Below are 72,089 nucleotides of genomic sequence, written 5' to 3'. Positions count from 1 at the left end.
AATTTGAAAATGTAGCATTTTTCTAACTTTGAAGCTCTCTGCTTGTAAGGAAAATAGATATTCCAAATAAATTATATATTGATTCACATATACAATATGTCTACTTTATGTTTGCATCATAAAGTTGACATGTTTTTACTTTTGGAAGACATCAGAGGGAATTTTTCAGGGACCAGTTCAGTTTTGAAGTGGATTTGAAGGTCCTTAACCCCTTCCCGCAGAATGTCATATATAAATGCCGGGTTGTGCAGTGCGTTCGCGCATCCCGACGTTTATAAATGACATTCAGTTAACCCGGCGATGCGCAGCATCGCACGGGTTAACTGGCAGAAGTCCCGCTGTTTCCAGCAGGGGACAACTTCTGCTTCACCCCCAGGACCATCAATTGATGGTCCTGGTCAGCGATCACTGTGATTGGTCCCTGTGGACCAATCACAGTGATCTGGGGTGAAAGTTCAGATCCCCCGCACTGCCCGCCCCTGGAAGTCGGGCAGAACGGGGGACGAAGCGCTGCAGGGGCTCGCGGGGACCTGCGGCATTCGGGGGGAACACGTGGGGACCGGCGGACTTACCTGATCCAGCGGCGGGACCGAGGAGCAGCGCGGGACCGGCCACGTGGACGAGCAGCGACGGGTAAGTATGTGGTCCTCAGAGGCAGCAGTGAAGATCTTCACTGCTGCTTCTAGGAGTCTGAAAACTACAACTCCCAGCATGCCTAGACAGCCTTTGGCTGTCCGGGCATGCTGGGAGTTGTAGTTTTGCAACATCTGGAGGGCCCCAGTTTGGAGACCATAGTATAATGGTCTCCAATCTGTGCTCTTCCAGCTGTTGCAAAACTACAACTCCCAGCATGCACTGACTGTCCAGGCATGCTGGGAGTTTTAGTTAAGCAACATCTGGCCCTTCAGATGTTGCCGAACTACAACTCCCAGCATGCCCTTCAGCTGTCCGGGCATGCTGGGAGTTGTAGTTTTGCAACAGCTGGAGACACACTGGTTGGGAAACATTGTTTCTAACTCAGTGTTTCCTAACCTGTGTGCCTCCAGCTGTTGCAAAACTATAACTCCCAGCATGCACTAAAAGACCATGCATGCTGGGAGTTGTAGTTTTGCAACATCTGGAGGGCCCCAGTTTGGAGACCATTGTATAATGGTCTCCAATCTGTGCTCTTCCAGCTGTTGCAAAACTACAACTCCCAGTATGCACTGACTGTCCAGGCATGCTGGGAGTTTTAGTTCAACAACATCTGGCCCTTCAGATGTTGCCGAACTACAACTCCCAGCATGCCCTTCAGCTGTCTGGGCATGCTGGGAGTTGTAGTTTTGCAACAACTGGAGACACACTGGTTGGGAAACATTGTCTGTTTCTAACTCAGTGTTTCCTAACCTGTGTGCCTCCAGCTGTTGCAAAACTATGACTCCCAGCATGCACTAACAGACCATGCATGCTGGGAGTTGTGGTTTTGCAACAGCTGATGCAAGCCCCCCCCCGCCCCGCCACCCCCGTGAATGTACAGGGTACATTCACATGGGCGAGGCTTTTACAGTGGGTTTCTCGCATCTTGAGATGCAGCAAATTTTGCGCTGGGAAACTTGCTGTAACCCCCCGCCCATGTGACTGTACCCTAAAAACACTACACTACACTAACACTAACACAAAATAAAATAAAAAGTTAAAAACACTACATATACACATACCCCTACACAGCCCCCCTCCCCCAATAAGAACGTCCGGTACACCACTGTTTCCAAAGCAGAGCCTCCAGCTGTTGAAAAACAACAACTCCCAGTATTGTCGGACAGCCGTTGACTGTCCAGGCATGCTGGGAGTTTTGCAACAGCTGGAGGCACCCTGTTTGGGAATCACTGGCGTAGAATACCCCTATGTCCACCCCTATGCAAATCCCTAATTTAGGCCTCAAATGCACATGGCGCTCTCACTTTGGAGCCCTGTCGTATTTCAGGGCAACAGTTTAGGGTCACATATGGGGTATCGCTGTACTCGGGAGAAATTGCGTTACAAGGTTTGGGGGGCTTTTTCTTCTTTAACCCTTCATGAAAAGGAAATGTTGGGGTCTACACCAGAATGTTAGTGTAAACATTTTTTATTTTTTACACTAACATGCTGATGCTGATACTTTACATTTTCACAAGAGGTAAAAGGGAAAAAAGCCCCCCAAAATTTGTAACGCAATTTCTCCCGACTACAGAGATACCCCATATGTGAGCGCAAAGTGCTCTGGGGGCGCACAACAAGGCCCAGAAGGGAGAGCGCACCATGTACATTTGAGGTGATTTGCACAGGGGTGGCTGATTGTTACAGCGGTTTTGACAAACGCAAAAAAAAAAAAACCCCACATGTGACCCCATTTCGGAAACGACACCCCTCACGGAATGTAATGAGGGGTGCAGTGAGAATTTACCCCCCACAGGTGTCTGACGGATCTTTGGAACAGTGGTCCATGAAAATGAAAACTTGTACAGCCCACTGTTCCAAAGACCTGTCAGACACCAGTGGGGGGCAAATGCTCACTGTACCCCTTGTTACGTTCCTCAAGGGGTCTAGTTTCCAAAATGGTATGCCATGTGGGGGTTATTTTGCTGTTCTGACACCTTAGGGGCTTCCTAAATGCGACATGCTCCCCGAGCAAAATTTGCTCTCAAAAAGCCAAATATGACTCCTTCTCTTCTGAGCATTGTAGTTCGCCCATAGTGCACTTCAGGTCAACTTATGGGGTACCTCCATACTCAGAAGAGATGGGGTTACAAATTTTGGGGGGTATTTTCTGCTATTAACCCTTGCAAAAAGGTGAAATTAGGGGGGAAACACACATTTTAGTGGAATTTTTTTTTTTTTTTTTTTTACATATGCAAAAGTCGTGAAACACCTGTGGGGTAATAAGGCTCACTTTATTCCTTATTACATTCCTCAAGGGGTCTAGTTTCCAAAATGGTATGCCATGTGGGTATTTTTTGCTGTTCTGGCACCATAGGGGCTTCCTAAATGCGACATGCCCCCCGAGCAAAATTTGCTCTCAAAAAGCCAAATATGACTCCTTCTCTTCTGAGCATTGTAGTTCGCCCATAGTGCACTTCAGGTCAACTTATGGGGTACCTCCATACTCAGAAGAGAAGGGGTTACAAATATTGGGGGGTATTTCCTGCTATTAACCCTTGGAAAAATGTGAAATTTGGGGGGAAACACACATTTTAGTGAAAAAAAATAATTTTTTTTTACATATGCAAAAGTCGTGAAACACCTGTGGGGTATTAAGGCTCACTTTATTCCTTGTTATGTTCCTCAAGGGGTCTAGTTTCCAAAATGGTATGCCATGTGAGGGTTTTTTGCTGTTCTGGCACCATAGGGGCTTCCTAAATGCAACATGCCCCCCAAAAACCATTTCAGAAAAACGTACTCTCCAAAATCCCCTTGTCGCTCCTTCGCTTCTGAGCCCTCTACTGCGCCCGCCGAACACTTAACATAGACATATGAGGTATGTGCTTACTCGAGAGAAATCAGGCTACAAATAGAAGTATACATTTTCTCCTTTTACCCCTTGTAAAAATTTAAAAATTGGGTCTACAAGAACATGCGAGTGTAAAAAATGAAGATTGTGAATTTTCTCCTTCACTTTGCTTCTATTCCTGTGAAACACCTAAAGGGTTAAAATGATGACTGAATGTCATTTTGAATACTTTCGGGGGTGCAGTTTTTATAATGGGGTCTTTTGTGGGGTATTTCTAATAAGAAGACCCTTCAAATCCACTTCAAACCTGAACTGGTCCCTGAAAAATAGTGAGTTTGAAAATTTTGTGAAAAATTGGAAAATTGCTGCTGAACTTTGAAGCCCTCTGGTGTCTTCCAAAAGTAAAAACTCGTCACTTTTATGATGCAAACATAAAGTAGACATATTGTATATGTGAATAAAAAATTTTATTATTTGTAATATACATTTTCCTTACAAGCAGAGAGCTTCAAAGTTAGAAAAATGCAAAATTTTCAAATTTTTCATCAAATTTTAGGATTTTTCACACGGAAAGGATGCAAGTTACCAAAAAATGTTACCACTACGTTAAAGTAGAATATGTCACGAAAAAACAATCTCGGAATCAGAATGATAACTAAAAGCATTCCAGAGTTATTAATGTTTAAAGTGACAGTGGTCAGATGTGCAAAAAACGCTCTGGTCCTTAAGGCCAAAATGGGCTTGGTCCTGAAGGGGTTAAATTTAGAAATACCCCACAAATTACCCCATTATAGAAACTGCACCCCTCATAGTATCCAAAATGACATTCAGTAAGTTTGTTAACCCTTTAGGTGTTTCACAGGAATAGCAGCAAATTGAAGGAGAAAATTCAAAATCTTCATTTTTTACACTCGTGTGTTCTTGTAGACCCAGTTTTTGAACTTTTACAAGTGGTAATAGGAGAAAAAGGCCCCCAAAATGTTTAACCCAATTTCTCTAGAGTAAGCAAATACCTCATATGTGTGCGTCAAGTGTTCGGTGGGCGCAATAGAGGACTCAGAAGGGAAGGAGCAACAATGGGATTTTGGAGAGTGAATTTTGCAGAAATGGTTTTTGGGGGGCATGTCAGATTTAGAAAGCCCCTCTGATGCCAGAACAGCAGAAAAACCCCACATGGCATACCATTTTGGAAACTACACCCCTCAAGGCACGTAACAAGGGGCCCAGTGAGACTTAACAACTCACAGGTGTTTGACGACTTTTTGTTAAAATCGGATGTGTAAATGAAAAAAAAAATTTTTCACTAAAGTGCAGTTTTTTCCCCATATTTACCATTTTTACAAAAGGTAATGGGAGAAAATGCCCCCCCCCCCAATTTGTAACCCCATCTCTTCTGAGTATGGAAATACCCCATGTTAGGACGTAAAATGCTCTGCTGGTGCACTACAATGCTCAGAAGAGAAGGAGCGCCATTGAGCTTTTGGAAAGCGAATTCGTTTGGAATGGTAGTCAGGGGCCATGTGCATTTACAAACCCCCCGTGGTGCTAGAACAGTGGACCCCCCCACATGTGACCCCATTTTGGAAACTACACCCCTCACTGAATTTAACAAGGGGTGCAGTGAGCATTTACATCCCACTGGCGTTTGACAGATCTTTGGAACAGTGGGCTGTGCAAATGAAAAATAAAATTTTTCATTTTCATGGACCACTGTTCCAAAAATCTGTCAGACACCTGTGGGGCTTAATGCTCACTGCACCCCTTAATACATTACATGAGGGGTGTAGTTTACCAAATGTTGTCACATGTGGGGGGGTTCATTGTTCTGGCGCTATGGGGGCATTGTAAACACACGTGGCCTTCAATTCCAGACAAATTTTCTCTTCAAAATTCCAATGGTGCTCCTTCTCTTCAGAGCATTGTAGTTCACCAGCAGAGAACTTTACATCCACATATGGGGCATTTTCTTACTCAGAAGAAATGGAGTTACAAATTTTGGGGAGCTTTTTTCCTATTTTCCCTTGTGAAAATGAAAAATTTAGGGTAACACCAGCATTTTAGTGAAACCTTTTTTTTTTTTATTTTCCCATCCAAATTTAATGAAAATTCGTCAAACACCTGTGGGGTGTTAAGGCTCACTATACCCCTTGTCACGTTCCGTGAGGGGTGTAGTTTCCAAAATGGGGTAACATGTGAGTATTTATGTTTTTGCGTTTATGTCAGAACCGCTGTAAAATCAGCCACCCCTGTGCAAATAACCAACTTAGGCCTCAAATGTACATGGTGCGCTCTCACTCCTGAGCCTTGTGCGTCCGCAGAGCTTTTTTTCGCCCACATATGGGGTATTTCCGTACTCAGGAGAAATTGCGTTACAAATTTTGGGGGTCTTTTTTTCCTTTTACCTCTTGTGAAAATAAAAAGTATGGGGCAACACCAGCATGTTAGTGTAAAAATTTTTATTTGAGGACTAAATTAGGGATTGCATGGGGGTGGACATAGGGGTATTCTACGCCAGTGATTCTCAAACATGGTGCCTCCAGCTGTTGCTAAATTCCCAGCATGCCTGGACAGTCAGTGGTTGTCCAGAAATGCTAGGAGTTGTTGTTTTGCAACAGCTGGAGACTCCGTTTTGGAAACACTGCCGTACAATACGTTTTTAATTTTTATTGGGGAGGGGGGGAGGTGTAAGGGGGTGTATATGTAGTGTTTTACCCTTTATTATGTGTTAGTGTAGTGTTTTTAGGGTACATTCGCACTGGCGGGTTACGGTGAGTTTCCCGCTAGGAGTTTGCGCTGTGGCGAAAAATTTGCCGCAGCCCAAACTTCAAGCAGGAAACTTACTGTAAACCTTCTAGTGTGAATGTACCCTGTACGTTCACATGGGGGGGGGGGGGGGGGGGGCAAACCTCCAGCTGTTTCAAAACTACAACTCCCAGCATGTACTGACAGACCGTGCATGCTGGGAGTTTTACTTTTGCAACAGCTGGAAGCACACTGGTTTTAAAACCTTCAGTTAGGTTCTGTTACTTAACTCAGTATTTTCCAACCAGTGTGCCTCCAGCTTTTGCAAAACTACAACTCCCAGCACGTACTGATCACCGAAGGGAGGTACGCAATTACATCTCCCAGCATGCCGAGACAGCTGTTTGCTGTTTGTGCATGCTGGGATTTGCAGTTTTGAAACATCTGGAGGGCTACAGTTTATAGACCACTGCAACGTGATCTCCAAACTGTGACTCTCCAGATGTTGCAAAACTACAAATCCCAACATGCCCAGACAGCAAAGAGCTCTTTGGGCACGCTAGGAATTGTAGTTTTGCAAGATCTGGAGGGATACAGTTTAAAGACCACTGTTTAGTGGTCTCAAACTGCAGTCCTCCAGCTGTTGCAAAACTACATATTCCAGCATGCCCAAACAGCAAACAGTTGTCTGGGCATGCTGGGAGTTGTAGATTTGCAACATCAGAAGGGCTGCAGGTTAGAGACCACTGTAGCCCTCCAGATGTTGCCGACTTCCGGCGGCCATCTTGCATCTCTTCGTTTAATCTATGCACTCAGATGGAGAGGACGGGACTGCGTGTGTGTGAATAGCTCATACCACAGCGTTACACTGCAACTGCTAGTCACATCAGCATTAGGGAAAGGCAGGAGTGCAGAGTGCTTTGCTGTTACACTGAGAAGGATCATTGATAGCTAAACCTCCTATTCACGTTATTGAGCATTGCAGTAGAGAGGGGCAGATAGCTGTCAGCTGCCTCATACAGATCTCCAAGCTGCCTGAACTTTCTGAAGCATCTTATCTCTTCATTTTTCAGCCCAATTGAGTTTATTTTTTTTTTTTTTTGCTCCACAAATCTTCTGCTACTCAGAATTGTGTGACAGAGTGCAATTTAGGGTTTAATCCCTGGATTTTTATTTTTTTGTGGTGCTGCACTGTTGGGTCCTGCTGCTGTTCAGAAATACGTGATTGTTCAGTGGACTGTAGTGCTTTGTACCATTTTGTACCTGTTAATCTGTCAAGGGGCTACATACTGTGCAAGTCCAAACAATAGTATTCACCGGCTGTTTTTTTTTTTTTTTAAATAGTTTTTTCTTCGTATAGTTACGCATATATATTACTGCCCTCATCAGTGCATACCGCATAGGTACATCCAAGTATTGTACAATTTAGTACCTGTTAATCTGTCAAGGTGCTTCAAACCGTTAAAGTCCAAACAGTAGTATCCACCGGCTGGTGTTTTACAAAAATACGGATTTTTTTTCTGCTAATAGTTAGGCATCTTACTGCCCTCATCAGTGCATACCGCATAGTTACATCCAAGTATTGTACCATTTAGTACCTGTTAAGCTGTCAAGGTGCTCCATACCGTCAAAGTCCAAACAATAGCATTCACCGGCTGGTGTTTTACAAAAATACAGATTTTTTTCTGCTAATAGTTAGGCACATTACTGCCCTCATCAGTGCATACCGCATAGGTACATCCAAGTATTGTACCATTTAGTACCTGTTAAGCTGTCAAGGTGCTCCATACTGTCAAAGTCCAAACAATAGTATCCACCGGCTGGTGTTTTACAAAAATACAGATTTTTTTTCTGCGTATAGTTAGGCATATTACTGCCCTCATCTTTTTCAAAAATGTATAAAATTGTTGTGTTTTTTTGGGGGGGGAATGTGAAGCCCTGGTGTGTACTCGTGCATCAGCCAACTCCAGGCTGTGTCATTCAGGCAATATATGGGTTACTGATGCCGCTGTGGGGCCTGCGTCTGGGAATTTCAAATTTTCTCATAGGTAGAACCTGCTATCCAAAATCTTCGATTTAAATTTCTTAATTCATCTTTTAATCTTAGGGATTGTGAAGGCCTAGTGCCTACTCATGCTGCTGGCAACTCCGGACTGTGTCATTCATCCACTATATGGTCTCCTCATGCTTCCAACACCTCCATGTTGTGTCATTCAGCCACTATATGGTCTCCTCATGCTGCCAACATGTCCACACTGTGTCATTCAGCCACTATATGGTCTCCTCATGCTGCCAACACCTACACACTGTTCCATTCAGCCACTATATGGTCTCCTCATGCTGCCAACACCTCCACGCTGTGTCATTCAGCCACTATATGGTGTCCTCATGCTGCCAACACCTCCACACTGTGCCATTCAGCCACTAAATGGTCTCCTCATGCTGCCAACACCTCCACGCTATGTCATTCAGTCACTATATGGTCTCCTGACACTGATGCCACCACCAGGCTCTGTCATTGTGCTGCTGTGCGGCAGTGATTCTAAAAGCGATGCTTGTAATCTGCATGTTATTCTAGCCTTTTTTAATATAGATTCGCCGCAAAAAATTTTGTATCGAAACAAACTTTCTAGCCTACATACAGCCTCTATAGGGGTATAGAACACTTTGCTGTGTTCTAAAACGCATATGGAGTGTGCTGGGGTAGTGAAATAATACTGTTATTCAGAATAGCACGCAGATTACCGGCATCGCTCTTAGAATCACTGCCGCACAGCAGTACAATGACAGAGCTTGGTGGTGGCATCAGTGTCAGGAGACCATATAGTTACTGAATGACATAGCGTGGACATGTTGGCAGCAAGAGGAGACCATTTAGTGGCTGAATGGCACAGCGAGGAGTTGGCTGATGCACTAGTACACTACACACCAGGGCTTCACAATCCCCCCCCAAAAAACAACACAATATATGAAATTTTTGACAAAGACTTCTCATTGGTAGCACCCGCTATCCAAACATTTGAAATTAACAGACCCAGGCCCCACCTCTGCGGCATCAGTAACCCATATATTGCCTGAAGGACACAGCCTGGAGTTGGCTGATGCACCAGTACACACCAGGGCTTCACAATCCCCCCTCCAAAAACAATACAATGAGAAATTTTTGTCAAAGATTTCTCATTGGTAGCATGATAAATACAAAATATCTTTTTTTTTTTTTTTTTTTAAACAAGCGCATTTACAGCAGTTCAGAAGACTCTATAATGCAGGATGGTGGACCACCAAAAGACATTCTTCTCAAAAATAATAAACCACACAATGTTTGAAATTTGGTTAAAAAAATTATTACATGTGTGTAAGTGCATCTGTCTCCAAAAAATCAGATGACAAAAGGATTTTAATCGCCAAAAATGATTAAGCAGAGTTAATCCCTCTCCATCTATATTTTTTTTCAATAAAAAATCACACGCAACAAGCGTTCCGATGTGTAACCGTTAGCATTCTAAATTCAATTTTATTACTTTTAAAATTACCAGTAAATTTAACAATAACACTACCCAAGAGTGTTTAATTACCCCATACATTGCACCAGGAGCAGTCAGGAGTAGGCCTCACCAGTACCGAAGAGGCTTTAATAACCCCTTACCTTGCCTGATCAATTGCGAGATCGAGCAATAGCAGGTGTGTTATGCCCTTAGATGTCCGGGGTCGCAGGCGTGCTCCACTGAACGGATTAGCATTTCTCTATCTTTCAAGGACAGGTGCGTGTTGCACGCTGAAACCAGTTCGTGATAGGGATCTGGGATTGCAATTATTTAATCTTAAAACAAGGAATTACCAGTAAGTGAGGGTCATAAACTGGCATTGATTAAGTCCCTGCCCTTTGTACACACTGCCCGTCGCTATAAGCGATTGGATTAGTTAGTGAGTTGGTTAGTGAGGTCCTCGGATTGGCCCAGGCGGGGTAGGAGAAGGCCCTAGCAGAGCGCCGAGAATTTAACGATCATTGTTGAAATTTGCATTAAGCATGTATTTAGCTACTGCTAAATATCCAAAAATTTAAGGCCCAAGGCCAGAGGCACCAGGGAGGCAAGTAGTTCCTGAAAAACACAGAATGAGTCTGGAGCATGCATTTGCAGTACCCAAGAGGTTTTCATAACCCCTTACATTTAAAGATCAATGCTTACATTTGCATTAAATATGTTTTTAGCTACTGCTAAACTTCAAAAAATTATAGGCCCAAGGCCTGAGGCACCAGGGAGGCAAGTAGTTTGTGAAAGACACAGAATGAGTCTGGAGCAGTCATTCGCAGTACCCAAGAGGGTTTCATAACCCCTTACATTTAAAGATCAATGTTGACATTTGCATTAAGCATGTATTTAGCTACTGCTAAACTTCAAAAAATTATAGGACCAAGGCAAGAAGCATCAGTTTTCCCCAGATTAGGAGCATAGTTGTCCCCCCATTAGGCAGCATAGATGTCCCCCAGATTAGGAGCATACTTGTCCCCCAAAGTAGGCAGAATAGATGTCCCCCAGATTAGGAGCATATTTGTCCCCCAGATTAGACAGCATAGATGTCCCCCAGATTAGGAGCATTGTTGTCCCCCAGATTAGGCAGCATAGATGTCACCCAGATTAGGCAGCATAGATGTCCCCCAGATTAGGAGCATACTTGTCCCCCAGAGTAGGCAGCATAGATGTCACCCAGATTAGGCAGCATAGATGTCCACCAGATTAGGCCGCATAGATGTTCACCAGATTAGGAGCATACTTGTCCCCCAGAGTAGGCAGCATAGATGTCCCCCAGATTAGGAGCATAGTTGTCCCCCAGATTAGGCAGCATAGATGTCACCCAGATTAGGCAGCATAGATGTCCCCCAGATTAGGAGCATAGTGTCCCCCAGATTAGGCAGTATAGCTATCACCCAGATTAGGCAGCATAGATGTCCCCCAGATTAGGAGCATAGTTGTCCCCCAGATTAGGCAGAATAGATGTCACCCAGATTAGGCAGCATAGATGTCCCCCAGATTAGGAGCATACTTGTCCCCCAGAGTAGGCAGCATAGATGTCCCCCAGATTAGGAGCATACTTGTCCCCCAGATTAGGCATCGTAGATGTCCACCAGATTAGCATCATAGTTGTCCCCCAGATTAGGAGCATAGTTGTCCCCCAGATAAGGAGCATAGTTGTCCCCCAGATTAGGCAGCATAGATGTCACCCAGATTAGGCAGCATAGATGTCAACCAGATTTGGCAGCATAGATGTCCCCCAGATTAGGCAGCATAGTTGTCCCCCAATCAGCGCGGGCCAGGCAGAGCCAATCAAAGGGCCATATGTGGCAAGCGGGCCGTACAATGCCCAGGTCTGCCCCAGAGGGTTTCATAACCAACCACAATAGAGAAAATTTTGTTGTAGGAGCATGGTCAATCTACTCAGACCCATCTGTCATTGGTGGCTGGAAATCCTGGCTGATCCATCCCTGTTTTATCTTGACAAACGTCAATCTCTCCACATTTTTAGTGGACAGACGAGTTCGCCTTGGGGTGACAATGGCCCCGGCCGCACTAAACACCCGCTCTGATGGCACACTACTGGCCGGGCAGGACAGCTTTTCCAGGGCAAACTCCGCTAGTTGCTGCCATAAATCGAGTTTGGCTGCCCAGAAGTCCAGCGGATCTTCAATGGTTGTTGGCAGGGTCATGTCGAGGTAAGCCACCACCTGCTGGTTCAGGTCCTGCTCCATGTCCACCTGCTGCTGATGAGTAGCTTCACTATGCGGCTGAAGGAAGCTACTCATCAGTGACTGTAGACTCAGGCTGCTGCTGATTGAGCCGGTACTGCTCCTGCCACCCCTCCCCTCCCCAGCAGCCGTGGCAGTGGAAGGTGAGCGCAGAGGGCCCCCCGAGTCAGACCTGCGAGTGGATGGACCATGTGGCCGATAGGTATCGGCCAACCGACTACGTGAAGCTCCCTGAAGTAGGTCAGTTTGTCCTCCCTCTCAGTGGGTGTAAAAAAGGCCCCCATTCTGGGCCGGTAGCGAGGGTCTAATAAGGTGGAGATCCAGAAGTCATCGCGCTGACGAATTTTGACAATTCGGGGGTCACTACGCAAGCAACTCAGCATGCATCGTGCCATTTGTGACAGTGACTCGCTGCGACTACCTGCCTCCATCTCAACTGCATACTGCCACGGTGTGTCTGGGTCCTCTGTCTTGCCTCCCTCGTAATAACCCTCCAGCTCCTCTGGCTGCTCCTGCTCCTCTTCTCCTGTCCAATGACCAGAAACACCGGCCATCTCATCCACCGTATACTGTGCTCCGCTCTGCCCCTCATCATCCTCCTCCAGTTCATCCCCCACAGGACTCATGTAGCCTTCTGATGTAGGCGCAACGTCTCCATTGCCGTGACCAGTCATGTTTTCAATCATTTTTTGGAGTAAATGTAGGAGTGGAATTACGTCGTTCATGGCGTAATTCGAGCGACTAACAAAAAATGTGGCTTCCTCAAAGGGCCTCAGCATACGGCAGGTGTCATGTATGAGCTGCCACTCGTTCACATTGAAGTTACACAGGGGAGTACTCCTATCTGCTTGTATCGTCAAAAAATCCATGATGGCTTTTCTTTGTTCGTATAGTCTGTCCAACATATGGAGGGTGGAATTCCAATGTGTTGCAACGTCACAAATGAGACTATGTTGTGGGATACCATTCTGACGCTGCAGCTCAAGCAAAATGTGCTTGGCGGTGTACGAGTGGCTGAAGTGCATGCACAGTTTCCTTGCCATTCTCAGGACGTCTTGCAAATGGGATGAAGACTTGATGAACTTCTTGACAACCAGATTCAACACGTGTACCATGCAGGGCGAATGGTTCACACTTCCTTGTCGCAGCGCGGCCACAATGTTCTTCCCATTGTCGGTCACCATGGTTCCCATTTCCAGATTTCGTGGAGTAAGCCATACTCGGATTTCTTCCCTAATGAACTTTAGCAGTTCCTCCCCTGTGCAGTTCCGTCCCCACGAGATTTGGACGTGCAGTGGAGGCCGAGGACACGGGGGAGGAGGAGGAGGAGGCGCACACTGTAAAAGGACCAACTGCCTGGGAGCCAGAGCGTGGAGGAGGAAGCGGTGTGACCTGTCCAAGTTGCAGTTGTGGCTGTGCAGGAACAACATTTACCCAGTGGGCCGTAAAATACATGTATTGTCCCTGCCCATAGTTACAGCTCCACACGTCGGCGCTGCCATGCACTTTTGAACACACCGACAGGCTCAAGGACTGGCCCACCTTCTCTTGTACAAACTTATGCAGGGCTAGTACTGCCTTCTTCGCAAAGAAATGACGGCTTGGGACTCTCCACCTCGGCTCGGCACAAGCCATCAATTCCCTGAAAGCTGCAGAGTCCACCAGTTGGAAAGGGAGGGACTGCAACACCAGCAACTTGGACAGGAGCACATTCAACTTCTGCGCCGTTGGATGAGTGGGCGCATACTGTTGTCTCTTGGACATGGCTTCGCCGATCGATTGTTGGCGGAATGGCTGACTACGAGTGGAAGAAGCAGGAGCGCAAGAAGGAGGTTTTGACACAATGCTCCCTTCGGCTGAGGTGGTGGAGCCTTGGCTGGATGACGGAGGGACCGGATGGCCACTGGGTGATGCGGCAGGCTTGACCACTACCTCGGAGCCACGGTTATCCCAGGCCGCTTTATGGTGGCGAATCATGTGTTGATGCAGGGCGTGGTGCCGAGATTGGGATCCTGGCCACGCTTCACTTTCTGCCCACAGATTTTGCATGTGACTACGCTAAGGTCCTCCGGATTCTTTATGAAGAACAACCACACCGCAGAGTAGCTGATTTTCCCCCCCACAGTTCGCACTATTTCACTGCTATTGGCGCCGTCTCCAGGAACCCCTGTTCCACTACCTCCCTGAATGGTAGCTTGCCGCGAAGCAGGTGGTCTCCCCCTGGCACGTTTGGCTCCTGAATTTCCACTACTGCCACCACCACGCTGATTGCCAACCGTGCTACCGCCTTGCTGCCTCATAGACAAAGAGCAAATCTCTTCTCCTGATTATGATGAAGCCCCGGCTTCTGCACCCGGCTCCCAATTGCGATCGGCTTCATCATCATCAAAAGATGTGTGCACGTCACTGATGTCCTCCTCGTGTTCCACAACAGTGTCTGCCTCAGGACCCTGAACAATTGAAGCACCGCCTCCCACGTCACTCTCCGCATCAATACTTGTCCACTGTTACGCCGAGCGCTCCGGGTCCCTGCTCCTCCCCGGAGCGCTCTCGGCGTTCACCTCCGTGCAGCGCCCCGGTCAAACCCGCTGACCTGGAGCGCTGCTGTAATGTCACAGGCGGGGATGCGATCCGCATAGCGGGACGCGCCCGCAGCTCGCATCCCAATTTCCTCACCTGCCCCGTCCTCCGTCTGCTCTGTCCCGGCGCGTGCGGCCCACTCCTTAGGGCACGCGCGTGCCGGCTCTCTGAGATTTAATGGGCCAGTGCACCATAGATTGGCGCCTGGCCTAATCAGTACCTGCACCTGTGCCCTCCTTATATAAACCCACTTCCCCTTCCTGTGATCGCCGGATCTTGTTGCCTAGTGCCAGTGAAAGGGTTTTGTGTGTGTTCCAAGCCAGTGTTCCAGACCCTCTGCTGTTGCCCCTGACTACGATCCTTGCTGCCTACCCTGACCTTCTGCTACGTCCAACCTTGCTCTTGCCTTGTCCCTTGTACCGCGCCTGTCTCAGCTGTCAGCTGGGGTTGAGTCGCTATCAGGTGGAACGACCAGGGGGTTACCTGCCACAGCAAGTCCATCCCGCTTTGCTGCGGGCTCTGGTGAATACCAGTAACCCCTTAGACTCCGTTCCCCTCGTACGGCCCACGTCATCACCCCACTGACACAGAGGATCCACCACCAGTGTCCTCGCTTCATACCTATCCGGATCCTGACAATAGATCCGGCCATGGATCCCGCTGAGGTCCCGCTGCCTAGTGTCGCTGACCTAACCACGGTGGTCGCCCAGCAATCCCAACAGATCGCGCAACAAGGACAGCAGCTGACTCAACTGACCGTCATGCTGCAACAACTTTTGCCACAGCATCAGCAATCAACTCCTCCGCCAGCTCCTGCATCTCCTCCGCAGTGAGTGGCCACTCCTAGCCTCCGCCTGTCTCTACCGGACAAGTTTGATGGGGACTCTAAACAGTGCCGTGGTTTCCTGTCCCAATGTTCCCTACACTTAGAGATGATGTCGGACCAATTCCCCACTGAACGGTCTAAGGTGGCTTTCGTGGTCAGTCTCCTGTCTGGAAAGGCCTTGTCATGGGCCACACCGCTCTGGGACCGCAACGATCCTGCCACTGCTACTATCCAGTCCTTCAAGAAAGGCTTATCCAGCAACATCAAAGATGTACTGGCCGCACAAGAAATTCCTGCTAACCTGTCTGAACTTATCAACTTTGGCCACCCACATCGACATGCGTTTCTCTGAAAGACGCCAGGAGCTCTGACAGGAAAAGGATCTTGTTCGCACCAGGCAATTTCTCTCCCCAGCTCCTCTCTTCCAAAGTCCACTGCAATCTGTTCCTGTGCCTTCTGCCGAGGAGGCTATGCAAGTGGATCGGTCCCGCCTGACCCTACAAGAGAGGACTCGCCGCCGTAACGAGAATCTATGCCTGTACTGTGCTAGTACCGAACACTTAGTAAAAGACTGTCCTATCCGCCATCCGTGTCAGGAGAGACGCACTCCGTTACCTCACAAAGGTGAGACGACTCTAGGTGTGAATTCTGCTTCTCCACGTCTCACTGTGCCTGTGCGGATTTCTCCTTCCGCCAACCCCTCCTTCTCTGCTGTGGCCTGCAGGAAATTTTATTTTGGCCTCTTTTGTTAATAGGTTCAGCATCCCAGTGACCAGTCTCGTCAAGCCGCTCTACATTTCTTCTGTCAACGGAGAAAAATTGGACTGCACTGTGCGTTACCGCACAGAACCCCTGCTTATGAGCATTGGACTGCATCACGAAAAAATTGAATTTCTTTTCCTACCCATCTGCACCTCTGAAATCCTCTTCAGTCTGCCATGGCTCCAACGTCATTCTCCTACCCTTGACTGGACCACCCGGGAGATCAAAAGTTGGGGTCCATCTTGTCTGAAACGATGCCTCACGTCTGCTTCCACTTGTCAAACCCCTGTGGCTCCACCTTATACCGGGTCTTCCCAAGGCCTACCAGGACTTTGCTGATGTTTTCTGCAAAAGACAAGCAGAGATCTTACCACATCATAGGCCTTATGACTGCCCCATCGACCTCCTTCCTGGTACCACTTCACCCCGGAGCAGGATCTACCCTCTGTCTGCCCCAGAGACTCAAGCCATGTCCGACTATATCCAGGAGAACTTAAAGAGAGGTTTTATTCGGAAGTCCTCATCCCCTGCTGGAGCGGGGTTCTTCTTTGTCTCTAAAAAAGATGGATCTTTACGACCATGCATTGACTACCGTGGTTTAAATAAAACCACCATCAAAAACCGCTATCCCTTGCCTTTGATCTCTCAACTTTTTGACCGCCTTCGTGGCGCCAATATTTTCACTAATTTGGACTTAAGAGGCGCATATAATCTGATTCGCATCAGGAAAGGTGATGAGTGGAAGACCGCATTCAATACCAGAGACGGACATTTCGAATATCTAGTTATGCCCTTTGGGCTCTGCAACGCCCCTGCAGTCTTCCAGGACTTTGTTAATGAGATATTTCTGGACTTATTATATACCTGTGTTGTGGTTTTCCTGGACGACATCTTGATTTTCTCCTCTAACCTGGAGGAACACAGTCGTCATGTCCGTCTAGTGCTTCAGAGACTTCGTGAAAACCTGTATGCCAAAATGGAAAAATGTCTCTTTGAATGCAATTCTCTTCCTTTCCTAGGTTACCTAGTCTCTGGCCAAGGGCTTCAAATGGACCCAGATAAACTCTCAGTGGTTTTAGATTGGCCACGCCCTTCTGGACTCCGTGCTATCCAACGCTTTCTGGGTTTTGCCAACTACTACCGACAGTTTATCCCCCATTTCTCCACCATTGTGGCCCCTATTGTGGCCCTGACCAGGAAGAATGCCAACCCCAAGTCATGGCCTCCTCAAGCTGATGAGGCCTTCAATCGTCTCAAAACTGCCTTCGCTTCTGCTCCAGTGCTGTCCAGACCTGATCCATCAAAACCTTTCTTTCTGGAAGTGGACGCCTCCTCAGTCGGAGCCGGAGCCGTACTTCTCCAAAAAAAACTCTACCGGACGTAACATTACTTGTGGTTTCTTCTCTAAAACTTTCTCTCTGGCAGAAAAAAATTATTCCATTGGAGATCGTGAACTTCTAGCCATCAAGTTAGCACTCGAAGAATGTAGGCATCTATTGGAGGGTTCCAAACACCCCATTGTTATTTACACTGACCACAAGAATCTCTCGTACCTCCAGTCTGCTCAGCGTCTGAATCCTTGCCAGCCTAGATGGTCGTTGTTTTTTGCACGCTTTAACTTCGAGATACAGTTTCGTCCTGCAGACAAAAACGTCAGGGCTGACGCCCTTTCACGTTCCTCTGATGCCACCGAACCTGAAGTCCCTCTGCAGCATATCGTACCTCCTGAGTGCCTGGTCTCCTCTGCTCCAGCTTCACTGGGACAAACCCCTCCTGGAAAGACTTTTGTCCCTCCACGCCAGCGCCTCAAGATCCTCAAATGGGGACATTCCTCCCACCTTGCTGGCCATGCTGGCATTAAAAAGTCCATCCAGTAGGAGCGACTTTTGAGTATCCTTCCAGATAACAGAGAAGTCCCGGGTAACTTCATCTACAGCAGGCAGTCCAGAAGAAGTGGGAATGGGGAGGGGGGCAGAGGGTGACGGCCGTACACCACAAAGAACGGGGATTTGGCAGAGGATTCCGAATTTTTGAAATTGTACGAGAATTCAGCCCAGGGTAGAAGGTCGACCCAATCATCTTGGCGGGAGGAGACAAAATGTCGCAAATAGTCACCAAGAATCTGGTTTACTCTCTCTACTTGTCCATTGGATTGGGGGTGATAGGAGGACGAGAAATTTAATTTCATTTTTAATTGATTACAGAGAGGTCTCCAAAATTTCGACACAAATTGAACGCCTCTATCCGAGACGATATGCGTGGGATGCCCGTGAAGGCGAAAAATATGCAGAAAAAATTGTTTCGCCAATTGTGGCGCAGAAGGAAGACCTGGGAGTGGAATGAAGTGTGCCATTTTGGAGAAACGATCAACGACCACCCAGATGACGGTGTTGCCATGGGATACCGGCAGATCCGTAATAAAATCCATGGCAATTTGGGACCATGGCTGCTTGGGGACGGGTAAAGGAGGGAGGAGTCCAGCAGGCTTCTGGAGAGGGGTTTTATCCCGGGCGCAAACAGTACAGGCCCGAATGAAATCAGTGACGTCGCCCTCTAGCGTAGGCCACCAATACAAACGAGAAATAAACTGGCTTCGTCTCGTATGAAGAGACATGCTGATAAGAAGAGAAGAACTCCTCCTGTCTTCGCTCCTGGGGACAAAGTGTGGCTCTCTGCCAAGTATATCCGCTTTTGTGTTCCCAGCTACAAGCTGGGCCCACGTTACCTTGGACCATTTAAAATCAAGAGTCAAATCAATCCTGTCTCCTACAAACTTCTTCTCCCTCCTTTTCTTCATATTCCTAACTCCTTTCATGTTTCCCTTCTCAAACCTCTCGTTCTTAACCGCTTTTCCCCCAAGGTCACCGCTCCTGCTCCTGTCTCTGGCTCCTCTGATGTCTCCGCTGTAAAGGAAATCCTCGCCTCCAAGGTAGTCAGAGGTAAAAAAAAAATTCTCGTAGACTGGGACAATTGTGGCCCCGAAGAGAGGTCTTGAGAACCCGAGGATAATATCCTCGACAAGGAGCTCATCCATAGGTTCCTAGGCTCCAAAAAGAGGGGGAGACCAAAGGGGGGTGTACTGTTACGCCGAGCGCTTCGGGTCCCTGCTCCTCCCCGGAGCGCTCGCGACGTGCACCTCCGTGCAGCGCCCCGTTCAGACCCGCTGACCGGGAATGCTGCACTAATGTAACCGGCGGGGATGCGATCCGTGTAGCGGGATGCGCCCGCCCGCGGCTCGCATCCCAATCTCCTCACCTGCCCCGTCCTCCGTCTGCTCTGTCCCGGTGCGCGCGCCGGCCCAATCAGTACCTGCACCTGTGCCCTCCTTATATAAACCCACTTACCCATCCTGTGATCGCGGATCTTGTTGCCTAGTGTCAGTGAAAGCATTTTGTGTGTGTTCCAAGCCAGTGTTCCAGACCCTCTGCTGTTTCCCCTGACTACGATCCTTGCTGCCTGCCCTGACCTTCTGCTACGTCCGACCTTGCTCTTACGTTGTCCTTTGTACCGCGCCTGTCTCAGCTGTCAGCTGGGGTTGAGTCGCTATCGGGTGGAACGACCTGGGGGTTACCTGCCGCTGCAAGTCCATCCCGCTTTGCGGCGGGCTCTGGTGAATACCAGTAACCCCTTAGACTCCGTTCCCCTGGTACGGCCCACGTCATCACCCCACTGACACAGAGGATCCACCACCAGTGTCCTCGCTTCATACCTATCCGGATCCTGACCCCCACCTTGCGGAGCAAGGGACGCATGTCTCCTCACATTCTTGGCTGCCCATTAGATGCTCACTGTCCTCTATTACATCATCCTCACTAAATAGTGGAGCTGAACCCAAAGCATGAGATACTTCTTTGGGAGAGGGAACAGTATAGGACAAAGGCAATGGGATTACGGGGACTGCTCCCGGGCCATGCAAACTGAGGGTTGTGTCTGAGGAACCCACCGACTCTTGACTGTTGTTGTCAGATGTCACTTGTGATGATGGGGATGAGTGTGCAAACCAATTGACGAGGAGAGATGGGTCGACGACCCGAATGCTGGGTGTTAACGGGAGCTCAGGCCTATTGCTGCGACTCCTGCTGCCACTCGCCCCAAGTCTGCTGCCAACTCTGCCTGACGTATGTAGGCCTCTGCCCCTTCTCTGTGCACGTCCTGGCACTTCCCTGCCTGACATATACTACTTGGTTGTATGTATGCCCTTTGCAATGATGAGCGCACTGTTAAGCGTATTTGTACGCAGGAAAAACTTTTTTTTCTTTAATACACCGGCAGGTGTATAACGTGTGGTATAACACTTAATTTAGCACAGAGACAGAAAAAAAGGTGGTATATGGTACGCTATTTGCTTGTATGTAGGCCCTTTGCAATGATAAGGCCACTGTTAAGCGTATTTGTACTCAGGAAAAACTTTTTTTTCTTTAATACACCGGCAGGTGTATAACGTGTGGTATAACACTTAATTTAGCACAGAGACAGAAAAAAAGGTGGTATATGGTATGCTATTTGCTTGTATGTAGGCCCTTTGCAATGATAAGGCCACTGTTAAGCGTATTTGTACTCAGGAAAAAAAATGTTTCTCTAATACATCGGCATGTGTATAACGTGTGGTATAACACTGAATTTAGCACAGATACAGAAAAAAAGGTAGTATATGGTACGCTATTTGCTTGTATGTAGGCCCTTTGCAATGATAAGGCCACTGTTAAGCGTATTTGTACTCAGGAAAAAAAATGTTTCTTTAATACATCGGCATGTGTATAACGTGTGGTATAACACTGAATTTAGCACAGAGACAGAGTAACAGGTGAAAAAATGGTAAAAAAGGCCCTAAAGTCCACACTAATATGACTTATTTCTGAACAGCAGCAGGACCCAACAGTGCAGCACCACAAAAAAAAAAAATCCAGGGATTAAACCCTAAATTGCACTCTGTCACACAATTCTGAGCAGCAGAAGATTTGTGGAGCAAAAAAAAAAATCAATTGGGCTGAAAAATGAGAAGATAAGATGCTTCAGGGAGTTCAGGCAGCTTGGAGATTTGTATGAGGCAGCTGACAGCTATCTGCCCCTCTCTGCTGCAATGCTCAATAACGTGAATAGGAGGTTTAGCTATCAATGATCCTTGTCAGTGTAACAGCACAGCTCTCTGCACTACTGCCTTTCCCTAATGCTGATGTGACTAGCAGTTGCAGTGTAACGCTGTGGTATGAGCTATTCACACACACGCAGTCCCATCCTCTCTATCTGAGTGCATAGATGAAATGAAGAGAGGCAAGATGGCTGCCGATTATATAGGGGTCAGTGAACACTGATAGGCTGCATCTCACATGTGATTCAGGGTCAGCCCGCCTACCTTCATTCCCGACGCTGTTTCCCGCCCTCCCATAATCCCCTGCCCCATGTACTCACATGTGGACCCGCCATCTTAGGTCTCGAATAGCCTGGAACGCTGTAAAATGGAGTTTAATGAAGCGATTCGCGCGATAGAATCACGGCGATATTCGTATTCGTTACAAATCAAATTTTTCATGAAATTCGTAACGAATTCGAGTTCGTCAACTTCGATTCGCTCATCTCTAATTAAAATACATTAATAATAAAAATTTGCTGAAAATTTATTCGGATTGAATCAATTTTTTTTTTAATTCCGCAAATCGTCCAAATAGAATTTTTCAAAATTCGCTCATGTCTAATGTACATATAGATAAGAATAGACTCCAGAAAAAAAGGCAAAAAGCAGCTCTCCAACAATTGAACATTATTTATTCACCCATCCAAACAGGTACAATGGTGCATTGTTTCAACCAAATCAATAAGGTCTTTTTCAAACATACTTTAGAAAAAACAAACCCATTCAGTGGGTGGAAACATTGCAACATTGTACCTGTATGGATAGGTGTTGTTGTTCTGGAGTTAGAGAAACTCTTGGTTGAGGTTTTGGCGGGCTGAGAACCCACATTTATTCTCAGGCTAAATATGCTACACTGTGCCGCTCTCTCTCTACTTTTTGACTATTTTTTGACTATAAGTAAATAAATATATTACTACCAATGTACACAAATCCATTTAAGGTGAAAACAAGTGAAGATTTATTCCATGACCAGGTGAATGTTACAGCGACGTTTCAACCAGCTCTCCTGGTCTTTCTCAAGCCTAACACAAGGGCCACAAGCCCTTATAGTTTTATAGGCATAACAATTACAGATACAATTTGTAAATTATGTGAAAGTACATAACAAAAATCACATAACAAAAATCATGGTGTGCATCAAAATCAAAACCATACAGTGATTTATGACATGTGTATATTACATTAAACATATTACATAACAGTGTCTCGTGATTACAGTAAACATCTAATAAGGCTCTGAATACTGCATCAGAACAGACGTGATAGTGTATTAAAATCATTTAAAAATACAGTTGCAGTTAGTATGGGAGGTATCACCCACCGCCATAATGGAGATTGTAAGCGTGGGTCATTTACAAATGCGCATGCGCGCCAAGTGTGTGTATCAATACAGAAGCATGGAGTTATGTTTAAATGTGTCATTATGGTGACCGTGCATCGCGTATCACAGAGATTACGCCAGAACTTCCGCTACTGCGCACGCGTGCAGCATTCCAAGCCTTGGTTCCATCACCCACACGGGTGTGGTGTCCCCATCACCATGGGAACCTGCTCCAAAGGTCGGCACAGTCTATTTTGTGTATTATGGTGAGTAAATGTATAAAAATTAAACAGAAATAAACAAAAAGTTTACGTGCTGTGGTGCCTATGTGGTCTCCTCTATGTGGGGGAGACCACATGGGACCTAAAAACAAGACTCAAACAAGACACGTTGTGATCAAAAAGTGCGCTATTTTGGGCCTCCATTTTGTTGACCCTTTTTCTTTTACTTTTTTTTTTACATGTTTTGTACTTGCCTCAGCAGTGTGCACCCGTGTATTGGGTTAGGAGCTGGCTACATTTTTGTCTTTTTTTGTTTTTGCTGTTTGGGGGGAGTGGCTTCTTCTGTAGCCGTGCATCCCCTCCCCTATTTTCACAGGAGTTGGATTTGGGTTGTTAGTGGATCCAGCATGTCACCCAGCCTGAGGAGAGTGAATGTTTAGGGTCCCATCAGATATGAAGCCACCTCCGCGTGGTGGATGGGGGGGGACACGTTTTGATCAAAAAGGGCGCTGAGAGCCTCCATTTTGTTGACCAAGTGTGCTGCTGCCATTTTCTTTTTCTTTTTTTTTAACATGGTCTCATATAGACGCTGTTCCATAGAATGTATGCTGTGAGCCCCTTAACCCCTTAAGGATGCAGGACGTACTCAAACGGCCCTTTTTCCGAGTCCTTAAGGACTCAGGACGTTTGAGTACGTCCTGTCAAATCCCGCCCCCCCGCCGCTAGCCGGAGGGGAGCCGGTGCCTGATGCCTGCTGAAATCGTTCAGCAGGCATCACAGCATATCGCCCAGGGGGGTCATGATGACCCCCCATGTCGGCGATGGCCGCAGATCGCTGGACAATTCAGTCCAGCGATCTGCAGCAGATTCCGGGTCAATCGGGTCTCCAGTGACCCGGTGACCCGGAATTACAGGCTGTTCGGGGCCGTCTCTGACGGCCCCGAACAGCCATAGCCAGCAGGGGTGAGGTGGCACTGGTGCTACCTCACGATCGCCCTGATTCGTCGGACGATTTCCCGGCCAACCAATCAGGGTGCCTGCTGCGGGTGTCACTCCCGCAACCCGCTCCGCCCCTCTTCCGGAGGACGTGAGCGTGTGCGGGAAGAAGACCCCGGGAGCTGGGGACCCCGATCCCCGGCATCAATTGTGGGATCGGGGCCCCAGGAGCGGTGGCGGCGGCGACGACGAGGGACTGACCTGCAGCGTGGATCGTTGGTGGTGAGTGAAAGCCTCCTGCTGTTGCTTAGCAACATCTCCCAGCATGCAAAAAGGGCATGCTGGGAGCTGTAGTTATGCAACAGCAGGAGCCAGACCACCACCAGACTACTGTGAACCCCCGCCCGTGCGACTGTACCCTAAAAAACACTACACTACACTAACACACAATAAAATAAAAAGTAAAAAGTACTACATATACACATACCCCTACACAGGGCCCAATAAAAATGAAAAACGTCTGGTATGCCACGGTTTCCAAAATGGAGCCTCCAGCTGTTGCAAAACAACTACTCCCAGTATTGTCAGATAGCCACTGACTGTCCAGGCATGCTGGGAGTTTTACAACAGCTGGAGGCACCCTGTTTGTCAATCACTGGCATAGAATTCCCCTATGTCCACCCCTATGCAAGTCCCTAATTTAGGCCTCAAATGCGCATGGCGCTCTCACTTTGGAGCCCTTTCGTATTTCAAGGCAACAGTTTAGGGTCACATATGGGGTATCGCCGTACTCAGGAGAAATTGTGTTACAAATTTTGGGGGGTATTTTCTGCTTTTACCCTTTTTAAAAATGCTATATTTTTGGGAAAAGAAGCATTTTAGGTTAAAAAAAAAAAATTTTTTTTACATATGCAAAAGTCGTGAAACATCTGTGGGGTATTAAGGTTCACTTAACCCCTTGTTACGTTCCCCGAGGGGTCTAGTTTCCAAAATAGTATGCCATGTGGGTTTTTTTTTGCTGTCGAGGCACCATAGGGGCTTCCTAAATGCGGCATGCCCCCAGAGCAAAATTTGCTTTAAAAAAGACAAATGTGACTCCTTCTCTTCTGAGACCTGTAGTGCGCCAGCAGAGAACTTTTCACCCCCATATGGGGTGTTTTCTGAATCGGGAGAAATTGGGCTTCAAATTTTGGGGGGTATTTTCTGCTATTACCCTTTTTAAAAATGTAAAACTTTTGGGAAACCAAGCATTTTAGGAAAAAAATTTTTTTTTTTTTACATATGCAAAAGTCGTGAATCACCTGTGGGGTATTAAGGTTCACTTTACCCCTTGTTACATTCCCCGAGGAGTCTAGTTTCCAAAATGGTATGCCATGTGTTTTTTTTTTGCTGTTCTGGCACCATAGGGGCTTCCTAAAGGTGACATGCCCCCCAAAAACCATTTGTCGCTCCTTCCCTTCTGAGCCCTCTACTGCGCCCGCCGAACAATTAACATAGACATATGAGGTATGTGCTTACTCGAGAGAAATTGGGTTTCAAATACAAGTAAAAATTTTCTCCTTTCTACCAATTGCAAAAATTCTAAAATTGGGTCTACAAGAACATGCGAGTGTAAAAAATGAAGATTGTGAATTTTCTCCTTCACTTTGCTGCTATTCCTGTGAAACACCTAAAGGGTTAATACACTTATTGAATGTCATTTTGAATACTTTGGGGGGGTGTAGTTTTTATAATGAGACCCTTCAAATCCACTTCAAACCTGAACTGGTCCATGAAAAATAGCGAGTTTGAAAATTTTGTGAAAAATTTCCAAATTGCTGCTGAACTTTGAAGCCCTCTGGTGTCTTCCAAAAGTAAAAACTCATACATTTTATGATGCAAACATAAAGTAGACATATTGTATATGTGAACCCAAAAATGTTTTATTTTGAATATCCATTTTCCTTACAAGCAGAAAGCTTCAAAGTTAGAAAAATACAAAATTTTCATTTTTTTCATCAAATTTGGTGATTTTTCACCAAGAAAGGATGCAAGTTACCATAAAATTTTACCACTAAGTTAAAGTAGAATATGTCACGAAAAAACAATCTCAGAATCAGAATGATAACTAAAACCATTCCAGAGTTATTAATGTTTAAAGTGACAGTGGTCAGAATTGCAAAAAACGCTCTGGTCCTTAAGGTGTAAAATGGCCTGGTCCTTAAGGGGTTAAGAAGGAGTGTGAGCGCACAGGTGCATCGTGATCAAGGGTGCGCATGTGTCCGGTTTCAGTGGTGTGATCACAGTTAGGTGGTGTGTGTTATCCTATACAATGGAATTTTAAATGGATTAATAAAAGTCTGAAGTTATATACAGTGACGCTAGATCGTATTGCTTCTCTTCTGTGGATTCTTCTAGTGGAGCCTTGAAGAAGACTTAATCCACTAATGCTTCTCCCTGTTGAGGTCTGAGATGCCCCTTTGGCAATAGCATTATTAATTTGCCCTGGGACCTTTCAGGGATTTTTTTTATTTATTTGCCCCATTGGCAATGACACCACTTCCGCAGGTAACACAATCAGTCCCAATATTCTCAGAACTAGCTTAAAGAAGCTTCTATAGAAGCTTTTAGGATATTGCATCTATAGGCATTAAAGGGGTTCTCCAGTGCTTACACATCTTATCCCCTATCCAAAGGATAGGCGATAAGATGCCTGATTGCGGGAGTCCCGCCACTGGGGACCCCCGGGATCTTGCACGCGGCACCCCGTTTGTAATCAGTCCCTGGAGCGTGTTTGCTCCGGGTCTGATTACCGACGACCACAAGGCCGGCGGCGTGTGACGTCACGCCTCCGCCCCCTTGTGACATTCCCTTCTGAGCCCTCTACTGCGCCCGCCGAACAATTAACATAGACATATGAGGTATGTGCTTACTCTAGAAAAATTGGGTTTCAAATACAAGTAAAAATGTTCTCCTTTTTACCCCTTGCAAAAATTCAAAAATTGGGTCTACAAGAACATGCGAGTGTAAAAAATGAAGATTGTGAATTTTCTCCTTCACTTTGCTGCTATTCCTGTGAAACACCTAAAGGGTTAAAACGCTGACTGAATGTCATTTTGAATACTTTGGGGGTATGTAGTTTTTATAATGGGGTAATTTGTTGGGTATTTCTAATATGAAGACCCTTCAAATCCACTTCAAAACTGAACTGGTCCCTGAAAAAAAGCGAGTTTCAAAATTTTGTGAAAAATTGGAAAATTGCTGCTGAACTTTGAAGCCATCTGGTGTCTTCCAAAAGTAAAAACACATCAATTTTATGATGCAAACATAAAGTAGACATATTGTATATGTGAATTTAAAAAAATTATTTGGAATATCCATTTTCCTTACAAGTAGAAAGCTTCAAAGTTAGAAAAATGCAAAATTTTCTAATTTTTCATAACATTTTTGGATTTTTCACCAAGAAAGGATGCAAGTTACCACAAAATTTTACCACTATGTTAAAGTAGAATATGTCACAAAAAAACAATCTCGGAATCAGAATGATAATTAAAAGCATTCCAGAGTTAATAATGTTTAAAGTGACAGTGGTCAGAATTGCAAAAAATGGCCGAGTCCTTAAGGTGAAAAAGGGCTCAGTCCTTAAGGGGTTAATGAGTGGTGATGATAATGGTCACTAGAGGTGCATTACTATGTGAGCTAGGGTCCGGCGGTGCCCTCAGATTATGGCCACCGCAGGTCTACGTGCTCCTAGGATATTAAAGTCAGACGCTTCATTATGCCCGAGTCCGATGCCCAACATTAGCACCCTAGGTGTGTATGGGGCGATGTGCAAGCATTGAATGAGAATTTTGAGACTAACGGCGCTTCAATTTTGTTTATTTTTAATTTAGGACTTTTTGTACATTTACTCATCATAATACACAAAATAGACTGAAGCGGGTTCCCATGGTGATGGGGACGCTGCACCAGTGTGGGTGATGGAACTGAGGCTTGGAACGCAGCGAGCATGCGCAGTAGGGGAAGCTCGGGCGTGATCTCTGTGAAACGCGATGCACGGTCACCATAACGACACGTTTAAACATAACTCCATGCTTCCGTATTGATACACGCACTTGGCGCGCATGCGCATTTGCAAATGACCCACGCTTACAATCTCCATTATGGCGGTGGGTGATACCTCCCATACTAACTGCAAGTTTTTGTGTTTTTAAATGATTTCAATACACTATCACGTCTGTTCTGATGCAGTAATCAGAACCTTATTAGGTGTTTACTGTAATCACGAGACACTGTTATGTAATATGTTTAATGTAATATACACATGTGATAAATCACTGTATGGTCTTGATATTGATGCACACCGATTGTTATTTTGCTGTGATTTTTGTTATGTACTTTCACATAATTTTTTTATTGTATCTGTAATTGTTATGCCTTTAAAACTAGAGGCTTGTGGCCCTTGTGTTAGGCTTGAGAAAGACCAGGAGAGCTGATTGAAACGTCGCTGTAACATTCACCTGGTTATGGAATAAATCTTCACTTGTTTTGGGGTACTCCGGTGAAAACAGATTTGTAAATTACATCTATTAAAAAATATTAATCCTTCCTGTACTTATTAGCTGCTGAATACTCTAGTGGAAATTATTTTCTGTTTGAAACACAGAGCTGTCTGCTGACATCATGACCACAGTGCTCTCTGCTGACATCTCTGTCCATTTTAGGAAGTGTCCAGCGTAAAAGGAAATCCCCATAGCAAACATATGCTGTTCTGGACAGTTCCTAAAATGGACAGAGATGTCAGCAGAGAGCACTGTGGTCATGATGTCAGCAGGCAGCTCTGTGTTTCAAAAAGAAAAGAATTTCCGTTGTAGTATTCAGCAGCTAATAAGAACAGGAAGGATTAAGATTTTTTAATAGAAGTAATTTACAAATCTGTTTAACTTTCTGGCACCAGTTGATTTAAAAAAAGAAGAAGTTTTTAACCGGAGTACCCCTTTAACCCCTTAAGGACCCAGGACGTACTAGAACGTCCTGGCACCCTGGGCTTTAAGGACCCAGGACGTACTAGTACGTCCTGGTGTTTCTCCGGTCTCTGCCGCGCCCCGGGCAGAGATCGGAAGCGGATGCCTGCTGAAATGCTTCAGCAGGCATCCAGGGCAAACGCTGAGGGGGGCCATGTAGGCCCCCCATGTCGGCGATCGCCGCAAATCGCAAGGGAAATCGCCCTTGCGATCTGCGGCGATACCGGGCTCATCGGGTCTCTGGGACCCGACCGCCCGGTAATTTCGCATGATCCCGGCTGTCACAGACAACCAGGACCATGCTAAAGCATAGGAGCGAGGTGGCAAGCTTGTCACCTCCTCCGATCCCCTGCGATCCGTCGGTTAGTTAACCGACCAATCGCAGGGGGGGGGTTACTTCCTCCCGTCCTGCCCTGCCCCTGGAAGTCCGGAGAGGACGGGAGGAAGACCGGAGGACACGGCGGGGGACGGGGGAGTGCTGGGGCCCGGCCCCGGTACTTACCTCGTCCCTGAAGACCCGGATCCCGGCGGCGGAGACGGCAGCGGCGACAGGTGAGTAGATCTTCAGCCGCGGTCGGGCCCTTTACAGCAATGCACGTCGCCGTAAAGCGACATGCATTGCTGTAATGGGACCCTGTAAACTACAACTCCCAGCATGCCCAGACAGCCCTTGGCATCTGGGCATGCTGGGAGTTGCAGTTTTGCAACATCTGGAGGTCCACAGTTTGGAGACCACTGTGCCCTTCCAGATGTTGCAAAACTACACATCCTCAGCATACCCTTACTCTACAGGCATGCTGGGAGTTGTAGTTCTGTAACATCTGGCCCTTCAGATGTTGCAGAACTACAACTCCCAGCATGCCTGGACAGTTTTGGCATACTGGGAGTTGTAGTTTTGCAACATCTGGAGGGCTGCGGCTGGGACACCACTACACAGTGGTCCCCAAACTGTTCTCCTCCAGCTGTTGCGTAACCACTACCCCCAATATGCCCTTCGGCTGCCTGGGCATGCTGGGAGTTGTGGTTTTGCAACAACTGGAGGCACACTGGTTGGGAAACATTGTCTGTTTCCTAACTCAGTGTTTCCCAACCCGTGTGCCTCCAGCTGTTGCAAAACTATAACTGCCAGCATGCACTGATAGACTGTGCATGCTGGGAGTTGTAGTTTTGCAACAGCTGGAGGTCCCCCCCCTGTGAATGTACAGGGTACATTCACATGGGCAGGGGGCTTACAGTGAGTATCAGGCTGCAAGTTTGCGATGCAGCTAATTTTTGCGCAGCAGCTCAAACTCGCAGCGGGAAACTCGCTGTAATCCCCTGCCCGCGTGACTGTACCCTAAAAACACTACACTACACTAACACAAAATAAAATAAAAAGTAAAAAACACTACATAAACACATACTTCTACACAGCCCCCCTCCCCAATAAAAATGAAAAACGTCTGGTACGCCACTGTTTCCAAAATGGAGCCTCCAGCTGTTGCAAAACAACAACTCCCAGTATTGCCGGATAGCCGTTGACTGTCCAAGCATGCTGGGAGTTTTGCAACAGCTGGAGGCACCCTGTTTGGGAATCGCTGGCGTAGAATACCCCTATGTCCACCCCTATGCAAATCCCTAATTCAGGCCTCAAATGCGCATGGCGCTCTCACTTCTGAGCCCTGTCGTATTTCAAGGCAACAGTTTAGGGCCACATATGGGGTATCGCCGTACTCGGGAGAAATTGCCCAACAAATTTTGGGGGGTATTTTCTCCTTTCACCCCTTATGAAAAGGGGAAGTTGGGGTCTACACCAGCATGTTGGTGTAAAAAAAAAAAATTTTACACTAACATGCTGGTGTTGCCCTATACTTTTCATTTTGACAAGAGGTAAAAGGGAAAAAAGCCCCCCAAAATTTGTAATGCAGTTTCTCCTGACTACGTAAATACCCCATATGTGGGCGTAAAGTGCTCTGGGGGCGCACAACAAGGCCCAGAAGGGAGAGTGCACCATGCACATTTGAAGTGATTTGCACAGGGGTGGCTGATTGTTACAGCGGTTTTGACAAACGCAAAAAAAACAAAAAAAACACATGTGACCCCATTTTGGAAACTACACCCCTCACGGAATGTAATGAGGGGTGCAGTGAGAATTTACACCCCACTGGTGTCTGACAAATCTTTGGAACAATGGGCTGTGCAAATAAAAAAATTTGTACAGCCCACTGTTCCAAAGATCTGACAGACACCAGTGGGGGACAAATGCTCACTCTACTCCTTGTTACGTTCCTCAAGGGGTCTAGTTTCCAAAATGGTATGCCATGTGGGGGTTATTTTTCTGTCCTGGCACCATAGGGGCTTCCTAAATGCGACATGCCCCCGAGCAAAATTTGCTCTCAAAAAGCCAAATATGACTCCTACTCTTCTGAGCATTGTAGTTCGCCCGTAGTGCACTTCAGGTCAACTTCTTCATACTCAGAAGAGATGGGGTTACAAATTTTGGGGGTATTTTCTGCTATTAACCCTTGCAAAAATGTGAAATTTGGGGGGAAACACACATTTTAGTGAAATTTTTTTATTTTTTTTTACATATGCAAAAGTCGTGAAACACCTGTGGGGTATTAAGGCTCACTTAATTCCTTGTTACGTTCCTCAAGGGGTCTAGTTTTCAAAATGGTATGGCATGTGTTTTTTTTTTTGCTGTTCTGGCACCATAGGGGCTTCCTAAATGCAACATGCCCCCCAAAAACCATTTCTGAAAAACTTACTCTCCAAAATCCCCTTGTCACTCCTTCACTTCTGAGCCCTCTACTGCGCCCGCCAAACACTTTACATAGACATATGAGGTATGTGCTTACTCGAGAGAAATTGGGCTACAAATACAAGTATAGATTTTCTCCTTTTACCCCTTGTAAAAATAAAAAAATTGGGTCTACAAGAAAATACGAGTGTAAAAAATGAAGATTGTGAATTTTCTCCTTCACTTTGCTGCTATTCCTGTGAAACACCTAAAGGGTTAAAATGCTGACTGAATGTCATTTTGAATACTTTGGGGGGTGCAGTTTTTATAATGGGTCATTTGTGGGGTATTTCTAAGATGAAGACCCTTCAAATCCACTTCAAACCTGAACTGGTCCCTGAAAAATAGTGAGTTTGAAAATTTTGTGAAAAATTGGAAAATTGCTGCTGAACTTTGAAGCCCTCTGGTGTCTTCCAAAAGTAAAAACACGTCAATTTTATGATGCAAACATAAAGTAGACATATTGTATATGTGAATAAAATAAAATAAATATTTGGAATATCCATTTCCTTATAAGCAGAAAGCTTCAAAGTTAGAAAAATGCAAAATTTTCAAATTTTTCATCAAATTTTGGGATTTTTCACCAAGAAAGGATGCAAGTTACCACAAAATTTTACCACTATGTTAAAGTAGAATATGTCACGAAAAAACAATCTCGGAATCAGAATGATAACTAAAAGCATTCCAGAGTTATTAATGTTTAAAGTGACAGTGGTCAGATGTGCAAAAAATGGCCAGGTCCTAAGGTGTAAAATGGCTGGGTCCTTAAGGGGTTAATGGATTTGTGTGCTGCAGATTTATCCAAATTTTTTATCTACATATGGACCCCTGACCAAGGTCTGGTTCTGCGTACACCATCTTTACTGTGTTTCCTGGGTGCTGCTTTGCTTTTTGATTGTTGTTACTACCAATGTACTTTAGGTATGGATAGTTTACTGTGTGATATTGGTGAAGATAAAATAATTGTAAGGATACTAATATTAAGCAGTTCTTGCAATAAACCTAAATGTGTTAGCATTATTTGTAGATGAGTATTTAAATTTGTTCAAGGAAACCGGGAACCAAGAAAAATGGTGTTATGCAAATAAGTGTGTTATGTAAATAAAATTTATTGTGAAGTATATGGTTCGCTTTGTGGCTATATTAAACTTAAAAAGTACCTGTCACCAAATAAACTTTTCTAAACTAACTCAGGCTATGTTCCCTAACTACTCCTGACACCCCTCCAGTGCCCTTTAAAGGGGTTCTCCGGTGCTTAAACATCTTATCCCCTATCCAAAGGATAGGGGATAAGATGCCTGATCACGGGAGTCCCGCCGCTGGGGACCCCCGGGATCATGCATGCGTCACCCCGTTTGTAATCAGTCCCCGGAGCGTGTTCGCTCCAAGTCTGATTACGGGCAACTACAGGGCGGGCGGCGTTTGACGTCTTGCTCCGCCCCACAATGCAAGCCTCCCGTAGGCTTGCATTGAGGGGCGGAGCGTGATGTCACATGCCGGCGCAGGCGTGACGTCACATGCCACCCGCCCTGTAGTCGCCGGTAATCAGTCCCGGAGCGAACATGCTCCTGGGACTGATTACAAACGGGGTGCCGTGTGCATGATCCCGGGGGTCCCCAGCGGCGGGACTCCCGCGATCAGGCATCTAATCCCCTATCCTTTGGATAGGGGATAAGATGTTTAAGCACCGGAGAACCCCTTTAAAAAGCTCTGTATCTTGCCTTTAGGCTAGGTTTCCACTTGGTTTTTTTTTCTGGCATTTTTTTGAATACTCCCACTGCAGTTTTTGAGCCAAAGTCAGAAGTGGATCCATATGAGAGGAGAAGTGTAAGGCCTTCCTTTATATGTCCTATTCCTTTTGAATACATTTCTGGCCTTGGCTCAAAAACTGCAGTGGCAGTATTCCAAAAACTGCCAGAAAAAAAAACAAGTGGAAACTTAGCCTTATACTTGCTCACATCTGGATCAGGTGGGCTAGATCACAGGATCCATTCTGGCGCTGGTAAAACAGGTGAAAGTTTGGGTGCTAAAAAGTTAGAGATTAAAGAATAAAAAACACTGTAAATCTTAGAAGTCCGAAAAGTCCTGAAAAGTCTTAAAAAATTTGTAAGAGTTATCATAAGATTTCCAAACCCCACATTCATCAACATTTTTGGCATGTTGCCCACTGCACTGCAATTGGCAAAATGTAAAAATAATTATGACAGTAAGGCTATATTCACACTAGAGATGGGTGAATCAAAGCTGACTAAATCAAATTCTTTCCAAATTTAATGAAAAATTTTATTCGGAACAAATCAGAATTTCCTCGTGCTTCGTGGTAACGAATCACTTCATTCACCAATTTGTGCGGGCCGGGGGGCTAAAATGGCGGCTATATGTTTGATGACATGGAGCAAGGAAGCCTGGGACGGGAAGTGGAATCACCCTGAATCACATGGCGGCATGCAACCTATCAACCGCCAGCCAGCCTTGTGATATCACAGCCCTATATATTCAGCAGCCATTGCCGAAGATGGGCATTTTCCATTTTGCTGAGACTGTGTATCACCGTTACTGACAATAGAGATCTTTACAGCGGGAATCCATTCACCTCAAGCCCACATTTGTTCTTGCCACTAAGACAGCAGACACTGTGTGGTCACAAATCAGCATTACTGACTATACAGATCAGCCAATTGAGTTCAGAACTGGGAGCAATCCCCATTCAAAGACTGCAAGCAACCATAGTGCAGGCAGGGACAGTTCAGAGAGAGAGTATGCTTTTTTTCTGGCGTAACCATACTGGGACGTATTACTCAAAAAAAAAAGTTAAATATATACGCACTCTGCAGTTCTACGTTTTTTTCTGGTTAAAGCTAATAGGGGCAGAAAGTGGAAAAGCACTAAAAGACTTACGCACTAGATTGTTACGCTTATTTCTGGTGCAACCATACTGGGGCGTATTACAAAAAAAAGTGTAAAAATATATATGCATGTTTTCTGTTTCAAGCGTATAGTGGCCTGTTAGTATTAAACCAAAGATGTATATACACACATTGAGTGTTCCGCAAGTTTCTGTTGCAGCTGTATTTGGGTGTATTTCTCTATGAAAAAGTTAAATATATATGCACACCACTGTTCTACAAGTATGTCAGGCAGAGAAGTGGCAGGCCGTGCACAGAGGAGTGGCAGAGGCCTAAATTTATCAGGTGCAGGCAGAGGTCGCAGCAGAATAGGGGTGCCTGGCAGCAGGATTCGCAGTGAGAGGTCTGAGCACCTGGTGTCAGCTAGCAGTTGTGTCTCGACCAACAACCCAGCAGCCATCATTGATTGGTTAACTGGGTCATCCAATTTATCCCAAGTGACATCCAGTTGGTGGGTTCCTCAGATTCAACCCTCAGTTGGCATAACCTGGGAGCAGTCCCTGTCCTCCACCTGACTTTGTCCTATGCTTTTCCCTCACACAGAGTAGTATTGTATGCTTTGCGCTCAGCTTCACTATACAGCGAGGACGATCAACTAGAGGACAGTCAGCAGCTACTGCCCAGCCAAGAAGTGGAGGAGACATTCGCCGCTTCTTCCGCTAGGCAGGCAAGTAGTGATGAGGAGAGTGGCATGGGAGGTGGTGTTGTGAGCATTCAGGCTCCTGAAACAGACACCGCTGAGGAACTTGAGGATGACATCAGTGACGTGCAGACACAACTCGATGATGATGAAGCCGATTGCAATTGGGAGCCGGGTGCAAAAGGGACTTCATTATCATAAGGAGAAGAGGGTGGCAGGTTGCCCGTGAGGCAGTAGCTGAGCCAATAAGGTGGCAGCATGGTTGGGAGTTAACAGGGTGGCAGCAGTGGGAAGTCTGGAGCCAAACGTGCCCGGGGTAGACCACCTGCTTCGCGGCAGCCTAATTGTCCCCGAGGTAGTGGAGCAGGGTCCGTGGCAGTAGTCAGTGCAGACTATTGGGGGGGGGGGAAATCAGTTATTTTGTCAAGCATCCGGAGGAGGTTAGCATGGCCACATGTAAGATATGTCGGCAGAAGGTGAAGTGTGGCCAGGGTCCCAATGTTGGCACCACGGCCCTGCATCAACATATGCAGCATCACCATAAAGCGGCCTGGGAGAACCGTGGCTTCTATGTGGTGGTCCAGCCTGCTGTAGCAACCGCTGCATCACCCAGTGGCACGAAGCTCCCTGTTTCAGCCAAGGCTCCACCACCTCAGCCGAAGGGAGCTTATTGTCATTCCCATCTTCTGTTGGTCCAGATGCTCCTGCTCCTCCTACTTCTTGTCAGTCATTCCAGCATTGATTAATCACCAAAGCGATATCAAAGAGACAGCAGTATGCGCCCACTCATCCAATGGCACAGAAGCTGAATGTGCTCCTGCCCAAGTTGCGGGTGATGCAGTCCCTGCCTTTTCAAGTGGCGGACTTCTCTGCACCTTACAAAACTGATGGCTTGTGCCAAGCCGAGGTGGAGAGTCCCAAGCCATAATTTATTTTCGAAAAAGGCAGTACCAGCCCTGCACAAATATGTAGAACAGAAGGTGTATCAAAGTGCACAGCAACGCCGACGTGTGGAGCTGTAACTACAGTCAGGGACAATACATGTCCTTTACGGCCCACTGGGGGAATGTGGTTCCTGCAAAGCCACACAGCAACTTGGCCAGGTCACGCCTTTTGGCTCTCCACCTTTTTGGACCCTCACTACTGGCACTTTTTTACACCCACTGAGAGGGAGGACAAACCGATCTACTACAGAGACATCCTACGTAATCAGTTGGCCAATGCCATCTGTGCCATCATCCATGCTCTCGCCGGTCTGACTGGGGGGCCCCCTGCGCTCACGTTCTACTACTATAGCAGGAGCAGTACCAGCTCCATCAGCAGCAGCCTGAGTCTACATTCACTGATGAGTAGCTTCCTTTACTCGCATAGTGAAGCAACTAATCAGCAGCAGCAGGTAGACTTTGAGCAGGACCTGAACCAGAAGGTGGTGGCATACTTGGGCATGACCCTGCCAACCCACATTGAAGATCTGCTGGACTTCTGGGCAGACAAACTGGATTTGTGGCCGCAACTAGCAGAGTTTGCCCTGGAAAAGCTGTCCTGCCTGATCAGTAGTGTGGCATCAGAGCGGGTGTTTAGTGCGGCAGGGCCATAGTAACCCAAGGAGAACTCGCCTGTCCACCAAAAATGTGGAGAGACTGACCTTTGTCAAGATGAATCAGGCTCGGATCAGCCAGGATTTCTTCCCACCAATGCCTGATGCATCAGACTAGATTATCCATGGTGCCACACCAACACTTTGACAAAAGAGACCAGTTTCTTATGCCTACCTGCCTCAGCTACTATTCTGATCCTGCCACCCGCCTGATACCACACATCTTATGCCAAGTGCTCCTTCTTTCACCCACCTTCATCAGCGGGTACTGGTATTGCCACCCACTGCTGCCCTCTGTCACCAGGTTACTTTCAGGATGCTGCTGCTGCCAGCTCCAGACTCTGTCACTGTGCCGCCCTATGGTCTTGTTATGCTGCTGCCACCTCCAGGCTCTGTCATTGTGCTGCTCTGCGGCCTACGTAGGCTGCCGCAACATCCAGGCTCTGTCATTGTGCTGCCCTATCTATGGTCTCCTCATGCTGCTGCCACCTCCAGGCTCTGTCATTGTGCTACCCTATGGTCAAATCATGCTGCTGCCACCTCCAGACTCTGTCATTGTGCCGCCATATGGTCTTGTCATGCTGCTGCCCCCTCCAGGCTCTGTTATTGTGCCGATCTGTGGCCTACATAGGCTGCCGCCACCTTTAGACTCTGTCATTGTGCTACCATATGGTCTCCTCATGCTGTTGCCACCTCCAGGCTCTGTCATTCTGCCGCCCTATGATCTTGTCAAGCTGCTGCCACATACAGACTCTGTCATTGTGCTGCTTTGTGCAGTGATTCTAATAGCGACATCTGTAATCTGCATTTCATACTGAATAATAGTATTATTTCACTATTTCAAATTCAGATTGAACTAAAAATCTTTCGGAAAATTTGGCAAATCGGTCGAATCAAATTTTTTTTCTAAAATTCGCCCATCTCTAATTCACACCTCGGAATTTTTCACATAAAGATGCAAATTACGCAGACATGGAATTTTGCAGAATTCATGTGGAATTCATTTGGAAATTTTTTCATTCACTTTGTTAAATTCACATCAATTCCGCACTTTTCTGAGAAAAAAAAAGCCTTATTCACTTAAATGAATCGGATACATCGGAATGAATTCCGCATAATTTTAGGACAGGACCTTTCTTTATATGGAATGCGGAATTTCTGCTGTGGAAAGACCGATGTGGAAATTCTGCAGTGTGAATGCGACTGTGGAATCCTACTGAAGTTCATAAGGCTGTCAATGTATGCAGAATTTCTATGCAAGAATCCGTGCAGAAATACTGATGTGTGAACATAGCCTTGGTGTTAAGCAGTTGCAGACTAAGCGAGGTCACTGGCGGAGAACAAATTAATAGAGGGGAGTGTGATGCAACAGATAAATTTACTTTGTTGAGCAATGAATTCTGCGCATACATGGAGGCACAGTACTTTAATGAGATGCAGTGCCAAAATGAACAAAGTAGTGGTATAGTTGTTTGAGGTGGAAAAGAGTAAACACCGGTAGCTCTCATTGATAGAAGTGCTAAGAGGTCATTGAAAACTGTTGCCCTCTCAAACTAGTGAAGAGAGTTGATGTCCTTAAGGCCAGGGCAATATGTCTACTCAAAGGGATCGGACCCCCTTATCAGCTACTTATCTCCTATCCAGAGGATAGGGTATCAGTTAATTTTGGCTGCAGTACCCCTTTAACATGTTTATAGCATATGGTATATAATAACTGACTTGTTAAACTATGCGCTCCGGCCTCACACGCTGTCCGTGAGCACATGGTCCCCTTACCTTCTGCTGCCGATGGGGCTGGGACTTGCATCACGGGACGAGCCCGCATGAGAGCCCGAGTCCGTCAGTCTCCAGGTGTTTCTCCTGCCTCTGCCTCCACCTCTCTGCTCCTTCAGCGCTACAGCATTTTTGGATCACCAGGTGACTTTATTGATGCAATTTTAGTCCACAAGTATCATCTTCCCCTTACTCGGCTTGCCAAGCCCTTGTTCATCTCTTCTGTTAATGGACAAAATCTGGACTGTAAGGTTCACTTCCGTACTGAATCTCTCGTCATGCAAGTGGGAGTATCGCATAAAGAAAAGACTGAATTCTATGTTCTGCCACACTGTACTTCTGAGATTCTTTTTGGTCTTCCTTGGCTGCAACGACATTCCCCGCAACTGGATTGGAGAACTGGAGAAATAATTTGCTGGGGACAATCCTGTCAAAATTTTTACCTCCAACCTGTTCTGCGTAAAGTTGTTTCTCGTCTTTCACCTTTACCTGGCCTGCCACCACCTTACCAATATTTCTCGGAGGTCTTCTGCAAGAAACAGGCTGTATCTCTGCCTCCACATCGTCCCCATGACTGCCCTATTGATCTTCTGCCTGGTACCACCCCTCCTCGTGGGAGGATATATCCTCTTTCAGTTCCTGAGACCAAAGCCATGGCTGAGTATATCCAGGAGAATCTCCAAAAGGGTTTTATCCGTAAGTCCTCTTCTCCTGCTGGAGCAGGTTTCTTCTTTGTAGGGAAGAAGGATGGCTCACTCCGTCCATGAATTGACTACATGGGACTTAACAAAATCACGCTCAAGAACCGTTACCCTCTACCTCTTATCTCTGAACTTTTTGACCTCCTACGTGGTGCCAAGGTCTTCTCCAAGAAGATTATAACCTCATTCGTATCTGCAAGGGAGATGAATGGAAAACGGCCTTCAATACTTGTGAAGGACATTTTGAGTAATGCCTTTTGGTCTGTGAAATGCTCCAGCCGTGTTCCAGGAGTTCGTCAGCGATATCTTCTTTGCTACATTATCTCTCATCAGGGCCTGCAGAAGGATCCAGATAAGTTGTCTGCAGTATTGGACTGGCCTCATCCCTTGGACCTACGTGCGATTCAATGCTTTCTGGGATTCGCTAACTATTATCGTCAGTTTATCCCACATTTTTCATCGTTGGTTGGCTCTCACTTAAAAGGCATCTAATCCTAAAACTTGGCCTCGAGAGGCTGATGAGGCCTTCTCCCGTTTAAAGTCTGCGTTTGCCTCTGCTCCCGTGCTTACAAGACCTGGTCGAGAGAGGCCCTTTGCTTTGGAGGTTGAAGCCTCATCTATTGGAGCGGGTGCCATTCTCACTCAGAAATACGCCAAGGGCAAGAGTGTAACTTGTGGGTACTTCTCCAAGACTTTCTCTCCTGCTGAGAGGAATTACTCCATTGGAGATCGTGAACTCCTTGCTATCAAGCTAGCTTTGGAGGAATGACAACATTTATTGGAAGGTTCTTCTCATCCTGTCAGCATCTACTCCGATCTTCAGTCTGCTCAGCGTTTGAACCCCCACCAGGCAAGATGGTCACTGTTCTTTTCCAGGTTCAACTTCTTCATTCACTTCCATCCAGCAGACAAGAACATGAGGGCTGATGCTCTCTCCAGGTCCTCTGACGTCATTGGTTTGCACGCCTAGGCATATTATTCCTCCTGACCGTTTGATTCCTGCCGCTCCTGCCGAGATTCAGCAAGTTCCTCTGTGCCCACCAGATTGAGACGCAAGGTACTGAAATGGGATCATTCTTCCTTGACAGCAGGACATCCTGGAATACGCAAGACCCTACTTCTTATTTCCCGGCAATTCTGGTGGCCCCATCTTGAACGTGATGTTTCTGATTTTGTTCGGTCCTGTGTAACTTGTGCCTGTGACAAAACTCCTCGGCAAAGACCTGCAGGACTGTTACAGCCTTTTCCCATTCCAGAGACTCCCTGGTCCCATATTTCCATGGATTTCACCACCGATTTGCCACCTTCTCACAATAACACTGTCATCTGGGTCGAGGTAGATCGGTCTTCCAAGATGGCTCATTTCATTCCTCTACCAGGTCTTCTTTCTGCTCCGCAGCTGGTGAAGTACTTCTTGTTGCATGTCTTTCGTTTACATGATCTTCCACAGCATATAGTTTCGGATCGAGGGGTGCAGTTTGTCTCTAAGTTCTGGTGAGCCCTTTGTAACCGTCTGGACATCAATCTGGACTTCTCCTCGGCCTACCACCCTCAGTCCAACGGTCAGGTGGAGAGGGTTAATCAAATCCTTGAGCCTTATCTTCGGGATTTTGTTTCAGCTCGCCAAGATGATTGGGTTGACCCTCTCCCCTGGGCTGAATGCTCATATAATCTTAAGGATTCCGAGTCCACGAGGTCGTCTCCCTTTTTTGTTGTCTACGAACTCCATCTCCGTGCTCCTCTTCCTCTCCCAGTCTCCTCTGGTGTGCCTGCTGTTGATGAGCTGGTCCATGACATCTCCACCATCTGGCAACAGACCCGACAGTCGTTGTCCCTAGCTTCTTCACGCATGAAGGCACAAGCGGATAAAAGTAGAAGATCTCCTCCGTCCTTCTCTCCTGATGACATGGTGTGGCTTTCATCCAAATACATCCGGTTCAAGATCCCCTGTTACAAGCTCGGTCCCGCTGCCTTGGTCCCTTCCAGATTCTACAAAAGATCAATCCAGTCTCCTACAAACTCTGTCTACCTGCTACGTTACGTATTCCCAATTCCTTCCATGTCTCTCTCCTCAAGCCTCTTGTCGTAAACCGGTTCTCTCAGAAGAATCCTGTCCCAACACCTGCCTCTGGCTCATCTGACGTCTACAAAGTTAAACAGATTCTTGCTGCAAAAACTGTGAGAGGTAAACAATTTTTTGGGGTCGACTGGGAGGGTAATGGTCCTGAGGAGAGATCTTGGGAACCTGAGGAGAATATCCTGGACCGTGACCTTCTCAGGAGTTTTCTCTCTCGTAAAAGGAGGGGGCAACCAAAGGGGGGGGGGGGTACTGTTACACTATGCGCTCCAGCTTCACACGCTGGCCGTTAGCGCATGGTCCCTTTACCTTCTGCTGCCGACAGGGCTGGGACTCATATTGCGGGACGCGCCCGCATGCGAGACCCAGTCCGTCACTCTCCGAGTGTTTCTCCTGCCTCTGCCTCCCCCTCTCTGCTCCGGCATGCATGTCTCCATACCTTAGGGCATGCACGCCGGAGCTTTAAGATTTAAAGGGCCAGTACGCTCATTAGTGTTACCACCTGTGGCTTGTTTATAAATTCCTCCACCCTCCTCAGTTCTCTGCCGGATCTTTGAGTTGCCTTGTGCCCAAGAAAAAGCATTCCTTTGTATTGCCTAGCCATGAACCAGATCTCCTGCTCTTGACCTTGCTCCTCTGCCGCCTGCCTACTGAACTCCTGCTATGTCCCGACTACGCTACTGTGCTGCCTGCCCTGACCTACTGCTATCCAGACAACGAGTTGCCTCATCCTTCCTGTGCCTCGCATCTCCTCAGCCGCCTGTCTGGTCAAGCCGTGCCAGGGGTAGCGACCTGGGTGTCGCCTGCAGCTGCAAGCCCATCCTGCTTTGCGGCGGGATCTGGTGAAGACCAGCGGCACCTTAGACTCCGCTCCCTGGTACGGTCCGAGTCATCTGCCACACAGGTCCAGCGGATTCACATACACCGGAGTTCCGGTCTTCAGAAAAGTGAGTGTTACATGACTGACGACAAATGTCATGAGATACAATATTTGCATGTTTACCCAATGTGCTAACATAAACTTACTTCTAAATCATAAGACTCACAATAAATACAGGAGCATGAGAACAATAAACACAATTAGATATCCAACCCCCAAATCGATGGTATATAAACCAGCAAGTGCATCCCAAGAATTAAACCATTCTGTGCTATCCTGTGCTCCTGTACTCAGCGCTTTCTATATCACACTCACACGGTAAGTATTGTTAATAAGCACTGCTTTATTTTTTATTTTATTTTTTAAGTACACATTATGTCCCCACAATTTAAAAAAAAAAAATTAAGGCATAAACTCTAAATTTTATTTTACAATGTTACTCTAAATTATATAAAAATATGCCAAAATATATTTTCTGTTAAACAATTTCCTTATGAGTAATTGACTGGTCAGGAACAATGTACATGTTCTTAAACAACCTGTTATGGAGACAGACGTCTTATAATTAGAGGAATATGATAGAGAACAGTGTTCTGTCTGTTATGGGCCATGACTATGTACTACAGATTTTGCTGAATTAGTTGTAATCCCTTAATGATGCAGCAATTGTTTACATTTGCATGTTAATTTTTTTCTCCCCACCTTTATAAATCCACAACTCTTTTAATTTTCCGTCAACAAACCCATTTAAGGGCTTGTTTTTGCAGAACTAATTTTACTTTGTATTGACATCATTCATTTTACCACAAAATGTACAGCAAAATAAAATATTTGTGGGGCAAAATTTGAGAGAAAAAAATGCCATTATGCAAATTTTAAGGGGATTTGTTTCTAAGCTGTGCACTTTACGGTTAAAATGACATGTTATCTATATTCTGTAGGGCCATACGCTTACAACAATACCCAATTTATATAGGTTTTTGTTTATTTTACTACGTTCAAAATTTTTTTATAGGCCATTATTACCTGCAATTTTTTAATTGCTTAGGGTGGGTTCACACCACGTTTTGTACTTACGGTTCCTGTATATGGCTGGGAGGAGGGGGCGGGGCTTAATTGCGGTGCCCACACTCAGCCGTATAGGGGACCCGTATTTAATGCATGTCTATGAGCCGACCGGAGTGAACCGCAGCCTCCGGTCGACTGCGTTTTAGGCCGTATGCGGTTTCCCGACCGTAGGCAAAAACGCGGTCGACCCACCCTTACACTGTTCAATGCTGTGCATAGTATTGGCCAGTGTTATCAGCGCTCTGCTTCTTTAGCCTGCCAAAAGCAATCTGGAGATTCAGAGAGAAGACTGGATTGCACAGAGGCAGGTAAGTACCCTTTGGACATCATGTTAGCTGAGTGGGACCCCGTAATTGCACTGTGGTGGTAAGCATTACCAAAGGACTGGCACCAGTATTTTACTGGCATTAGGTCTCGCAATCTACTTTAATCATGGAATCTAAAGAGTTAATAGCCTCGCCGCTGCAGGCTCTTAGTTGTGGCCCCAACAATTGCTGCATTTACTCTGTCATTTAATTTTTCTATGTGAATACAATCGAGAAAAATATGTTTTTCATTTTTTACTTATTACCCTCTATAATTTTTCTCTTATTACCTTTTAAAGGGATGACAATTTAAGGTTTAACAATTTTACTATTTATGTAATTTAACCCCTTAAGGACGCAGGACGTAAATGTACGTCCTGGTGAGGTGGTACTTAACGCACCAGGACGTACATTTACGTCCTAAGCATAACCGCGGGCATCGGAGCGATGCCCGTGTCATGCGCGGCTGATCCCGGCTGCTGATCGCAGCCAGGGACCCGCCGGCAATGGCCGACGCCCGCGATCTCGCGGGCGTCCGCCATTAACCCCTCAGGTGCCGGGATCAATACAGATCCCGGCATCTGCGGGAGTTCGCGATTAAAATGAACGATCGGATCGCCCGCAGCGCTGCTGCGGGGATCCGATCATTCATAACGCCGCACGGAGGTCCCCTCACCTTCCTCCGTGCGGCTCCCGGCGTCTCCTGCTCTGGTCTGTGATCGAGCAGACCAGAGCAGGAGATGACCGATAATACTGATCTGTTCTATGTCCTATACATAGAACAGATCAGTATTAGCAATCATGGTATTGCTATGAATAGTCCCCTATGGGGACTATTCAAGTGTAAAAAAAAATGTAAAAAAATGTAAAAGTAAAAGTAAAAAAAAAGTGAAAAATCCCCTCCCCCAATAAAAAAGTAAAACGTCCGTTTTTTCCTATTTTACCCCCAAAAAGCGTAAAAAACATTTTTTATAGACATATTTGGTATCGCCGCGTGCGTAAATGTCCGAACTATTAAAATAAAATGTTAATGATCCCGTACGGTGAACGGCGTGAACGAAAAAAAATTAAAAAAGTCCAAAATTCCTACTTTTTTAATACATTTTATTAAAAAAAAAATTATAAAAAATGTATTAAAAGTTTTTTATATACAAATGTGGTATCAAAAAAAAGCACAGATCATGGCGCAAAAAATGAGCCCCCATACTGCCGCTTATACGGAAAAATAAAAAAGTTATAGGTCATCAAAATAAAGGGATTATAAACGTACTAATTTGGTTAAAAAGTTTGTGATTTTTTTTAAGCGCAACAATAATAGAAAAGTATATAATAATGGGTATCATTTTAATCGTATTGACCCTCAGAATAAAGAACACATGTAATTTTTTCCATAAATTGTACGGCATGAAAACAAAACCTTCCAAAATTAGCAAAATTGCGTTTTTCGTTTTAATTTCCCCACAAAAATAGTGTTTTTTGGTTGCGCCATACATTTTATGATATAATGAGTGATGTCATTACAAAGGACAACTGGTCGCGCAAAAAACAAGCCCTCATACTAGTCTGTGGATGAAAATATAAAAGAGTTATGATTTTTAGAAGGCGAGGAGGAAAAAATGAAAACGTAAAAATTAAATTGTCTGAGTCCTTAAGGCCAAAATGGGCTGAGTCCTTAAGGGGTTAAGAACATGTTGGGGTTCATTTTACTTTGACAATGAACCTCTGTCTCCAGTGTTGCTGCTTTTATTAGTTTTTTTACAAATGTCATTTTTTCCAATAGCTTTTTAATGCTTCTCCATTGTCTTCCTGTTTTAGTAGCTTAACCACTTGGGGAGCACATAGCAACCAATCAGATCACTTCTTTCATTTTTTAACAAGGCCTTTGCAAAATGAAAGAAGTTATCGGACTGGTTGCTATAGGCATCTCAGCAACTTTTCCTCTGCATAGGTTTTGATAAATCTCCGCCATAGTGTCTGTACCTGTGTGTAATGGTGGTCTCGTAATTCTTCTGTGATTTTTGCCCCATTATTTAATTTTAACAGCATACAAAATGACTCAGGTCTCGGGTTTCCCCATTTTGCAGTGTCGAGACATGACATCACTAGTCAGCTGTGCAAAGAGAGCCTGTCCTGCTTCAATGGGTGGAGCGACCACCGGGTGGGAGACAGATATTTTGCAACAGCTGTAGGCACCCTGGTTAGAAAACACTGGTCTTTTAAATGGAATGCGGCTTATGATGACAACCTCTACAAAAAGTGACATAAGTAGACAATATACAAACATTATTTAAAAAAAAGTAATGTACGGTAGACTTTTTACTCATATTAATACAGTATATAGAAAAACTAACCACACAGTAAAAATATTTTAAAATAGAGATGAGTAAAATTTTCACAATCATTTTTATTTTTTCATTTCCAAAAATTAGCTTTGTCTTAAACCAATTTTCTGGAATTCACTTTGGGTGAATCTGTGCACGAGCAGGGCATAGATCCTTGCTCCTGTACATTGAATGGTGAGACCTATACTGTGAACCAGCAAATGTGTTGGGCCACCCAGAAGTAAATGGGGATGTTTAGAAGTAAATGCGTGCATTGCTATTTACTCATTTTGGTTGGGGCAGGCCCTCTGCACCAGGCCCAGGGTTTGCTTTGCTGCTCAGTGAGTGCACAGGAGCAGAGACTCCTTGCTGCTTGGCAGAAATTCCTGCTTTTGTATGTATTTTTCTTTTCATTGTCAACTATCTTTTTAATAATTATTAACACTTAACAGCACAGAAGAAACATGTCCAGGTAACATATAGAAGTAAATACAAAGTGCAAACTTCAGAAAATTAGAGCAAGACACATGTCATGTGGAGGTAATACAGTACGTCCAGAAAAACTCTTGCCAATAAAAACAATACAATAAAAATAGGGAAGGTGAGGGTAAAGAAGGGGGATGAGAGGGAAAGGGGAGAGTGAAGAGTAGAGGAAAGTCAAGTCCTTACAGGTTCAGAAATTGAGCCACATAAGCAGTGCTCACGAAGACTTATATTGTATCCAAAGCTTCCAAACATATAATAATTTGTCATGTGTGCCATTATGCCAGCTGACCAATTCTTTCAACCTATAAAGTTGATCGATCCACTGAATTTTTTAAGGGGCAAGAGGGGCAAAATACTAATGAGGGAGCCCAGAGTAAAACCAACTCAGGAGTAAGTGGTAAAGCGCGTCCAATATCAGATATATCAATCCGGAAATTTCCATCCAAAAGGTACGTATAACTGGGCACGTCCACCATATATGAAGGAACATGCCCCTCTCAGGGTGACAGAACAAACAAAGGTCAGATTGTGCAAAATCGTGATCAAATAGGGACACAAGCGTGCAATACCACCTAGTCAACAATTTATATGACTTCTCCTGAGTACTAACACACTGAAAAAAGCCATGTGAGTGTTCTGAGATAAATAGAGAATGTTCTTCCAAAAACATCATCCCTAGTCCAGATTCCCATTTCAGAAGGCAGTACAGCTTAGTGTATTTATGTGGAGAAATAGGTCTAGCATACATTTTAGAGAGAGGGCGTTTACGGAGGAATTGGAAAAGCTAGCAGAGTTTCCAACGAGCTCGTGCCCTGGGGAGTTAAATATTTTTTGAGAAATTAAGCACATGACAGCCGAACATCCTGAGCCTGAAAAGAACTACTCACAGGAAAGTCTCCAATACTGAGTCTATCATCTAGAGAAGAAAGGAAGTTTGGAGTGTAAGGTTCCTCAGGTGGAGGGGTCAATGGGGTGGGGGGGGGGGGGGGGGATGGGAGAAGAAGGCCTCCTTGAGAGAAAATGTTCCTTGGACCTGTAGAATGGCATGTGTGAAAGGAGCTAGGGCTGTTAAATTGGATGCAGCTGGCATCTATTGCCACAGCACAGAGGGGAGGAGAGAGGACAAGATCCCGATCTCCATAGCGATATGAAGAGGCAGATTTTTAGGTTGAGTGGCAGTAAGGCAAGCCAATGCCACCAATAAGAGGCTCCATATTAAAGGGGTACTTCAGGCAAAATTATTTTATCCCCTATACAAAGGATAGGGGATAAGATGTCTGATCGCGGGGGGCCCGCTGCTGAGACCCCCAGCGATCTCCCTGCAGCACCCGCATTCTATGCGGGTGCTGAATCTCCAGTTTCGGAAACCTCCAGGTTTCCGGGACTGGGGACGTGACGTCACGCCACGCCCCCTCCATTCATGTCTATGGGAGGGGGTGTGATGGCCGTCACACCCCCTCCCATAGACAATAATGGAGGGGGCGTTTCTGAAACTAGAGATGCAGTCCCCGCAAAGAATGTGGGTGCTGCAGGGAGATCGGGGGGGGGGGGGTCTCAGCAGCAGGCCCCCCGCAATCAGATAAAATAATTTTGCCCGGGATACCCCTTTAAGTTTCCAAGCAGTTAAGAGCACACCCGCCATCTCTCTTGGGGAGAGTAAGTAGCTTATAGGCCAAATGAGGGGACGGTGTTGCCACAAGAAGCTTGTGAAAATTCTCCTCACCATCTTAAAGAAGGAATTAGTGATACGAATAGGGATGCACTGAATAAAGTACCAAAATTCAGGGATGTATGTAAGCCTTTACGTAATGTTTCCTGCCTATTCACAACATAAGTGCAAGGACAGGTTATTCAGATGAGTTTTATTTTTCTGTAATAATGGGGAACTATTGAGTGGGATCAGTCGGTAAATGAGGTGTTAGTGTAGAGGCACATTTTTTGTACTAAGCAATAGGCAATCCGTATGAATTTTCCATTGTACCCTATGGGCCTTTTGTCAGATGGTGGGGGCTTACACTTACTAGTACAAGCATATAGCCAAACCCTAATACAGTGTTTCCAGAGCAGGGTGCCTCCAGGTGTTGCAAAACTACAACTCCCAGCATGCCTGGACAGCCTTTGGCTGTCCAGGCATGCTGGGAGTTGTAGTTTTGCAACATCTGGAGGCACCCTGGTTGGGAAACACTGCCCTAATAGAAACAATGGCCGATTTGTAATGAATGGTCCCTAAACAAATTTCCATAGGTTTGCTTAGTTAAAGGGGCACTCTGGTGAAAACACTGGGGTCAAAATGGAAAGAACTACAAAACTTTATTTGTAGTATACAGCAGCTGATAAGTATTGAAAGGCTAATGATTTTAAATAGAAGTAATTTACAAATCTCTTTAACTTTCTGACACCAGTTGATTTGAAAATATTTATTTCCACTTTGAGTATATTTTGTGCTAAATATAAATAATATACCTTTATTTTTTATTTTTTTTTTACAGACCAACCATGACTTTCTTGAAGAAATCACTTTTCCTTGTACTATTCCTTGGATTAGTTTCACTGTCCATCTGTGAAGAAAAGTAAGTAGTTTTTCACATAAAATTAGGACTTCTCAGTAGTATTCACCATAATTTCATGACTGGTGGGGATCTGATGGCTGGGACCCCCACCTATCCTAGAAATGAAGAGATGGCAATGCTGCTTTAGTGCTGTGGCTCCTTTGTTTTTTTTGCTCAGCAGTACTCTCGGACATTCTCTAAGCAGGGAACTGCATCCAGGCCCTATTTAAATGAAAGATGATGTGATGGTATTTTCTCATTATATGGAAGTAGGAATAACTCTTTAAGGGTAACCTATTTGTAGTCTGCTTGCCCTAAATGATAAACAGATCTCTCTCTATTCGGAAATACTAAGATATCTCTCTGTCAAGCCACTGGGTACTGTCTTAAAGGGGTACTACCGTGGAAAACTTTTTTTTTTAATCAACTGGTGCCAGAAAGTTAAACAGATTTGTAAATCACTTCTATTAAAAAAATCTTAATCCTTCCAGTACTTTTTAGGGGCTGTATAATAAAGAGAAATCCAAAAAAAGAAATGCATTTCCTCGGATGTCATGACCACAGTGCTCTCTGCTGACCTCTGCTGTCCATTTTAGAAACTGTCCAGAGCAGGAGAAAATCCCCATAGCAAACATATGCTGCTCTGGACAGTTCCTAAAATGGACAGCAGAGGTCAGCAGAGAGCACTGTGATCATGACAGTAGAGGAAATGCATTTCTTTTTGGATTTCTCTTTAGTATACAGCCCCTAAAAAGTACTGGAAGGATTACGATTTTTTTATAGAAGTGATATACAAATCTGTTTATCTTTCTGGCACCAGTTGATTTTAACCCCTTAAGGACGCAGGTAATTTTCACCTTAAGGACGCAGCCCTCTGACCACCGTCAGCATTAATAACTCTAAGATGCTTTTACCGATTATTCTGATTCTGAGATTGTTTTTTCGTGACATATTCTACTTTACATAGTTACATATAGTTACATAGTTAGTACGGTCTAAAAAAGACATATGTCCATCAAGTTCAACCAGGGAATTAAGGGGTAGGGGTGTGGCGCGATATTGGGGAAGGGATGGGATTTTATATTTCTTCATAAGCATTAATGTTATTTTGTTCCAGGAATGTATCTAATCCTGTTTTAAAGCTGTTAATTGTTCCTGCTGTGACCAGTTCCTGAGGTAGACCGTTCCATAAATTCACAGTCCTCACGGTAAAGAAGGCGTGTCGCCCCTTTAGACTAAACTTTTTCTTCTCCAGATGGAGGGAGTGCCCCCTTGTCCTTTGGGGGGGTTTAACCTGGAACAGTTTTTCTCCATATTTTTTGTATGGGCCATTAATATACTTATATACGTTTATCATATCCCCCCTTAAACGTCTCTTCTCAAGACTAAACAATTGTAACTCCTTTAATCGCTCCTCATAGCTAAGATGTTCCATGCCCCATATTAGTTTAGTCGCGAATCTCTGCACCTTTTCCAGCTCTGCAGTGTCCCTTTTATGTACAGGCGACCAAAACTGAACAGCATATTCCAGGTGAGGCCGTACCAATGCTTTATAAAGGGGGAGTATTATGTCCCTGTCCCTTGAGTCCATGCCTCTTTTGATACATGACAATATCATGCCGGCTTTGGAAGCAGCAGCCTGACATTGCATGCTATTCTGTAGTCTGTGATCTACAAGTACACCCAGATCCTTCTCTACCAGTGACTCTGCCAGTTTAATCCCCCCTAAGACATACGATGCATGCAGGTTATTAGTACCCAGATGTATAACTTTACATTTATCCACATTGAACCTCATTTGCCAAGTGGATGCCCAGACACTTAGTCTATCCAAGTCATCCTGTAACTTATGCACATCCTCTATAGACTGTACCGTGATACAAAGCTTGGTGTCATCTGCAAAGATAGAAACAGAGCTGTTAATACCATCCTCTATATCATTGATAAATAAACAACAGCGGTCCCAGTACAGAACCTTGGGGTACACCACTAATAACCGGGGACCAATCAGAGTACGAATCATTGACCACCACTCTCTGGGTATGATCCATGAGCCAGTGTTCAATCCAGTTACAAACTAAAGTTTCCAAACACAAAGACCTTAACTTACCTGTCAGACGTCTATGAGGGACAGTATCAAATGCTTTAGCAAAATCCAGAAACACTATATCCACAGCCATTCCTCTGTCAAGGCTTCTACTCACCTCTTCATAAAAGCAAATTAGATTGGTTTGACAACTTCTATCCTTAGTAAACCCATGCTGGCTATCACTTATAATACTATTATCCCCTATGTATTCCTGTATGTAATCCCTTATAAGTCCTTCAAACAATTTACCCACAATGCACGTTAAACTTACCGGTCTATAGTTTCCTGGGGAAGACCTAGAGCCCTTTTTGAAGATTGGCACCACATTCGCCTTGCGCCAGTCCCTTGGCACTATACCAGACACCAGAGAATCTCTAAATATCATGAACAAGGGTACAGATATTACTGAACTTACCTCTCTAAGAACTCTTGGGTGTAGTCCATCCGGTCCTGGGGATTTGCTTACATTTATATCACTTAACTTACCTTGTACCATCTCTACATTAAGCCAGTTCAGTACATTACATGATGTGTTACCAGCACTGACCTGTCCAATGTCAGCTCCTTCTTCCTTAGTATATACAGAACTAAAGAACCCATTCAGTAGCTCCGCCTTCTCTTGATCGCCCGTGACAACCTCCCCATTAGCATTATTAAGGGGTCCTACATGCTCTGTCCTTGTTTTTTTTGCATTTATATATCAAAAAAAATATTTAGGATTAGTTTTGCTTTCTTTGGCCACCTGTCTCTCGTTTTGAACTTTTGCTGTTTTTTGCTACTTTATGTTAGTGGTAAATTTTCGTTGTTACTTGTATTCTTTTTTGGTGAAAAATCCCCAAATTTCATGAAAATTTAGCATTTTTCTAACTTTGAAACTCTCTGCTTGTAAGGAAAATTGATATTCCAAATAAATTTTATATTGATTCACAAATACCATATGTCTACTTTATGTTGGCATCATAAAATGACATTTTTACTTTTTGAAAAAATTAGAGGGCTTCAAAGTATAGCAGCAATTTTTAAAATTTTCATGAAAATTGCAATATCAGGAGTGACAGATGTTACAGAACTACAACTCCCAGCATGCCTGGGCAGTCTAGGCATGCTGAGAGTTGCAGTAATAGTAATAGTGGTCTCCAAACTGTGACCCTCCAGATGTTGCAAAACTACAACTCCCAGCATGCCCAGACAGCCAAAGGCTGTCTGGGCATGCTGGGAGTTGCAGTTTGGCAACCATTAGAAGGGCAGCAGTAAAGATCACTTTACTGCCCCCTTCCTTCCCCCCCTCCCCCCCCCCCACCGTCGCTTCCCTACCTGCGCTGTGATCTCCGCTGATGCCACCGATGATCGCCGGTCCCCACGCATCTTCTCCTCCAGGTACCGGCCTCCATCTTCTCCCCCCATTCTGCCCGACATCCAGGGGTGGGCAGAGCGGGGGGTTTCCATGGCAACCCCCTGTCGTGCGCTGCCATTGGTCAGAATTCAATTCTGACCAATGGGAGGGGATAGGAGGAGATCGCAGCACTGCAACCTCGCTCCTATCCCTCAGGATGATCGGGGCTGCTCCGATCATCCCTATTTTCCGGCCGAACGAGTCACCAGAGACCCGATCATCCCCGAATAGCAGAAAATCGTATTTCTGAATTGACATGCGATTTTCTGCGATCGCCGACATGGGGGGGAGGGGGCTCAGGACCCCCCTTGGCGATGTGCCAGGATGCCTGATGAATGATTTCAGCAGGCATCCCGGAATTCCCACGGGCATCTGCATACGCCCCACGTCCTTAAGGACTCGGGATGCAGGGCGTATGCATTCGCCCCACGTCCTGAACAGGTTACAAAACAAGTTTTCCACGGGAGTACCCCTTTAATGACTCAGAGTCCAATTTCCAGCCAAAGTTACAACTGTTATTTCTCTGAAATGGTGCAGCCACTTAGAGTGAATCGTAGATCATTGTGATAAGGGAGCTTGTTAGAGTTTCATGCTACCTGGGGTTTGAGCAGTATGATGTTAGTGATAGTTTCCCTTTAACAACCAGCCTGGGAATTGAACTTACTGAACATGATTACTTGTAGGTCTGTTTCTGGATATTAGGAACAAAATTCTGACATGTATTAACCTGGGATTACATAGCAGTATTTAATTACATGCATGTCAATGTGTCACTGTAAAATTGTGGCATTACCATGACTGCGACCAAAATGTTCTTTGAGAAACAAACTTCATACCACCTGTCAGGTCCAAGGCCTGATTATGGAATCATACATGTGTATTATAATTGTATTTGTGTATAATGTATAATCTGAGACATGGGTGAGGGTTCATTCAGAATGTGTACAGTGGTCCCTCAAGTTACAATATTAATTGGTTCCGGGATGACCATTGTATGTTGAAACCAGTGTATGTTGAGACCATAACTCTATGGAAACCTGGTAATTGGTTCTGAAGCCACCAAAATGTCATCCAAAAACAGGAAAAAGTGAGGATTAAACAAAAATAAGTAGATAACTAATGCAGATAAAGCAAGTCCTTACATATGAAAATAAGAAAGAGCTGCTGGGAGTCTGTGTACTTCTTCAGGGTCCTATACAGTTACACAATGTCCCAAAAAAAGGAAATGGAGCCACCCTTACTTGGTGTCCAAAGGAGCAGCTAACTGTGGCGCAGGTAAAGAGTAGTACAGAACATGTAATACCTCCCTGTACTGTAGGGAGGCGCTACCAGACAGGAATACAGTGCTTACTCTTCAATAATACAGATGTTTACCCAGTGAATGCACATTCTAATTGACATGTTTCGCAGATCTGGACTGTCTGTAGCATTGTATGTTGAGTCTGGTTTCAAGTTACAATGGTCCAGAAAAGACCATTGTGTGTTGAAACTATTGTATGTTGAGGCCATTGTAAGTCGAGGGATCACTGTATTTGTTATTGTGTATTCCAGTATTATTGGGGGTCTGTCTATCTCTGTTATACCTCCTTTGAAGTCAGGCACTCTGGCCATCATAAAATAAACTAAGATAAGGGATTGGGGGGGGGGGGGGAATGGAGTTCTCCCTCCAGAAAAACCACTATAAAACTGTGCAGCCTGTGGCAAAAGCTAACAAGACATCCTAAGCTAAAGCCGGACTCTGACTTACAAGGACTACTATACCATTATGCTGTAAGGACTTTCTTTTTGTTTTCTGAACTTGTCTAGCTGAACTCTTTTATATATTTCTGTACCTGTATGTCATTTGTTTATTTTATACGTAGCACTGTGATACCTTTTTTTCAGATTAAATGTTTAGTTAATCAGCTTTGGTCTTTGATCTCTAAATATAGGAGCTCACCTTTCTGAAGGAAGCTCTGGTGAAACATGTTTATCAATGGGTTAATTTGGTGACTTGCTGGGACTAGTAGTGGCTACCCAGAGGTCTGGTAGCTTTAAGCCTTGCACCATCACACTCTCTCTAGCGTCTTGGCTGGACCGATAGGGTGTGATTGTGACACCACCACAGAAAATAAGACCGTTTGAAACAAACAAATTACATTCAGGTTATATGTATATCGACTTAATGTCAAGAAGGGATGTCGACACATACCTCAGTATACGGTCAACAGGTCCATTGAGTGTAATGGCCAAAACGTAGTCGACTACTGACTACATTCAGGTTATTTATCACACATATGTTTACAAAGCACGGTCTGCTGCGGTTTTAGTCCTACTAAAAAAAGGAATTATGTGCAGGATATGGCCAAGAAATAGTCACTTGGGGGAAATGCATCAAAATCTTTACAGAGTAAATGAGGAGCTGTTGCCCATGGGAACCAATCAGATTGTGGCTTTAATTTTGAAAAATAAAAGAAGCAATCTATTTGGTTGCTATGAGCAACTGCTTCATTTTTCCACTGCAAAGTTGAATGTTTGGACCATTAAACTCCATGGACCCCAGACCGTACTGTGGTATATATAGGCATCCCTTTTTGACAGGATGTTAGTGTATACCCTGACTCATGATATGAAAAGCCTCTTATTCTTATACCCATAGGGAAACATTGTTTTGATACAACTGTAGTACCATTGCAATTAGCCATGTAGACACATTTTAATTGTATAGAGTAAACCAAAGTCCAGCTCACCTAGTGAATGGATCCGTACTCAGCCAGGTATGTAGCAGGAAGCATACAAACAAACAGGGATAATCTAGCACTTTCCAAAACTATGTTCAGCTTTGCTTTATTGTTTATAACAGATATGCACTAAATCACGTGTCAGACAGGGCCAGTTCTGCCTATAGGCAAAATAGGCAGCTGTCTAGAGCGTCCTCTTGATGGGGCACCGTTCTGCCCACAGCAAGAAAGTTAGTAGTCATCCAGCATCTGAAGCACCCACTTATTCAAAGCACCCACATCCCCCCCCCCCCAGTACCATAATAATATGGATATCAGCCTGCTGGAGGAGTGCAGAGCCACCTCGGAGGCAGGCAGGTGGGTCAGGTCCATCCAGCATCCTGAAATCGTGTGCACCTTCACAAGGAGGACGTTGTTACAGTGTGTTGCTCCAGTAGTAATTGTCGCGCTCCTGGATGTAGGCTGTCACGAAGCTGTAAGTGGATCCTCCACCTATGTGGTAGATGACTCGGACCGTATCAGGGAGCGGAGTCTAAAGTGCCGCTGGTTTTCACCAGAGCCCGCCGCAAGGCAGGATGGGCTTGCTGCGGTAGGCGACACCCAGGTTGCAACCCCCGACACGGCTCCACCACACAGGTAACTGGGCAAGGCGTGGTACCGTAGGATGAAGCTGTAGCATAGTCAAACGCAGTAGAAGGTCTAGGCAGGAGGCAAAGGTTCGTAGTCAAAAAATGTAGAAGGAAGGTCTGCATACACGGTAATGGCAAAACAGGCAATGGGAATGCTTTCTCTCAGGCAAATGGCACTGAAGATCCGGCAGAGAAGTGTGGAAGGTGCAGGGACATATAGAGTAGTGTCAGGTGTTACACATAATTATGATCGTACTGGCCCTTTAAATTTCACGCGGGGACATGCACGCCGGAGCTGAGACACAGTGGAGGAGGTGGCAGAGGAGTGTGGTAAGTGACGGGCCAGGATTCGCATGCAGGTGTCCCGCGATGCAAATCCCAGCCCCGACAGGAGCAGGGAATATGCGCTCGTGGCCAACATGTGCGGCCGGAGCACAAGCAGTAACAGTAAGGAGATTACATGAGGAGGAGGTTAGTTACAGTGTTTCACCCTAGTAGTAAGGTGGGGCATGTCAAAGGGCAGAGCCAATGTGCAGCGTCAAGGGGCGGCAAAATTAGCTTTTGTCTAGGGTGGCAAAAATCCAGCTCGCCTAGTGATAAATTTTTAGCACATGTACCTTTTAATCACTGATGTCATACCTTTCTCACCTGCCAGAAATAAATAAATCAAATATGTGGGGTGTCATATTTGAAAAATGGGGCAAGGTCAAAATAGGTTACATCCTTAAAGGGGTACTCCAGTGGAGTAACAATTTTTTTCTAATCAACCAGTGCTAGAAAGTTAAACAGATTTGTAAATTACTTCTATATAAAAATCTTAATCCTTCCAGTACTTATCAGCTGCTGTATGCTGCATAGTTAGTTGAATAGTTATTTTCTGTCTGACCACAGTGCTTTCTGCACACACCTCTGTCCATGTCAGGAACTGTCCAGAGCAGGAGAGGTTTGCTATGGGGATTTGTTCCTGCTCTGGACACTTCCTGACATGGACAGAGGTGTCACCCGGAGCACTGTGGTCAGACAGAAAAGAACTTTACAACTTCCTCTGTAGCATACAGCAGCTGATAAGACCTGGAAGGATTAAGATTTTTAAATAGAAGAAATTTACAAATCTATTTAACTTTCTGCACCAGTTTATTTAAAAAAATAAATAATTTCCACCGTAGAACCTAAAAGCTCCACACAAATACCCAAATGAGAGGTGGATATAACAGACATTAATAAACTAAGGCAATGCTGTCAAAAGACAGTGTACAAAAACCCACTTTTTTTTACTCTCATTATATAACAAAAAATGAAACGTAACCTTTATTTGTTACAATTAATAAATCGGAATGAAAACCAAAAATGTTCAAAACCCAACACTACTACACTAAGGTATGTTCACATTTACGGTCGCTATACCAGTGTACAGAACGCATCAGAAATAACCTGGGCACACCTGCAGTGTGCGCTCAGGAGTTAGTGGTGTATGGTGCTGTTATTAGAAAACTTTACAGAGCCCCCCCTAACATGTTACGTCACCAAAGTGACTTCCTCAGAGGTTATGGGGCAATGAGGATGTCCCTTAGGTGACCAAACATGTTGGGGGGGGGGGGGGACTCTGTAAAATGTTGAAATAACGGCACTACATACTAATTCCAGGGCGCACACTGCAGGTGTGCCAAGTTATTTCTTATGTATACTGTATGCTGGCATAGCAACCATAGATTTTAATATCTTAGTGCAGTATTGTTGGGTTTTTAACCTTTTTGGTTTTGGCTTAGATTTATTAATGGTTACAAATAAAGGTTACATTACATTTTTTGTTTTCTAGTGAGAGTAAAAAGTGGATTTTTTTACTCTGTCTTTTGACAGACTTGCCATATACTTGGTCTGACATTACGCGATCAGGAGTCAAAATGCGCAAAAGTCCCTAGTTTGCACATATCCTTTTGCCAGAGCATCATGATGGATACTCTAAAAGGAATTCATTTTAGAGCCTTAAAGGGGTTCTCCCATGGAAAACTTTTCTTTTTTAGATCAACTGGTGCCAGAAAGTTAAAAAGATTTGTAAATTACTTTTGTAAATTACTTTTGTTTTTCTTTTTGGATTTCTCTTATGTCAGGGCCACAATGCTCTCTGCTGACTTCTGCTGTCCATTTTAGGAACTGTCCAGAGAAGGAGAAAATCCCCATAGAAAACATATGCTGCTCTGGACAATTCCTAAAATGGACATCAGAGGTCAGCAGAGAGCACTTAATAGTAAACAAACATCCAATTTCCTGTTGAATATAGCCCAAAAACTGTGTGAGAACAAGGCCTTACTTCCACTTGAATTTGTCACTGGTTGGCACCAGATTAGGGACCTCTGTATGTCCCAACAGAACCATACAGGAGAAGAAAATAAATCCCATTGATTGACAATATGAGAACAATTAGTTACATTTTTATCAAATATATATATATATATATATATATATATATATATATATATAATTCACACATATATATTGTCTTCTTACCTAGGAAAAGAGTGGAAGAAGAAGAGAAAAGAGATAGTAGTGAGGAGGAAGAAGAGGAGAAAAGAGATGATAGTGAAGAGGAAGAAGTGGAGAAACGAGACGATAGTGAGGAAGAAGAAGAAGAGGAGAAAAGAGATGATCATGAGGAAGAAGACGAAGACGAAGAAAATGAGGGAGATGAAGAGGAGAGAGGTTTGCTGGACCCTATAACCGGTTTGGTTGGAGGTCTTCTTGGTTAATAAAATGTAATATTTGATCTCTAAGAACAGTTACTATTAGTTGTGCTAGATCTATATTAAAGCATATTAAACTGATATAATGGTCTGTCTTTTTACATATGCTCAATATGCCATGTCTATGTGTTATGTATAATATATATCTATATCCAGTATGATTGCATAAAAAAGGTTTTCAGTATTAAAGAAGTCTTAGGACATGGGGATATTTATCATTGCCTTTTTTTTTTTTTCATGTATATCTGGCACATGAAATGTTACTCGTGTGCCAAAGCAATTTTTTTGCCACTCTTGGCTGCAAGCAAAATGCTACAAACAATATTACAAAAGTCAATTTTGCAACTGCGACTTTTTGTGCAGAAATGTCGCAGAGAATAGGAAGAATCATACAAAATGGTGTTCTGAAGTGATTTGTTGTTTTCTTGCTTATGTGCACCAAACTTAACACCCCCCCCCCCCCCCACGATAGTATGATAAATAGGTTGCACATTAGCAAAACTGGAGCAAAAACAAATGACTTCAAAGCACACTTTCAAAAGACAACAATGATAAATCCCACCCACCCCCATTGCCTCACCCAAGTTCTCTGCAAATAAACCAACAGATCTAAAGGAAAACTGTGCTGAACTTTTTTCCATTACCTCTGTGCCCCGGCTGCAAAAACAAAAACAAAAAAACTTTAACTCACCTTCCAATGTTCCCCAGCTACCCCAATATCGGTGTCCTGATTCTCCAATACTGGTCTTCTTCCTGCTTCCTGGGGATTGTAAGTCATACACAGGGCTGATTTGTGGCCCTGGGCAAAAATAAAAATGGGGCCCATGGGTCACATGACCAAAGTTCTCCATCTTGAATTGTGCTGTATCACAGCTGAAGGCCATAACACAAATGCAGGGTCCAAATCTAAGCTATATAGGGGGAGATTTATGAAAACCTGTGCAGAAGATCAGTGGTGGAGTTGCCCATAGCAACCAATCAGAGGCCTTTTTAAAAATGAGAGTAGCATCCTCTACATAGGCTTTCATAAATCTCCCTCATAATTGTTTAAAGAGCAACTGTCACATAAAAATAGGTCAATAACCCATCAGCACAGCACAAGCCGATCACTTGTATACTGCAACCATAGATTTGTTTTGGCACTTTGCGTCTTGTATGCTGTAAAAATGACTTTTATCTATAGTTGCCAAAAGTCAGAGAGGCGTAGTCAGGGATCTGCAATCTCTTTTTCCGAAATCACAGCATCACCTTGGCACTGCTCACTGACTGAGAAAGAAACAGAGCTGTGTGCCAGACTAGGGCGGTGCTGTGACACCAGAGAAGAGAGGCTTGGAAGCCCCGGGGCATTGTAGATCCCTGGCCACTCCTCTCTGACTTTTGGCAACTGTGGGAAAAGTTATTTTTACAGTATAGAAGACACAAAGTGCCAAAACAGATGGATGGCTGCAGTATACCAGTGATCAGCTCGTAGGCCGCAGTATACCAGTGATCAGCTCGTAGGCTGCAGTATACCAGTGATCAGCTCGTAGGCCGCAGTATACCAGTGATCAGCTCGTAGGCCGCAGTATACCAGTGATCAGCTTGTAGGCTGCAGTATACCAGTGATCAGCTCGTAGGCCGCAGTATACCAGTGATCAGCTCGTAGGCCGCAGTATACCAGTGATCAGCTCGTAGGCCGCAGTATACCAGTGATCAGATCGTAGGCTGCAGTATACCAGTGATCAGCTCGTAGGCTGCAGTATACTAGTGATCAGCTCATAGGCTGCAGTATACCAGTGATCAGCTTTAGGCTGCCGTATACCAGTGATCAGCTCATAGGCAAGTATAGCAGTGATCAGCTTGTAGGCCGCAGTATACCAGTGATCAGCTCATAGGCTGCAGTATACCAGTGATTAGATCGTAGGCTGCAGTATACCAGTGATCAGGGCCGCACTCAGAAATTTCGGGGCACCTCACACAGTTCAATGCCTGGCACCCCCCCCCCCAACCCCCCCTGGCCTGCCCCCAATACTATTTTATTTTCTAATTATATATTTCTAATTAGATTAGAGCAGAGTGCGGTGTTATATGACACTGTGCTATTAAAGGATTTGTCTGGTAAAAAAATCCAAGGATAGGGGATAAGTTATAGATAACTGGGGGTTCGAGCATTGGGCCCCCGCTATCTCCTGCACTGATGGAAGGGGGGCATGCCGTACCCCGCACAGAGTACCGGCCAACACGCCCCTCCATGTACCCCATAGCGATACATGGAGGGGGTGTGCCGGCCGCAGCTTCCTGCAGGGTACAGCTTCCAGCAAACTGCCTGGGCCCCGCAAGGGGGGTCCCAGCACTTGCACCCCCCTACGATCGATAACTTATCCCTTATCCTTGGATAGGGGATAAGTTATTTTTCACCAGACTACTCCTTTAACAGAGGGGCCTACCAAAACTATATGGAAGCAACTATTAACAGAGGGGCCCACCCAAACTATATAGGGGGCTCCATATAGTTTTGGTAGGCCCCTCTGTTAATAGTTGCCCCCATAGGTGTAGCTCGAAACCACAGGGCCCCGATGCAAAAAATTACCTCGGGGCTCCCTACCCATCCCCCTGCCCCCCTCCCCAGTGCCATTTTTTTGGTGGGGGTCCAACTGCTGAGACCCCCACCAATCACCTCGGTTGAAGTGGTTCTCCAGCTGTTGGAAAGCTAAAACTCCCATCATGTCCAGAGAGCCTCTGGCAATGGGAGTTTTAGTTTTGTAACAGCTGGAGAGACACAGATTGGATGCAGTTTTACCCATCATCACTGCAGAACTTACAAGTGACTACAGCTCTGATGGGACAATCAGGAGAATACACAATTATATCAGTGACCTGAGTGACGTCTTCTGACTTGAGTGATGCCTTCTGTTATCTTTTCTTCTTCATCTGGTCCAGAGACCAGGTCTTCCTCCAGCTCCATCTTCTCTGCAGAGTCTGACATCCAGAAATCATTGGCTCCTCACTTTGTCAGCAGATCCTCATCATCTGCATGAAGACAGTAATCATTATAACCTTGCCAGAAAGTCTACCCTAAATAAAATACTGCCCCACACTGTACCCTGAATATAATACTGCCATACACTGTACCCTGAATATATTACTGCCATACACTGTACCTACTTAATACAATCCTGCAACACACTGTACCATGAATATAATACTGCCCCACACTGTACCCTGAATATAATACTGCCACACACTGTATCCACTGAATATAATACTGCCACACACTGTACCTTGAATATAATACTGCCACACACTGTATCCACTGAATATAATACTGCCACACACTGTATCCACTGAATATAATACTACCACATACAGTACCCACTAAATATAATACTGCCATACACTGTACCCACTAAATATAATCCTGCCACACACAGTACCCTGAATATAATGCTGCTCCACACTGTATCCACTGAATATAATGTTGCCACACATGCATACACATCATATGTACATATACACCCCCTCTTAACCTCTGTGTCCTCATCACTCATCACCCCCATAACCCCCCCCCCGCCAAACCTCTCCTCATCACTACTATAACCCCCCCCCCCCCAGCACCTCTCCTCATGACTACTATAATCAGGGGGGGTTATGGGGGGTGATGAGGAGAGGCACGGGGGGGCACCTCTCCTCATCACCCTCCATAACCCCCCTGCACATCTCATCACCCCCATAACCCCCCTGCACCTCTCATCATCACCCTCCATAACCCCCCCTGCACATCTCATCACCCCCATAACCCCCTGCACCTCTCATCACCCCCCTGCACTTCTCCTCATTACCCTCCATAACCCCCCCTGCACATCTCATCACCCCCATAACCCCCCTGCACCTCTCATCACCCCCCCCCACACACACACACACGGCACCTCTCATAACCCCCCCCCCCCCCCAGCACCTCTCCTCATCACTACTATAATCAGGGGGGTTATGGGGGGTGATGAGGAGAGGTGCGGGGGGCACCTCTCCTCATCACCCTCCATAACCCCCCTGCACCTCTCATCACCCCCATAACCTCCCTGCACCTCTTATCACCCCCATAACCCCCCTGCACCTCTCATCACCCCCACACACACACACACACACACGGCACCTCTCATCACCCCACCCCCCCACGGCACCTCTTATCATCCCCATAACCCCCCTAGACCTCTCATCACCCCCCCCCCCCCGGCACTTCTCATCACCCCCCAGCACCTCTCATCATCCCCATAACCCCCTGCACCTCTTATCACCCCCATAACACCCCTGCACCTCTTATCACCCCCATAACACCCCTGCACCTCTTATGACCCCCATAACCCCCTGCACCTCTTATGACCCCCATAACACCACTCTGCACCTCTTATCTCTCCCATAACCCCCTGCACCTCTTATGATCCCCCATAACAACCCCCTGCACCTCTCATAATCCCCATAACCCCCCTGCACCTCTTACCTCCATAACTCCCCTGCACCTCTTCTGACCCCCATAACACCCCTGCACCTCTTCTGACCCCCATAACTCCCTGCACCTCTTATCACCCCCATAACACCCCCTGCACCTCTTGTGACCCCCCATAACACCCCCTGCACCTCTCATCAGTTTACTTACCCTGCCGGGGATCAGATGCAACGGTGTGAGGCGTGAGTCCTGTCACTGGATGCTGCAGATCGCGTGGGGACGTAGGCCGAGACAGGTCAGGTGACTGAAGTAGACGTCACGTGTGTGCCTGCGCGGGGCACATGACGTCTCTACTCCAATCAGCCCCTGACCTCTCCGGCCCCTGACCTGTTTCTTAAGGGGCCCTACAAAAAGGTAATTTTAATAGAGATGTGCGGGCCCCCTGGACTATGAGGCCCGGTCATAGTCCTGGGGGCACCCAGCGGTCAGTGAGTGACAGTCGCACAGGCCAATTAAAAAAAAAAAGTTCCAGGGACGTCCGGGCCCCATACAGGTATATGGGTTGTACCCCCCCTGATGGCGGCCCTGCCAGTGATTAGATCGTAGGCCGCAATATACCAGTGATCAGCTTGTAGGGTGCAGTATACCAGTGACCAGCTCGTAGGCTGCAGTATACCAGTGATCAGCTCGTAGGCTGCAGTATACCAGTGATCAGCTCGTAGGCCGCAATATATCAGTGATCAGCTCGTAGGCCGCAATATACCAGTGATCAGCTCGTAGGCTGCAGTAAACTAGTGATCAGCTCGTAGGCTGCAGTATACCAGTGATCAGCTCGTAGGCTGCAGTATACCAGTGATCAGCTCGTAGGCTGCAGTATACCAGTGATCAGCTCGTAGGCTGCAGTATACCAGTGATCAGCTCGTAGGCTGCAGTATACCAGTGATCAGCTCATAGGCCGCAGTATACGAGTGTTCAGTTCGTAGGCTGCAGTATATCAGTGATCAGCATTAGGCTGCAGTATACCAGTGATCAGATCGTAGGCAGGTATACCATTGATCAGCTTGTAGGCTGCAGTATACCAGTGATCAGCTTGTAAGCTGCAGTATACCAGTGATCAGTTCGTAGGCTGCAGTATACCAGTGATCAGTTCGTAGGCTGCAGTATACCAGTGATCAGCTTGTAGGCTGCAGCATACCAGTTATTAGCTCATAGGCTGCAGTATACTAGTGATCAGCTCGTAGGCTGCAGTATACCAGTGATTAGATCCTAGGCTGCAGTATACCAGTGATTAGATCGTAGGCCGCAATTTACCAGTGATCAGCTCGTAGGCTGCAGTATACCAGTGATCAGCTCGTAGGCTGCAGTATACCAGTGATCAGCTCGTGCAGTATACCAGTGATCAACTCGTGGGCTGCAGTATACCAGTGATCAGCTCGTAGGCTGCAGTATACCAGTGATCAGCTCATAGGCCGCAATATACCAGTGATCAGCTCATAGGCCGCAATATACCAGTGATCAGCTCGTAGGCTTCAATATACCAGTGATCAGCTCGTAGGCTGCAGTATACTAGTGATCAGCTTGTAGGCTGCAGTATACCAGTGATCAGCTCGTAGGCTGCAATTTACCAGGGATCAGCTCGTAGGCTGCAGTATACCAGTGATCAGCTCGTAGGCTGCAGTATACCAGTGATCAGCTCGTGCAGTATACCAGTGATCAGCTCGTAGGCTGCAGTATACCAGTGATCAGCTCGTAGGCTGCAGTATACCAGTGATCAGCTCGTAGGCTGCAGTATACCAGTGATCAGCTCATAGGCCGCAATATACCAGTGATCAGCTCGTAGGCCGCAATATACCAGTGATCAGCTCGTAGGCTTCAATATACCAGTGATCAGCTCGTAGGCTGCAGTATACTAGTGATCAGCTCGTAGGCTGCAGTATACCAGTGATCAGCTCATAGGCCGCAGTATACCAGTGATCAGCTCATAGGCTGTAGTATGTCAGTGATCAGCTCGTAGGCTGCAGTATACCAGTGATCAGCTCGTAGGCCGCAGTATACCAGTGATCAGCTCATAGGCTGTAGTATATCAGTGATCAGCTCGTAGGCTGCAGTATACCAGTGATCAGCTCTTAGGCCGCAGTATACCAGTGATGAGCTCGTAGATCACAGTATACTAGTGATCAGCTCGTAGGCTGCAGGACACCAGTGATCAGCTCGTAGGCTGCAGTGTACCAGTGATCAGCTTGTAGGCCGCAGTATACCAGTGATCAGTTTGTAGGCCACAGTACACCAGTGATCAGCTCGTAGGCTGTGCTGATAGTTATTGACTTATTTTTATGCGACATGTTGCGCTTTAACCATTAAAATAAATCAGACCCTAAAACACTCCTGTATTGTGGCCATGTTAGAGCAGCTCTCACCTGATCAGAATCAGTCACATCCTACTGGACTATTAAATCCAGTGACCACAGGGGGCGCCTTCTCTGATTGTATATGTTCTCTTCTCCATCCAGCCCAGGCAAATCTCATGATGTCTCCTGATGACTGAAGACTATACCAAGACACCTGTGGCCCCTTCTGCAGTCTACCCAAACCTCAAGAGTAACACAATCCCCATCCATTACACTGCCATCCTGCTTTGCTAAGGCTGTGCTTGCTTCTGCCCCATTACCATGTCTACAGCATACCTAGGGGACAGTGTAAAAATCTAATCATAGGATCTGACCACTAGTGTTGAGCGGCATAGGCCATATTCGAATTCGCGAATATTCGTGAATATATGGACGAATATTCGTCATATATTCGCGAATATTCGCATATTCGTTATATTCTCGCTTTATTTTCGCATATGCGAACATTCGCGTATGCGAAAATTAACATATGTGAATATTAGAATATATTCAAAATTAGCACACGCGAAAATTCGCATATGTGAAAATTCGCATATGCGAAAATTCGCATATGCTAATTTTCGTATATGCGAATTTTCGCGCACGCCAGTCTCACACAGTAGTATTACAGCCTTCTTTACACCACACAAGCTGGAAGCAGAGAGGGATGATCACTGTGATGTGTACTGTGAAAAAAAAAAAAAAAAAAAAAAAAAAAAAAAGAATATTCGTAATTACGAATATATAGCGCTATATTCGCGAAATTCGCAAATTCGCGAATATGCTATATTCGCGAATAATATTCGAATTGCGAATATTCGTGAGCAACACTACTGACCACTGGAACCCCTGGGTGATTGGAGCAACAGCACATGATCCCAAGTCACTCCTTTAATTCTCTATGGGGTCTCCATACATGTGAGTGCAGCGATCAGCTATGTTTATAAGTCCCATAGAGAACAAATGGAGCTGCGGGTGATCATATGCTGCTGCTCCATTCATTTGGGGGACAAGGAACCTCTATTCTCATTATCGTTGGTGGTCCAAGGGGTCAGGTCTCACCGATCAGATATTCTGTGCATTGGTGATGACCTTTTGTGTAAAGACCCCAGACTGGAGGAAAAGACCTTCCCTCCTCTACACTTTGTTCCCCATGGCCCTCTCTTATATATACTTTTCTGTATGACCCCCATATCTCATATATACTGCTCGGTATGTCCCCTATCTCACATATACTGCTCTGTATGTCCCCTAGCTCACATATACTGCTCTGTATGTCCCCTATCTCACATATACTGCTCTGTATGTCCCCTATCTCACATATACTACTCTGTATGTCCCCCAATCTCACACATACTGCTCTGTATGACCCCGTAATTCACTTATATACTGCTCCCTATGACCTCCTATCACATATATACTGCTCCCTATGACCCCCTATCTCACACATACTGTTCTGTATGACCCCATATCTCGCATATACTGCTCCATATGTCCCCCTATCTCACATATACTGTTCTGTATGACCCCGTATTTTATATATATAATGCTCCTTATGACCTCCTATCACATATATACTGCTCTCTATGACCCCCTATAACATATACATATATATATATATATATATATATATATTCTGCTCCCTATGACCCCCATCACATATATACTGCTCCCAATGACCTCCTATCACATATATACTGCTCTTTATGACCCCCCTATCACATATATACTGCTCCCTATGACCTCCTATCACATATATACTGCTCCCTATGACATTCTATTAATATATGCTGTTCCCTATGACCTCCTATCACATATATACTGTTCCCTATGACCCCCTATCACATATATACTGCTCCCTATGACCTCCTATCACATATATACTGCTCTCTATGACCTTCTTTTAATATATACTGTTCCCTAGGACCTCCTATCACATATATACTGCTCCTTATGACCCCCACCACATATATACTGCTTCCTATGACCTCCTATAACATATATACTGCTCTCTATGACCTTCTATTAATATATAGTGTTGAGCTGCATAGGCCATATTCGAATTTGTGATATTTCGCGAATATATGGATGAATATTCGTCATATATTCGCAAAATTCGCATATTCGTAATATTCGCGTTTTATTTCCGCATATGCGAAAATTAGCATATGTGAAAATTAGCATATATAAAAATTAGCATAAGCGAAAATTCTCATATGCGAGAATTAGCATATGCAAATTTTCGCATATGCGAAGATTTGCCCGCCCAGTCTCACACAGTAGTATTAGAGCCTTTTTTACACCACACAAGCTGGAAGCAGAGAGGGGTGATCACTGTGATGTGTACTGTGAAAAAAAAATAAAAAATAAAAAACGAATATTCGTAATTACGAATATATGGTGCTATATTCGCGAATTCGCAAATAAAATTTGCATTGCGAATATTCGCGAGCAACACTATTAATATATACTGTTCCCTATGACCTCCTATCACATATATACTGCTCTCTATGACCCCCTATAGAATATACTGCTCACTATGGCCAGGCCTGTCAATAAAGTTCAGGCAAACCAAGCAAATGCTGGCCAGGGGCCCCAAGCAGAGCCGGTGCTTGTTGTGCTACCTATAAGGCTGCAGCCACCTTGGCACTCTATAGAGACCCTCAGGCGGCTGCAGCACTCCTGGTTACCTCCAGAGTTCCTCCCCTTCCCTGTAGCATGGCCGAGCTCCTCTTCCTCCTGGCTGTCAGTCCGGCCAGGTACCACGCGGTACCACAGGCACAGGAGATTCAGTTTCCTGTTCAGGGCTGGACTGACAGGAAGTGTACACTGAGTGCTCAATTCCTTTCAGTCCAGCCGGGAACAGGAAACTGAATCTCCTGTACCACGTGGTACCCGGCCGGACTGAGTGACAGCCAGGAGGTAGAGGAGCTCGGCCATGCTACTGGGTCCAGGGAAGGAGCTGGAGGAGGTAACTGAGAATATAGGTAGGGTGGGGAGGGGAAAAAAACATAGAGGAGGGGCGTAAAAAAAACATAGGGAGGGGGGGAGTAAGAAGGACACAGGGAGGGGGAGTAAGAAGGATAGGGGGAGGGGGGCAGTAAAAAGGACATGGGGGAGGGGAATAAGAAGGACACAGGGAGGGGGAGGGGGAGTAAAACCTCCTTTTTTATTTATATAAAGTGTGGGTGAACTTAAACTGTATGGCTATGCTGTGGTTCCTGTAGGCTTTGCGTGTGTAAGGTGGGGAGGGGGTGGAGGGGGGGGCCTCCATGTCTATTTTGCTTGGGGCACCCAAATTCCTTCAAGCTGCCTATGGCCCCCTTCTCCCATTATACACTGTTTCCTATGCTCCCCATATACTGCTCCCTATACCCCCATATAGTTCTTACTTTACCCCTATATACAGTTTATATGCCCCTCATCACATGTACTGGTCTCTCCACCTTCCTCACAGACCCCTCTCCCTGTGCTTTTCCCTATTACCTTCTCCCCTTTTTATACTGTATGGTAAAGGACCTGCGATGACATCATCAGGAAGGTCCTTTACCATACAGTGTGAGTGTCTATTCTGCTCTGTGGGCTCTCTGAGGGCTGGGATTCCACAAGGCCACTCTCACATTACTGTAGTCTGCACCAATTTGCATAAAATCGTGGCATTTTTGCAACGATTTTACCGCAATTTTGTGCAAATCGTGGTAAAATGCAGTAATGTGCCCCTAGAGTTCAGGGGGCCCTTTTGGACATGGAGACCCTGGGCAATTGCCCCCCCCCCCCCCAAAACCGGCCCAGGTCATACAGCGATCAGCATATTGTCTGCTGCAGTGATGTCCCGCCTTGGCTGGTGATAGGCTGAGTGCAGTGTGACTCACCGTCCCCAGAAAGCAGGAAGAAGACCCACACTGGAGGACCAGGACACTGATATCATTGCAACAAGGGAATGTAGGAAGGTGAGTTAAAGTTAGTTTTTTTTAGTTTTTTTCAGCCCGGGCACAGGGGAAAAGGAATCATTTTCAGTACAGTTCTCCTTTAATTCTGTTTCACAGTTGAGATAACCCACAAAACAAACACAACAACAAATGTACAATTACCTTTCCAAACAAAGAGTCAGCTGTAGTATTCTCAACAAAATACAGCAGAGTAGGCACACAATATAAACCCCTTAAGGACATGTTTTTTTTTCCCCTCATCATCTTCATAAAGGAAAACGGTCACCCGTTCACCAGGTTATAGTGCGGGCAAACGGGAGACTGATGCGGGGTCTCAGACTTCTATACCTACCTGCAGTCTGGAACCCTGATCCTCCAAAACTCCCCCTCTTCCTACGCTGACTTTCGCTTTCAGGCGGGCCCGCCGTTTGGACTTAAATATTCATAAGTGTCGGTCACGTGAGCGCTCATGCCTACTGAGCGCTCACTTGACCAGCGCTCATGAATATTTAAATCTAGCCGGCGGGCCCGCCTCAAAGCGGAAGTCAGCGCTGGAAGAGGGGGGATCTTTGGAGGATCGGGGCTCCTTACTGCTGCTAGGTATAGCGATCCGAGACCCCGCATCAGTCTCCTGTTCACCCGCACTATAACCCGGTGTATCGGGTTATAGTGCGGGTGAACGTGTGACCGTTTTCCTTTAAAGCCATAACACTTTCAATTTTCCAGTTGCAAATCCATATAAGGGCTTGTTTTTGCTCCACCAACTGTACTTTATAATGGCATCACTCATTTTATGACCAAATCTGCAGCGAAATGAAATATATATATATATTTTTGGGGAGATATTGAAAAAAAGCAATTTAGCAACTTTTGGGGGCTTCTGTTTCTACGCAGTGCATTTTTTTTTGGTACAAATGACACATTATCTTAAGGTGACAATATTCTGTAGGTTCATACGATCAGTATGATACTCAATTTATGTAGGTTTTGTTTTATTTTACTACTTTTAAAAAATTATAACTTTTTGTATGAAAATTAGTATGTTTTAAATCGTCCTCTTTTGACCCCTATAACTTTTTTTGAACAACTGTGGTCTTTATTTTTTTGTGATACCATTTTTGTTTTGATGGGACTTTATGATCGCTTTTTATTCATTTTTTTCTGAAAAAAAAAATAAAGATTTCTAGTACTTATCCGCTGCTGTATGCTCTAGAGCAAGTTGTGTAGTTCTTTACAGCTCTCTCTCAACATTTACCAATTACAGGAAGACAACACATTTGTATCTGAATTGCAAAGGTAACATATGGAATACTCACTCAATATAACCAGATTGGTGCCGGAGCGTACAATAATAGCAGAGGAACTGCTTAACCCCTTCACACAGAACGCTGCCTTTATACAGCGGAGGAAGCAATACCTTTGCGCATTCCGCCGTATATAGGCGCGCTGAGTGGGGTAATAAGCTAAAGTCCCGGGGTGTCTGGCAGGAGACCACTCCCACCCGACACCCCGGAACCCCATTTGATTAATCTGATCAGCGATCGGGTGTGCAGGGGTGGCGGTTGTGTGGTGGTTGTGTGGCGGGTGCGCGGCAGGATCGGCAGGTTCAGCAGGTGCGCGGAGATCTGGAGGTCCAGCAGCGGCGTCCACGATGACAGGGGTAAGTGCCTTCCCCCTTACAAGTTGCAAAACTACAACTCCCAGCAAGTCCAGACAGTCTGTTCATGCTGGGAGTTGTAGTTTTGCAACCTCTGGAGGACCACAGTTTGGAGACCACTACACAGTGGTCTCCAAACTGTAGTCCTCCAGATGTTGCAAAACTACAACCCCCAGCCTGCCAGGACAGCCAATGCCTGTCTGGGCATGAAGGGATTTGTAGTTTTGCAACATCTGGAGGACCACAGTTTAGTCCTCCAGATGTTGCAAAACTCCCAGCATGCCCAGCTGCAAACGGCTGTGTGGGTATGCTGGGAGTTCTAGTTGTGTGCCTCCAGCTGTTGCAAAACTACTACTCCCAGCATGTCCAGAGAGCCATTTGCTGTCTGGGCATGCTGGGATTTGTAGCTTTGCAAGATCACTGTGGAGCGGTCTCTAAACTGTGGCCCTCCAGATCTTGCAAAACTACCAGAATGCCCGACAACAAGTGGCTGTCAGTACATGCTGGGTGTTGTAGTTTTGCAACAGCTGAAGGCTCACTGGTGGGTAAACACTGAGTTAGTGTTACCTTATTCAGTGTTTACCCACCAATGTGTCTCCAGCTGTAGAAAAACTACAATTCCTAGCATGCACAGTCTGTCAGTTCATGTTAAGAGTTGTAGTTTTGCAACAGTTGGAGGTTTGCGCCCGTAAACACCCCCTACCCCCCCCCCCACAATGTGAATGTACAGGGTACATTCACATGGGCGGGGCTTTACAATGAATTTCATAATGCAGGTTTGAGCTGTGGCAAATTTTCTCCCGCAACTCAAACTCCCAGCGGGAAACTCACTGTAAACCCCCGCCCGTGTGAATGTACTCTACAAACATCACACTACACTACACAAAATAAAAATATACACCCCCTTACACATTACCTACCCCCCCCCCCCCCCCCAATAAAAATGCGTTTTCAAAACAGATCCTCAAGCTGTTGCAAAACATCAACTCCCGGCAATGCCGGATGGCCAATGACTGTCCAGACATGCTGGAAGTTTTGCAACAGCTGGAGGCACTTTGTTTGGGAAACACTGGCGTAGGGTATTTGTGGTGGCGGAGGCAAGAGTAACACTTGCATCTGTGTCTGCCCCTATACAAATCCCTAATTCAGGCCTCAAATGCGCATGGTGCTTTTTCACCTCGGAGCCCTGTCATATTTCATGGCAACAGTTTAGTGCCACATATGGGGTATTTCCATACTCTGCAGAAATTGCGTTACAAATTTTGTGGGGCATTTCCTCCTTTTACCCCTTATGTAAATGAAATATTGGGGTCT

The 72,089-nt window shown here is 45.5% G+C and overlaps 1 protein-coding gene across 1 annotated transcript; it reads left to right on the top strand.

Moving 5' to 3' along the window:
- Positions 1-42,360: 42,360 nt before the first annotated feature.
- LOC130356553 (raniseptin-2-like) lies at positions 42,361-58,454 on the top strand. Its single transcript, XM_056558240.1, has 3 exons — positions 42,361-42,402; positions 48,754-48,834; positions 58,154-58,454. Exons 2-3 carry the CDS (start codon positions 48,761-48,763, stop codon positions 58,386-58,388), a joined length of 309 nt encoding a protein of 102 aa, XP_056414215.1. The 5' UTR covers positions 42,361-42,402; positions 48,754-48,760; the 3' UTR covers positions 58,389-58,454.
- Positions 58,455-72,089: the final 13,635 nt, after the last annotated feature.

Source organism: Hyla sarda, chromosome 2 (assembly GCF_029499605.1).
Source record: "Hyla sarda isolate aHylSar1 chromosome 2, aHylSar1.hap1, whole genome shotgun sequence".
In the NCBI taxonomy this organism is placed as follows: domain Eukaryota; kingdom Metazoa; phylum Chordata; class Amphibia; order Anura; family Hylidae; genus Hyla; species Hyla sarda.
The sequence above is the reverse complement of the archived record's forward strand: the minus strand, read 5'-3'. Positions and strand labels throughout refer to the sequence as shown.

What these genes read in the sequence shown, in the direction of transcription:
- LOC130356553 (XM_056558240.1), top strand. Translation starts at nt 48,761, where the DNA reads ATGACTTTCTTGAAGAAATCACTTTTCCTTGTACTATTCCTTGGATTA. An exon ending in CTGTCCATCTGTGAAGAAAA is followed by an intron (nt 48,835 to 58,153) that starts GTAAGTAGTTTT and finishes CTTCTTACCTAG; the next exon opens with GAAAAGAGTGGAAGAAGAAG.